This window comes from Lactuca saligna, chromosome 5, assembly GCF_052625555.1.
Source record: "Lactuca saligna cultivar CGN05327 chromosome 5, ASM5262555v1, whole genome shotgun sequence".
In the NCBI taxonomy this organism is placed as follows: Eukaryota; Viridiplantae; Streptophyta; class Magnoliopsida; order Asterales; family Asteraceae; genus Lactuca; species Lactuca saligna.
Window position 1 is genome coordinate 39177024 of NC_136421.1, and position 72089 is coordinate 39249112.

The window sequence follows — 72089 nt, forward strand, 5'->3', positions numbered from 1 at the left end:
ATTGATTAGTTCTTGACACTTTGCAAGATCTTTAAGACTCCCACTGACCTCTTGACGTATAAGATAACCAAAATATTCAAGAGTTAATGTGGTTTCTTATCAAGATAAACAATTTATATAATTGGTCTTATTTGGTCTTTGTTTAAGCCAAAACATCACAACTACCAATTTGAAATGTGCATGAGCAAGAACCATATCTTACTCCACATTTCATGATGTGTTTTAAACCTACTTAAGATATGTCACTCAAGTTACAATCTTGGAGAATGACTCTAAGACTCGATTTTGGAATGAAGTATGATTCACCTTTTGATTTAACCATATTAACAATTCCCTGATTCCTCTTCTTAGCCATACTTATGCACTAAGGTGTCTTTAGAGGATTAATTGTGATATGGTTTTCATAATCATTAGGATGATCATAAAACACGATATTAAAGTACTCATTTCCTTTCCGATTGGAGAAACTTTTATCTCTCTGCCTAATTGACTCTTCTTATTCGTTCTACTATACATTGAAACTTTTTGAATGATTCAGAATAACACTTAATCTTGTAACAATAATCATATTCACTAAAATTTTAGTAAATCATAACGAATAGTCTTATTTTTCTTTGTGGTGGACTTGACTAGTGCACAAGAATGTGTACTAGATCCTTTAGTCCTTCACTTGACTCACGTTTACATACGAACATGGAATTAGTCTTAATTTCCCAAATATGAAGGTTCTCACTCATCATTCAATATAAGTTGCATGATTCCAAGTTTCTATCCAATTGAAACTCGGGTGATGAGAATCTTTCTTTATTTGGTAAATTTTGACACTACCACAAACGAAAGAATCAAATCCATTTACAACATTGTTAATAATAGAAACATACAAACATCAATTTTCACAAATGTCATTGCAAGGTACTTAATAGAGTTAGATAGTGGACTTACCTGAAGCAGAGTCAAACACTTTGACTTTACCATCCTTGTGACTTCAGGTAGATATGTCAGCTTCACATCTAATGCCCATTCTCTTGGCAGTAGAAGAAAAAAAGATTCTTTTGGAATGACACATGGGACAATCTCAGACTTAGTCTTTCTCTTTACCATTCGGTCAAATGGTTTAAACATGGCTGATCCATTTCCATTGGGAAGACAAGAATTTTTTGGACTTCCAATGTTTCCATTGTCAATGTCCATTTAAGTTTGGGAGGTAGATCTTCCAATCATATTTGCTTGACCATTGCGACAAATCATTTTTTATTTAGCAGCAGTTAGAAAATAGGTAAGATTAATAAGGGTCACGTCGTGGTCTGTCATATAGTAGTCTTTAACAAACTGACTATACTACTCGGGAAGTGACTGAAGAACCAAGTCAACGACCAACTTCCTCGACACAAGGACTCCTAACATTCCCAGCCAGAAAATGTGTGACTTCATCTCCAAGACATGTGCGCACACAAACCATCCATCTTGGTGTTTGCTAGCCAATAGGGTTTAAGTGACATTGAACTTTTTAAGTCTTGGAACATGTCCCTTAGGGAGAATTATTGAAGGAGGTGGAGGAAGTGAAGTATGATTTCCATTTCCACGATCCAATCGTGGAACATCATCTTCATGAGGAAAGCTTTTTCCAAAAGATTCAGGAAGACTATAGTTGTCTGAACTAGACATCTACAAGGGAGAAATTCAAGTTTAGTTGATTTAAGTCCTTAATATAACACCCAAATGAAATATTAAGGCTAGGACCCGACATAATAATTTACAATTCGGAAGAGGGATGTCGTAATCCAATTGAAAACTATTTTTCGGTAGGTAAATGATGATTTACCAATTCCACCACGAAAACAAAATTTTAAACAAATTTAGTTTTAAATGAAACTCCTAGATCTTTTGAGATTCATTGAAATTTTTAATGACATGTGTAATCTCGATTATGCCCTTCAAGTGTGTGACTAGGATACCGATGATCGCAAGCAAGGTGTGAATAACCATGCAAATTAGCTTGGTACTCTTGAAGTCATTTATCACCTAATCAATATGCTGGTTAACCACACACACTTCATTGATATATGACAAACCACGAGCTAGCCTTTTCCACCCTTACTAGTCCAAGTTAGTGTGTCGGTTAACCATAGACGCTGCACTAACGACTCGGCAAGGTGCAAAGTGCAAATTCATGGATTAGCACCAAATTCACATTTTCTAAAGTAACTAAGATTTGGGAATTTATAAAATTATTTAGTTACTTTATTTCATCATACTTTTAATGGAAGTTTGTGTCTTATCCTATACATTCGGCTAATGACCCTCCACCAGTTAAGAGTGCGGTGGGTAAGAGTCGATACCCATTCAATCGCTATTTTATAGGCAACTTCCTTAAACACCCCTTATAGACCAGCTTCATGAATGAGGCCTATTAATGGTAAGACTGAGTTTTTAGCTATACATATATAATATATTAAACTTTTAATTTTATATAGTATAAGGGTGTATTTTAAACTTTTAAATTACTTGGTGGTTTAATTCTATTAATAAATTATACTCTTAATTTACTTAAACTTAAAACATGTTGTTATGGATGTATTAATCTTCACTTTTAATTAAACATTTTATTAACTTAATGAACTCCATAAGATGTAATTTGAACTATTCAAAAGAACTTAAGGTTCTAAACATAAAATACAAAATTAACACTATTTAATTAATTTTAAGTTATGAACCTAAGAGTTGTACCATTTGAAAACATTTCAATGTTCCATAAATGAGACTTTTCAACTTTTAAAACTTGAGGGAAAGTTTTGTGACTCTTGTAAAACCTTTGAGTACCAAATTTGAGGACAAGATTTATAACTGCATAAAACTTTTGAGTTCCAAAACTTGATGACAAGTTTTGTAACTCCTAAAATTATTTAGATCAAATTTTAAAACCTATAAAATAATCATAATTTGATCTTTTACAAATTTGACTTAATGCAACTCTTATAGCAAGATAAATTCAAATCAAAATATATTACAAACAATTAGCTTATCATATAAACTAGTAATAATTTCAAGATTTGACAATTTATATTTTAATTGACATGAGGATAATTATTTTCATAACATAAAAATCAAATTTTTATCAACAAAACAATTTTTTACAGTAATTATGCAAATACAAATTTAGCCAAGAAATCTGAAATCTGCCAACACATTCATCAGCATGAGTGGTAATTATTGCCACGACATGGTGATCATGCAGAACCGAAATTGGCAGATTTTCCAGCTTTGAAAATAATACAATGCAACAATATAACAGAAAACTACCCTAGGCTCTGATACCACCGTTGGGTTTTATGTACTATAACACTCCTATGTTGCACATACAACCCTAAATGCTTTGGATCTAGGTTTTCTATACCTGCAATAAAAATTTACAAAGCATGAAGCCTACAACTAGCACACAATTTGGCATATGAATTATAAAAGTAAGTTAGAAGATTACCTATTGTTGTAGCTTGTTGAATTTTTGTCTTTAAGAACTTAGCACCTCAAGTGTGATGTCACTAATAAGTCACAAACACCACCAACAAATGGAGGATAATGAGAGAGAGCTTCTGGGTAATAAAATTCGGCTATATTATCCCTAAGATTACTATTGTACTCAATTTTAGGCTAAGCGGTGTCATATATATAGTATAGGAATCGAAGAGTCATGGGTAAACCCTAATCTATACACTTAGGTTATGATCCATGTCTCATGTGGGCTAACCCTTCATGAGCACTTACATAAACTTTCTCCATCATGGATCAATAGTCCAAACCATATATATATATATATATATATATATATATATATATATATATATATATATATATGTATATATATATATATATATATATATATATATCACTCATTTACATAATTATTCCCCGTTAATTTAATTAGTAACTTTTTATTACTAAATTAATTCCAAATTAATTCTTGATCAATACTAACTAAATATGATTTCATATTAATATATTATACTAATAATATATTAACAAATCATAAGTAAGCTCTTTCTCAAATATCCATCCTATCAGATTGTTCTGGTGAAGGCAACCCAAAAGGACCACACTACTCTCGGGTCAAGTACATACCAATTATAGTTATGGGCTTAGACACCTAATCCTACAACAGATCCACGCCTACACAACCATAGACCTTAATGCCTACTCTAATGCGGATTGGGGGATGTCCAACCATATGTCGATCCACCAGTAGGTATTATGTTTTCTTGGGTGACAACCTTCTGTCTTGGTGATCCAACGACAACAGACTATCTTACGAGTAGTTGCCAATGTCATAGCAGAAACTTGGTGGCTACAAAACCTTTTTCACGAGAAAAACTTCCAAGTTACCAAAGAAACTATTATCTATTGTGCTAACATATGTGCAATTTACATGTCCTTTAATTTTATTTAGCACCAACACACAAAGCATATCAAGATTGATCTTCGTTTTGTGCAAGACATGGTTGCAACTGGATCTATTCGTGTTCTCCATGGTCCTTCCAGTCTCCAGTACCCTGACATATTCACCAAGGGACTGCCAAGTACATGAAACATCTAATTTCCAGGTTTTCACTTTTTACCCTTGTGTTGTGTTTTATTTGCAAGAATAGTTCCTGGTGGCATTTTCATAAAATTCGGGAGCAATTTAGTACGTAGGTCGTACAACTTGGCATGTTGGGTGTACTAGGTTCATTCTAGAAAGCTAAGTGTACACTAATACGCAGGGTGCTCACAGCTAGGGTGCAAACCCTAAATTTTATGGATTGGACCCTATTTAAGCAACTTTATGAACTCATGCACCCTCTTATCTTTAGCCCTTTCCTCATTTCGAAAACCTAAAGTGTGTGAGTTCGTTGTGAAGCATGAAAAGCCCCTTTTGGTGTCATTTTGGAGCCTTGAAGTGGAAGGAAGAACCTTGAGGTTATGGTGTTTCACTCAAGGATTTGGATCCAACATTTTCTCTTCATTGTGCATCTTATGGAGGTAAAAAGCTTCAATCTTAGTGTATGTTTCTTATGAATCTAGTTCTAGCCCAAAGTAGTCACCTTTTTTCCCAAATTTGATCCTTGTGAGTAAAAGGTACTCCAAGACGTTTGAGTTGTCCTTTCATAGGTGTCAAGGGGTGTTATGTCATAAAAATGTGCTTTTGGTCACTAGTTTCTCCCCATACATGTGCTACACTGTCTTAATGGGTTAAGAAGTTGGGGTTTTTGGAGCTCAGGTCTTAATAGCCTTTCTAAACCATAAAGTTGGAAACTTTATGGTTAAGGATGTCTTTTTGATCCTAGATCTGGATTTTAGACGTTAATTCATAAGGAATAAGAACTTAATGGCTTAAGTGGAGAGCAGTCACGTATGTTGGGCATACCTAGGGCTACGCTACATGTACGTGGCCAACTCCCCGATCCCTGGTCAACCACGCAATAAGCCCACATACTTAAGGAGTATATCCAACATACTCACTTAGTCATCTCGGTTGACTCGGTTGACATTGACTTGGATTTTGACTAGGGTTTGAACTAAGGGTAGTTTAGGTATTTGAGTGGTAGTCTGAGTTTTGGTCATTGTTTTTCGTAAAAGTGACTTGTAGCATGGGTCTTAGAGCAGTGTGTCATTTCAGCTTTTCATCTGTCTTTGAGGTGAGTCTTCTTACTACCTTAAGTGAGCCGAAGGCACCAAGACCGACCCACTGTATTGTATGAGTAAAAGTATATGCTATCGTGTTATTTTGTATGATGTGATTGTGTGTGTATTGAGCTAATATGGGCTTAAATTCATTATGGACTCGGGGTTGATACGAACCCAGGGGATGATTCAAACATGACATAGCTACTTGCTATTATTTTGGGTTGATACGGACCCAAGGGTTGATATAGACCTGACACATCCACGTGTTGTTATAATGTATGTATGTTGTATGTGATATTTTTTTAAGATCACTATGCATGTGCTTACAGTTTTTTGTGGTTTTAGGTACATTCGGTATGAAAGGGAAGGGCCCAACCTGATCACTTTACATCCACCCGTGTGACGTATTTTCCTTATGATTTTGATGTGTACTCTGATAATAACTCTTGTTTGACATACTTTATGGTTTTCTATTAAAATAAAAATGAAAAAATCACTATTTTGAGACTTTAGAAGTTGGTATCAGAGCCTTGGTTTGAGGGATTCTGGCACACTCTCAAGTATGTCTGAACTCAAACTGACGAATTTGTAAGTTTATTTAAAGAAAATAAGTTTCTTAAAAGATTTATCAAATGAGAATAAATTTTTTAAAGAAAAAGGAGGTGTGATGATTGCAATCAGTGTAATATCTCAAATATTACAACAAATTTTAAAATTTTTGAACACCCATTTAATAAAAGTGTTTAATAATTTGTTGTTTCCAAAAAGTTATTTAAAAATCAGAGTCTCCCAAGATCCAATCAGTTAAAACTCAAGGATGTGTATGGCCACGCCTTCGCCTTGCTACGGTCCTCGGAAGTACTTGAAACCATAAACCAAAACAGTAAGCAAGAAGCTTAGCGAGTTTCCCCCAAAGTACGACCACATACACATAACAAACAACAAACATCATGTATACAGAGCCTTCATCCTAAATGGAATGCCACACCAGCCTACATACTATCTAGAACGCTCATAAAACATTTAGCAATACTGGAACACCTTGTCGGGCCTTCATTCTATCTAGACCATTCTTTGGGCCTTACTGGTATGCCTCTCAAGTCTGCAGTCTATCTGGGATGCCCTCTGTCACTTGGCCTTCAGTCTACACTGATCTACCTCTAATAATCACATACAACATGTCAAACATATACATACCAGATATACATACATATAACCAATCAATAGACAATCACATAGATCTTACAGATCATAAAGCATATCATCATCCTGTATACCAGAATACCGATCTAATAGATCACTATAGCATGACAACATACTATCACATGACATATATCTAATCTAATTGGTCGGCCTTAGTGCCTTTGATCCGCAAGTACAGTGAGGAAAACTCCCTAGAACCACTTTACAGAAGCCCAACTATTACCTCAGCAATAGCACAGCCAACCCAAGCTTCCTAAAACAAAAATGAGACCAACCCACTAGTTAAATACTCAGTTCTACCCAAGTTTGAGTAAAAGTCAAACTTGATAAAGCAGTGAAATCTAGTTGACGCCACCATGGCCACACCGTGTCCATTCAATCTAGTCTCGATCAAAATTTTCTTTCATCACGTGGTAGACATGCCACCACGACGTCGCCATACCCGAACAAAATAGGCACTATAAGTCCCGCCACTACATCGTGGTCTTTCCTCGGCCACGTCGTGGTCTTCAGCTTAAAAGGCTTTTCTTAAATAAAGTCTTAATCCATAAGTACCAAGGTTAAAATCATCATATTTAATCCCAAATAGATTCATAATGGATAAAGTTTTGAACTTTATCCATTAGGATGGTCAAAGCCACCAAGATCTTGGCTTTACATCTCAAAAGGACCCAAAAATGCATCTTCCTCAACTTAATCCATTATGTCCAAGTCTCTCCCTTTCAGATCTGAATCAACAAGGTGTCTAGAGGGATAAAGTTTCCAACTTTATCCATGATAATGCCACAATTATCCTAGATCTAAACTTTGAACACCAAAATGGTTTAAAGGACCAAGATAACTTTCATGGATAAATAAGAATGAAAAAGATCATACTTTCCTAGTCCAAGAAGAATTCTAATATGATTTTATGTTGGAGTCGACTAAACTCCAAGATCACTCATAAAATGGACCAAAAGTTCCAAAAATCCCAAGTGACAAGATCTAAAGAACTAGATAGCAAGATTGAAACTTTATACTTACAATAATCTAGAAATGTAGTGTCTTTGATGGATCCAAACTTGAAGCATCATTCCTTATAACGAAATACACCCTCTTACTCTTTAAACTTCATCAAAATAGAATAAAAAAAATCCATAATAGGAGAGATGAGAGAGGAGGGGCTCAAATCTTGAAGGTGGAGGCTAGGTTTTTCCCCAGGGGGTCTTAAAGGTGGTGGAGGCTGATAAAATGCCCAAAAATGAGAAACGTTAATCTTAAATATGTTGAAAACCCTAAAATCATGGACTTGGGCTTGACAGATCACCACCTCGAGGTCCCGACTCACCACTCCGTGCTGATCACCACCTCGTGGTTCCGTCTCACCACTCCGTGGTGATGGTTTTCGTCCAAATCATTTCCAACTTCAAACAATAATAACATCTTTGTTTCAACTCCGTTTTCCCCAATCCTTATATCCACGGAAAGGTGGTGATGATCCCCACAATTCTATCTAGTTAATTATGGCTTAACACATACCGAACTAAAAACCATAATCCATAAAGGAATCCCAAAACATCTCTTTTCCCACTTCCTATTTGACTCCAAAACACAAAACCAAAGCTTAGATCACATAACTAATGTTATCAACATCCAATGGGTTCTAAACCCTATTCACTTGATGCCTAAGTCCTTTACTTGATCCGTTTATTGTCTATACTCATAAAAATAAGAAAGTTCACAAAATCAGATGTTACAACTCTCTCCCACTTAAACTGGATTTCGTCCTCGAAATCCGTCTTGGTTAGAATCTCTGAATAGAACGCTAGCATGTCTCATAAGCTTCCTCTAAACACTTTGAAATCAAGGCATCTTATAAGGAAAACTTGAGAGATCTCTCGATATCCCATAATTGCCAACAAACAACCCACTAACTTGAAAACATTCAACCACGACAACTATCTTCTCTTCGTAGCTGTAAGACCCAATTTCCAATGAAAAACCACTTAAACCGGGAATTCTTAAAACTATAACCACAACCAACACCATCAACATACTCCTCAAAACCAGCAACACATCAATCTAAAATCCAGAACCATACACCTAAGATTGATGATCATCCATTCGTCGTTCCTACACTTAGCCCTAATTATGAATACTAGTAAACCATGAAGAAAGGTTACTCAAAACAACCTGATCATGAATTTTAACCAACCCTAAATCTGGAAATTATTTCCCAAAAGCCTTAAATACACACTTGACTTCTTGACAAGTTATCACCAACCCACTGCTCCTACGAGCATAATGATGGTCAATCCAAGAATCTCACATTGCATCCAATTCCTACAATAGATCAGGTGTATATCCACCTGATAAAGCATTCGAGACTTTTACCACAAACTTCATGACCTGAAGTTCAGAACCAATACCCAACAATGGTTTAAAATTCCTAATAAATAACCCACTAACAAACGGGGTTCATAACACAACCATTCAACAAGAGAGTTCTGTTGCACAAGTAATACTCCTAACAAGCTCCCACTATCCACATGATCCAAACCATGATCATTGAATCTCCCGAATCCCAAAAATGCACTAAGACCCAACCATAACAATAAAACTAATGATCCAAGACAAGATCTCACACCTTTGTTGAAACCAAACAGATTCCACAACTACGTAAATAGCTCAAGAAAACTTCCAAAGTGATCCAGAAATGCTACTAAACCTTAGTAAAATCAATCCAACTACCTATCGTGCCGACACAACATGCGAAAATTAGATTATACCAAGATCGAAGTCAAACCTGGAAAACTAAACAATGTTACCCAAACATCCGAACTTCCAATAACCAATTACATCTGCCAATTTTGAGCCTGCTATGAATAATAATTCCACAACCAACAATTGAGAGTAAAGATACCCAGAAGCAAAAAATATATAACTTACATAATATGAAGATAAGTTGATTTATCCATTGAACTACAACTGATACAACTCAAAAATTTCGAAGAACCTTCGCTATTGATCATGAACGAAAAGACCAACGACCGAGAATGCATTGGCAACTAATCCAATGACCCAATACACCTATGAACAAAGCCCATAACCAACTAAACATGTAGGGTATTATGTGTTGTGTCATGGGCCAGTCTTTTGTATATCCGGTTTGGGCCTGTCCAACCATGATTATAGATTAGGGTTACGTACTATTATATATAATGCATGCATGTATGCCTTAGAGGATACGATAGTTATTTTATTATCTTCATTGCATTGTATCCATAAACATCTCTACAGTCGAAGTTCTTAATCGAGCTCTTCTCAGGTATTGAAGTTAATCATTCGACATCAGTTTAACCATTCTTGTGTTCATCAATACTTTATCTTTATTTTTCTGCTTGAATCTAACGATCATTATGGAGTTCATATTCCAACAATTGGTATCAGACCGGGAGACTGTGTTACTCATACGTATTCCTTCTGTGTGAAGAATTCATTAGGGTTTCCGCTTTTATCAAATATATAAAGGCCGTCTTCTACCTATCGACGGTAACTCTAGTGTGTGATAAAACCCTAATCTCAAGTTTACAAGTCTGATTCTAGTAGATCCAAAGCACAAGAACATCATGTCATACGAAGACTCTCAAAGAAATCCCATCAACATCTCAAATAACATTGGATCATCCGCAAGAGTTACTATTCTTTACACTCAAGACTATGAAGTGTAGGCGCATCACTTTGAAGATTACGTGGTTGGATATGAAGAAAATGGTTATATTATCTGGGAGGCTATCACAATCGGTTCGTTCGTTCATACTGGAACAAGTAGGACAGTGAAGACTCAAAAGGAGTACAATCAGCTTTTGGTGGATGTAGAGAAGATTCCGCAAGATGAAAAAGAAAAGCAGCAGTGCAATCTTAAAGCCTTGAGGATGATCAAATTTACCCTATAATCCAATACCTTCCGTCTGGTGACTTCATGCACTACCACGAAGGAAATACGGGACAAGCTGAAAGAATTGTATTCGACTGACGAAGATCTAGAGCACTCAATACAAACCTTGTTACTCTCTGAGTTTGGTGCTTTTGCTCAAAAATCTGAGGAGACTCTTCTTTAGATAATTGATCGCTACTATCATCTGCTCAGCATTATGATGAAGCATGGTATTGAAAGAAAGGAGATTGAGCATAAAGTCACGTTTATGAATGGCCTGAGACCTGAGTGGATGGCAGTGGTCTCAACTGTAAAGGATCATGAACAATTTAAATCTTACTTGCTGGAAAAACTGATGGGAATCTTAAAATCCCATGAAATCACAGTAACAAAAGAAGTGAAGGTTGTGTCTGGCATGGGCTCTTTAGCTCTTATCTCAAAAGGGAAAAATGTGATAGATGAAGAAGATGACTCAGATTTGTTTGAGTGTGACCTTACAGGTGAAGAATATGCAATGATGGTCTCTAACCCTAAGAAGTTTGCAAGAAGGAAATTCCCTGCCAATAAAAATCGAAACTGGAAAGGGAGTTACAGTTCAGAGAAGGTGAAAGAAGAATCGAAGAACGTCTCTCAAAAGGATGATGATAAGAAAGAAAGTAAGCTAGTAGGAGATTTCGGAAACGATTGCAATTATTGTCACGACAAGAATCACTTTGCCAAAGATTGCATGTCACGAAAGATGGCTGAGAAAAGGGATGGTGAAGATGATGAGGCTTATCATGCATGAAAGCTGGAAGAGCTAAAGAAAAAGAAGGCGTCTAACAATTCTATGAATGTATTAAGTGTGCAGGAGAATGTGGTCGATGATGAGTTTGGAGGCATTGAAGTCTATTCAACAGACTCTGAGGATGAAGAAGTGAGGAAGCCTACGCATGGCAGAGCATATGTGGCAAGAGTGGAAGTTAACGGTTCAGCTGGGAAGTGCTTGATGGTGACTGTAGGTGTACCAACAGAAGATGAGCGTAAGGAGCCGAACTTGAAGGAGGACAAATGTTTTGCAGCAAAGCCCATGAGTGAAAAGATTAACGACTGCGATCGGTTGATCAAAAATTTACAATCCATCCTTGAATCTCTTAAAGTTCCCGTCACAAATTATGATGAAGAATTAAACGAACTGAAATTTAAATTCACTAATCTAAGTAGTAGTCTCATGCAGACTCGCTTAACGAACTCTAACCTAACTGACCAACTCAGCAGGGAGTCCTCAAAGAGTGAGGAGAGAGGCATGTGGATTAAGCTAAAGGAGACGGAGTTAACTAGGGCTAGAGATGAGATTATCTATTTACAGAGAAACAATTTGAAGTTTTTAAAACAAAGAAACATTTTTTTCTTAGTTGCTAAACATTTATATACTAATATTACTCAATTGCATTTAGATTGTGAAATAGGGAAAAAGATTCATAAGATGATCTTACCCTTCCTTGAGTTTAAGGAGGATGAGGTCATTGCTGAATGTGAATCCATAATGTACTCAGAAGAGACTTTTGTCACTTATAAAATCGGTCTGGACAAAATTGAGTCTTTCATTGACTCAAAGGAACAAAAATGCATGCTTAAAAGGCTCTTAGATGAAAATGATAAGTTGAAAATTAAGACAGAGACCTTACAATCATTTGACTCCTCAAACTCCAAATTAATGACCAAACATAAAATGAATGTAGATAATACATCAGAATTTGATGAGGAGAGTGAGATGAGCGTAAATTCGGTGGAAGATGTAGTTGATTGCTCCGAGTTCTTGAAAAGCGAAAACGAGAAACCCCTTATATACGAAAATTCAGTTGAATATGCACGTTTATCAAAGGATAAGTCAAAGAAACTCAAAGAGAAGGTAGTGGTTTACCAGAAGGTTTAAACCTTGCCAAATCAGGTTTATGCTGTCACAGGGGTCACTGGAAAACAAACAGCAGAACTAAAAATCCTGGTTGACAAAGACAATGATGAAGGGTGTGACAATTATTTTTGGTCTGCTCATATCGATAATGCAGACAAGACTGTTGGTCTATCAGAGCGAACCTCATGGAGGGTAAATGGTAGATATGCTGCCAGACCTATCAAAAAATTGGTTTATTTTTAAATTAAATTATTTATTTACATTAATTTCAATAATGTAAATTTAAATCTAGTATTTTAGAAAAGATTTAAAAATATACCTTATACTATATGTGTAATTAACAATTGTAATATATTATATGCATACGACAAGTCAGTCAAATCTCTAGTACGTCTCATTCACGAAGCCATACTATAAAAGGGAGTTTAAGGAAGCAGACTATACAATTACCATCATTTGGTATCCACTCTTGCCAACCGCTCTCTTGTATGGTCGAGGGTTGTTATCCAAACGGATTTGATATGATTTAATCTCATTAATAAGTATAAAGATAAAAAGTAACTAAATTATTTTAAAAATATCACTCTTAGTTACTTTAGGAAAAATGTGAAAAATATGTTAATCCATAAAATTACACATTATACTTTATATGTAGTTAGTGAAGCGCGAGTCGTTAACCGGCACACTAATAGTTACGATAAAGAGTAATAATGGGCATCTCGAAAATCATCATTGTTAATGTACTGTGTGTGGTTAACCGCCAAATTAATTGGAGATGATAAATGATATCGAGAGTGTCAAGCATATTCGTATGGTTATTCACATCTACTTTGTGATCCTTGACATCCCAGTCACAAATATAAGAACATAATCTGAGATTAAACATGTTATTGATAAAATTCAATGAATCTCAGAAGATCTAGGAATTTCATAGTTTGAAATTGGTAAATTGCCTTTACCTACCATCACAAATTCACGATAAGATTACGGCATCCCTCTTCTTAGTTGTGAATTGTTATTTTGGATCCTAGCCTTAAATATTAATTATGGGTTAAAATATTAAGTATTATTGTCATCTAGATAAAACTATTTTCTTTTCTCTATAGATGTCTACTTCTGGTGATGCTTATGCTCAAAAAACTTCCCGTAACTTTTCACACATTTTAATCATGTACAAAGTGACATTGGATAGCACCAACTACAATGATTGTATGTGCAACATCAAGATGACTCTTCGATATGAAGGAAAATAATATGTCCTTGAGAAACAACTCATTGAGATCGATGAGGCCACTGCTACTCCTGAAGAAATAGCATCATATAAGAAAATTTATGACGACACGAAGAAGGTTGCTTGCATCATGGTTGCCACCATGATTATTGAGTTGCAAAAGTTCTATGAGGACAATTGGTCATATGAGATGAACTTGGATCTTGTAGAAAAGTTTCACAAGAGAGATCATCAAGAAAAGTATGAGGTCGTCAAAGCATTAATGGCTTGAAAATTAAAGGAAAGAGAGTTTGTCTGCAACCATGTGCCAAGATGCAATGATATATGGAGTCCCTTGAAAATCTAAATGTGAATTTCGACAAGGAGTTGGCCATAGACATGGTGTTTACCTATTTTCCTCCTTGTTATCATCAGTTCATTCTGGTTTATCATTTCAACAAAACATAGACCACATTGGCACAACTCCACAACCTGTTGGGAAGAAGAGTCAAACTCCTAACTCTACTAATGCTCATGTCCTTGTCATTGGAAAAAACAAAGGAAAGAAAAGGAATGGTTTTCCTAACCAAAATTGGAAGGGAAAGGCCCATGCTAGATCATCAAGGAATGGACTAAAAGAGAATACCAGTTCTGTCATTCCTTCTATTAGTGCTCCCAAAGAGTCTATTTGCTTGTACTGCAGTGATAAGGTCTATTGGAAACGAAGCTACCCCAAGTACTTGAAGGACATCAAGGATGGAAAACTGAAGCCATATTCTATAGGTATTTACACTATTCAAACTTATAACTCAAAACCTACTCATTCTTGGGTTCTTGATATAGAATTTGGTTTTCACATTTGTTCTGGTTTGTAGGGACTAAGAGAAAGTGAATAGGTGGAGCATGGAAGGATAAATATGATCATGATAAATAGGCAATCTTCTCTTGTTACCAAGATTGGAACTTACAGTCTTATGCATACTAGTATTGTTAAATTAGATTTAGTTAATTTTTGCTATTCATCATAAATAACGTGAAACATTATTTCTTTTCCTACGCTCTTTAAAAAAGGTTTCCAATATCTGTTTAATTATATGAATGGATCGATTTTGGTTTGTAAAATTGGCATTTTCATGGTTGGAATTTTACCTTGTGATGGTCTGTATGAAACTGTAATTTGTGTAGATAGCTTAGGTAATAGTGTATTCCATATTGATTTGTCTAATGGTTTAGACAAAGCATGCTTGTGGCATTGTTGTCTTGGGAAAATTAACAAGAAACGCATCGCCCAAATCTAAAAGGATGGAGTGTTGGAATCATTTGACTTAAGTCCAGATGATGTATGCAAATCTTGTCTTTTGGGGAAAATGACAAAATCACCTTTCACTGGATCTTGTGAAAGATGTGGAGTTTTGTTGGATCTCATACATACAGATGTGTGAGGACCATTCAGATCCACTACAAGGGATGTTAATTGACTTTAAGTGACATTTATAGATGATTATATCATATATGGTTATATCTAGAATAAATTAGGCTTATTCTAGATATAGTCACCCATATCCTCAATCTTGTGCATACCAAGAAGGTTGCCAAAATGCCTCATGAGATGTGGACAAGGAAAGTTCCCTCGTTAGCACATATCAAGATTTGGGGTTGTAAAACTTTCGTTAGATGATAAACTCATGAAAATATAGAACCTAGAAGTGAGAGATGTATTTTCATTGGATACCCATAAAAGTCTTTTGGATATTTATTCTTTAGACCTAGTGAGAGCATGGTCTTTGTAGCACGAAGGGGACTCTTTCGCGAGAGAGAGATCATATGAAAAGAGGAGAGTGGAGACCATTGACCTTGAAGAGAATCAAGAGCCAACCAATTAAGTAACCTTGGAAAATATTAGCGCTCAACTTGAAGATGAGACTCATTTTGAACCCACTGACAATTCATTAGCTCTTCGCCGATCTAGTAGAGTTAGCATGCCACCAACGTTCTATGGTTTCCATATACATCTGATGCTGACACATTTATCAGTGATTGTACAATGGAAAAGTTGGATGAACTATATAACTACAAGGAAGAGATGGAAGGCCCTGAAGCTTCCAAGTGGAAAGAGGCAATGGACAGCAAGATCAAGTCTATGTGTGATAACCAAGTTCAGAATTTGGTTCATCAAGAACCTATTCAAAAGACAGTTGGTTGCAAATGGATCTTCAAGATGAAGACTGACATGGATATAAATGTACACACTTTTAAGGCATGACTAGTTATGAAGGGATTTACTCAGAACCTAAGGATTGACTATGATGAAACCTTCTTACAAGGGGCCAAGATAAAGCATTTTAGGATAATGCTTGCCATACTTGCGTTTCATGATTATGAAATATGGCAGATAGATGTCAAAATTGCTTTCCTTGATGGGAATTTGGTTGAGTATGTTTACATGAGTCAACTAGAGGGTTTTATAGATGTGAAGTTTCCTAATAGAGTGTGGAACCTTAAGAAAACCATTTGTGGATTGAAAATAAGTATCTCGCAGCTGGAATATCTACTTCCATGAGAAGGTCAAAGAGTTTGGTTTCTCTAGTAGTAAATGATGGGTTTCGAGCACTACAACATTCCTATGGTGTACATGCAAACCCTAATGCTTTGGATCTAGTTTGTCTAATGAACATGCAGTTGAATTATCCAAAGCCATAAACCCTAGATCTATCATACTATGAACTGAATTAAGGGTTTACAAATTACCTTTGATTGTTATGTAGTAATAACAACCCATTCCTCCTTGTAACTGGCTTCAGAAAGCTGAGTGCCTCAAGTGTTGCACCTCTAATGGAGTCGCAAACACTAAGAGCAATAATGATGAAGAAGGAGAAGAGGAGAGGCATCCAAAAACGTCTAGAAACCCTAAGGAAATTATTAGCCAAGTTTTTGGGGCTTAGGGGTCCTTATATATAGTGAGGCAATTAGGGTTATCAGCAAGGAAACCCTAATTTGACTTCTTAATCCCTAAGCAGCCCATGGACTCCTTTTAGAACAATCCTTGGATGATTTCCTTATGGGCTTCCCATAGAATTTGTCCAACCTATGTTCCAAGGTGATCCGTAGCGTAATTGTAACTGTATCATAATTACAATTCTAGTCCCCTAAGTTTAATTAATGTCTTTTAGTCACAAAACTAATTCTTAATTAATTCTTGACTAATATTAATTAAACAATATGATTTCTCCTTTAATATATTATTCATATAATATATTAATAAACCGTAATTAATCCTCTCTCTCCATAATTCATCCTACAGGTTGCTATGGTGAAGGCAACCCAAAAGGACCATGCTCATAGTCGGGTCAAGTACATCACATAATAGTTATGGACTTAGACACTCATCCAACAGTCTCCCACTTGGATACGTCTAATGACTATTTTCCATGACTTCAGAACCTGATCAGCAATCGTAGCTTTCAAAAGCTGTTGTCAACTTTGATCTTATCAGATAGCGTGTCCTCTAGATAAGGGATCATATATTCCACCATTCTTGATATCGTATAGACTGAGACATGGAATTATATCATTCTCCCTGTCTATGTATTGTTTCCCAACTTCCAATTTATGATGACTGACAACAGACTACAATTGAACACATCAACTTAGTCCCGGCTTGGCCAAGCGCTTCAGGTGAGCGTGGGTTTAATCCAATACTCTAATCTTATAGAAGCACTCATGAACCCTATAGAAAACTTTTTCTATGTCTAAAACACTTTAGACAATCTACAGTCAGATTCATGATAGTCTTCTTTCATTCCTACTTCCAAAGAATGAGCGACTGTGGAGGGTTTGAATAATCTTATTATTCGGGAAGTCAAAACATGAAAAGTGAAACACAAGAATAATACTAATCCTATATGGCATCAAACCTTTGAGTATAAATAAAACATTTTATTTAATCATCATATTGATTACTCATTATTTGTTTTTTTGGGTAATCAACTTCTTACTTGAATTATAACTACAATTTTCCCATGCTCTTAGCATACACAATATGTTTACCTATGGTCCTTAATTTGTGAAATAGTATACTTGAATAAAAGTTTCAATCACACTCATTTCACAATTCCTAATCCATTAGTGTAAGAATACAAAATTCTCTCCACTACTAGAATATGTCAGATTCTAACATTTTATGCAACGGTCATTTCGTAATGTCACAGCACAAACGACACCAAGACTCAGCCAATGAAATTACAAAATGCTCTATTGGAGATTGTTATAAGAAAATTCCATAGTCATGAAGTCTCACATTCAAAGTACATTCCTTTGAACATCCTTCTTGCATAAAAGTTTCTAATCTAGACATCGATTCTCAATATCCAACTCCCAATATGGAAATATTTCCATATTTTCCATATGACCACTCATTCTAAATAGAATCTTATCTATTAATAATAATGTCAATATGGTCCATCCATGACTATACTTCCAATTGTACACAAGCGACCAATCCTTGGCAAACCTTATATTGTCCTTGGTAGTTGTTTAATTATTTTAGTCAAAACCGGTTATATTTCCTTTTTCCCTCGAAATGCCCTAGGCATTTGGAAAAATTTTAGAACGGTCGAATATTATAGCATATGCAATCGATCCTATAGTTGAAGCGTATGGGATACAATTCATAACGAAAAACGTGATACTTTACCAATTTCTTACTACAATATTGTCATAATATTTCTATTTGCCGTGTTCTCAAAATTCGAACTATGAAAAGGGATGTCGTAATCATAATCGAACTTTGAGAATGCAAATAATAAATATATCCTTGAATAAATTCAATTAAAATTTCTCCATCTAAACTTTTAGATTGGAAACGAAGTATAACATTCTCTCCCTTAATTATAGCAAAAACAACTTTTCAATCCTTGCAACTTTGCAAAGTGAAACTTTTGTTTTTTTTTTTCTATAATTAATATTGTCAACTTGCAATACTTAAAATAATAATCATGCTCCCACTAACATGATGATTATATACATTTCATCATAACATTTATGCTCCCACTAGCTTTGACACGTATTCAGAAGACAGTTGAACTTCTAGAAGACAATACTTATTGACTTCCAAAGTTCATATTTCCAATACGATGTGCTTCGATAAGCCTTTATCTAAGCTTCTCAAACTCATACACCTTTCCTTAGACAACTCACATGTGTGTCTAAACTAATTCATAGCTTTTATTACTAAGTCCCAAATGTTCATACTAATTGCCAAATCTAACAATTCGAACTATGAAGAGGGATGTCGTAATCATAATCAAATTTGAGAATGCAATTTACATAATCACTATCTTCTTAAAATCGCTTTTAGTGAAAGCGTTTCCTTACAATCATTTTCATGAAGGAGAGAAACCTTATGAAAATTAGATTTTTATAGTGTATGTGTTCCTATCCATGTGAATTGTCATAACCATAATCGAAAGATAATGTCTGTGACATATTCAAACTTTTATGGACATAACTTGTTCACTCTTAATTTCTTGTCGTTAAGGGTCCCACCATTGCTTCCAAGTTATTTAGCAGCTCAACTATGCCAGTCAGTGTACTTTCAATGAACAAGGTGCTTGCCCTAATATAGTCTATTGAGAACTCGTAGAACTCATATACATAATCAACTCAATTTGATTGGCATAAAAACAAGAATACGTCAACACGATGGGTTACAAACCTCAAGTCATGTGCTAGTGTTCAATAATAGGTTTACTCTTGATTAGTTCTTGAAACTTTTCAAGATCATTTAGACCCCCATTGACCTCTTGACACATAAGATTCTTTTGTCAGGAAAACATTTCTTGACAAACAAATATTCAAGAGTTAGTACGGATTCTAATCAAGACAACCACTACACACAATTGGTGTTAGTTGGTCTTTGTCTTATCCAAGACATCACGATTTACAAATTTCAAACGAGCAAGAGTAAGAAAACCAATCTTCTACTTCACATTTGATGAGTGTGTTAGAACTTCTTAAGATGTGTCACTCAATTCAAAATCTTGGAGTACGATTCTAAGACTTGATTTTGGAACAAAGTATGACTCATCCTTTTGATTTAACCATTTCAATAATTTCCGACTCCTCTTCTTAGCCATACTAGTGAACTAAGATGTACTTAGAGGATCAATTGAGATATGGTTCTTAATCATTAAGACGATCATAAAACCCGATACAAAAGTACTCTCCCTTCTTCTTAGATTGGAGAAACTTTTGTCTTTCTAACTAATTGATTCTTCTTATTTGTTATGCCATTCATTGAAACCTTTCAATGATTTAGAATTACACTTAATCTTGTAAGTATAACCACATTTACTAGACTTTTGATGAATAGTCTTATTGTTATTTGTGGTGGACTTGACTAGTGCATAACATTGTGTTCTAGTCTTTCAGTCCGTCACTTGACTCACATACTTGTGTGATCAAGGAATTGGTCTTAATTACCTAAGTACCAAGATTTCCATACATCACACAATACAAGTTGTGTGATTCTAAGTTTCTGTCCAACTGAAACTTGGGCAATGGGAATCGTTCCTTACTTAGAGAAATTTGACACTTCCATAAATAACATAACTAAGAATCATATCCATTTATAGAAATACACAAACATCAAATTTTTCACAACGATTTCACTGCAAGGATATATACAAATAAGACAAACCAAAAATTTATTTTATTCATAAAGCAGCGGAAAACACGTCCTTACAATGCAAAATCAACTGAAAAACTATGTAATCAAATATTCCTAGAAAATCTATAATAACTTCCTAAGCTCAAAATCCGATCTTTGAATCCATGCAATCGTGATCCATTTCTTCGTGATTAGACTCATCTTGCTCTTCCATGAAGCTTCCTCTCTTTTCTCTGATCCTGCAAACATTCAAATGTAATCTTATCACATTATGTATTAAGAATCAATGAAAAGGAACTTAATGGAGTTATATAGTGGATTTTACCTGAAGTAGAGCCATACTTCTTAACTCTCCCATCTCTTAGATTCTTCAGGTCCTCTGGACAGCTTTGTAGCCAACGCCCCTTCTCTTGGCAGCCGAAAAAGGTGGCTTCTCCTGGAGTGACCACGGAAGCATGGTTGGTTGAATTACCAAACAAATATGCTCCATTACTTTGCTAAATTGTTTCTGATTCAGCAGCAATAAGCATGTAAGTTAGGTCAATGAGGGTCACGTCAAGATCCATCTATAATAATCTCTTATGAACTTATCATATGATTTAGGAAGTGACTGAAGAACCCAGTCAACAGCCATCTCCTCATAGATAATGACTCCCAACATTCTTAACCTATCAATGTGTTACTTCATCTCCAAGATGTGTGCACACACTGACTTTCCATCTTCATGTTTCATTGCCAATAGGGCTTGATTGAGATCAAACTTTACATGAATTTGAACTTGTGGGTTAGGGAGAACAATATGAGTAGGTTAAGGAAGTGAAGCATGATCTTTTGTTCCTCAATCGAATCATGGAATATCATCTTCATGTGGAAAGCTTTTTCCACGGGATTTGGGAAGACTATAGTTGTCATACTTTGATATCTACAAAACGGAAGAAAATTCAAGTTAGTTGATTGATTGAGTCCTTAATAAATCACCCAAATGAGATATTAAGGCTAGGATCCAACACAATACTCTACAACATAGGAGAGGGATGTCGTAACCCAAATTGCAGAACATTTGAATGTAATTGAATGACAATTCACTAATTTCTACCATGAAAAACGAAAGGGATTAAGTTTTTAATGTATTGAAAAACTCCTAGATTTTTTGAGATTCATTGAAATTTTCAATGGCAAGTTTATATCTCGATATGCTCCTCGATTTGTGTCTGGGAAGCCGAGGATCACAAAACATGGTGTGAATAACCATGCAAATTTACATTGGCCCCAACCAGGACCAAAAAGTTGTACTCAATTAGTAAGTCTTATGAGGTCATCACAAATCAGTAAATTAGGAAACATAATTTTAGACAAATAGATTGAATCTAATTCATGTCTCGTGTCCATACAATGTCTAGTAGAACGAATGAATATTTGATCACTTGTCTTAGGACTAATTTTTTATCAGATCAGAGGCTGGAGTTCCTTTTGGAAGAACCCTTTGCTGATAATTTAGAAGTTATACTGGCAATTGTAGTTATAGACTTATCAAAGTGGGAGACTATTGGATTAGGTCTCTAAGCCATTACCTAAATTAGTATATACTTCAATTATTAAAAAGTCCTTTTGGGTTGCTCTCAAACCTAGTAATTTAATAGGATGACTTTTAGAGAGAGTGAGAGAGAGAGAGAGATACTGGTTTATTGATTTATTATATGATTAATAAATAGTAATAAATGGATTTATTAGTATGTTATGAGAACAATATATTAATTAGGAATAATATTATTTAATTAAGAATTAATCAAAAATTAGAATTAATTTTTAGATTAATTGGATTACTTAATAGTGCAAGGACCTAAGTTTTAGTTGTTCAATAGTTGAACAAAAGGTTCTAGAACCTTCCCATAGAGAAAGACAATTTTGGGGTAATTCTAGGGTTTTAGAATATCCTTTATAGATAATTAGGAAACCAGATAATTACTTGATTTGAGATATTATTATATTATTCAAGTAAGAGTTATTTAGGGTTTCTCTATAAGCTATAAATAGGGTCTTCCACCCTATAGTTTTTGGCCATCCATTCCAATAACTAAAGAGCATAACTAAAATTTTCTCCCTCCCCTCTCTTCTCTTTAAGTTTCCTTGTTGTTAGGGTGTGGGTGTGAACCATTAGACGCATGAGATATTTGGTGCTAGCTTCCAAGAGTTTTTCAAGAAGGGTTACTTGATTGTTTACTGCAATAATCAAAAGGTATGTAATCTTCTTCTATGAATTTATAAATTAGCTAGGGTTATAGGGTTCTTATTGCTTAATAGAATGTTACTTCCATAGTGTTATGACTAGATCTAATAGGTTGCATGTACCCATAAGTATATAAGGATTTATCCACATTATTGCATGTAAAACCCATCAAAATATACCAACTTGAATCTCAAAATAAGTTTCTAAGAATAGAAGGCGCTTGCATATAAGTGCCACTTCATGAGATTCTTGGAGGTCACATCGCTCAATAAACCACTCCAACTAATTTTGACATTCTAAAGAAATTCAGCATCCTTTGTTTGTATAATCCATATAATATATGATGTAACATAAAATGGGTAACCTTTAAAGCTTCCAGGATACCTAATGAAGAAGCAACTTACAAAGTTTCATTTCAAGTGTCTACAATTGAAGATAATAGAGTTTTGCTTCACCCAGACAACCCCACACCTTTAAATATCTTAATATTGGTTTCCTTCTCATCAAAATCTTAAATGGACTTTTAGGGCAAATTTTAAGGAAATATGTTCAAGATTTGAAGGAAATATGTTCAAGATGTGGATGAAAGACCCCAACTTTCGTATTTTTGAAAGACCCAAACTTTCATACTTCACAATATTATTACTCTAAAACATGTTACTTGCATATTCATAAAAGCAATATATTACATTGATAAAGAGATTACAAATTACTGGATACAAACCGACTATTACAAAGTGTTATATATTACATAACTACCCAGGACATTGTAATTTATACAAACATAAATTGGAGTACAAAAGTACTATTACAAACTATTCTAAATCTTTCAACAGTATGTGATCATACTAGTTACTTATCACATGCAATTGTGAAACATTGATAGGGTAAGCGGTGACGCTTAGTGAGTTCAATACTAGATACAATATAACGTTATGCCATATATATACATCAATATGGCAGAAGCAAAGAGGAACAACAAAGACATATGTGAAATCATGTGACAAGCGTTCATATCAATCAAAGACTTTATTCAAAGATATACTTTTCAATGCTTGATATACATCAATAAAACTTTGGCCCAAATGGCATAGAAGACATACAATTTTTGATTAACATCTTGTTAGATTTCAGGCTTATAGTCCTGTCTAACCATTTGCCAATGCCATAGAATAGAAGTCATTCTCTTATGGAGACATGCTCTACATGGCCAGAGGCTATGTACCAGTACCAATGTGAATCTAAGTCCTTTCACTGATCACATGGTCAAAGGTATTACATTTGCTATAAAAATAGCGAATAAAACAACATGGGAAAATAACCCGGAATAATAACACTGAAAAGCACATAGAACATATAGCACATAAAATACAATTGTTCCTATATATTCACCTCACCTTAAATTAACCGGGGGTTAAAATAGTAATTTGGATAGCACTTCGGCTTTAAATATGACTTTCTATGTCGAAAACCGGAAGCTTAATTGAAAACCGGGCTCTGCGAAGGTAGAGCTTCAAAACCGAAAAGATAAAATTTTCGGTCTTCTTGGGAGCTTTGGGATGTGTTTCGGGTGCTAAAATTGATACTAGGGCTTCGGGGAAAGTCAAAATAGTGAATATATGGAATTAGGGTGAAAAAGTGACAAAATTTCAAAGTTAGTCGGCAAGTCTCGCAGGTCTCCCTTTTATAGGGTGCAAGACCGAGGATTGCTTGGCTGAGGAAGCTCCACGTCGTAGCTACGAAGCTCGGATTCGGACGGGAGATGTGGCTCATGCGAGCTTCGGACACGCGGCAGGAAGTGCAAGAGCCACGAGGCCACTACGAGGCTCAGACGTGGCTCGGTATGCGAGACTCGGACAGGTGTGCGACACGCGTCGCTCCTCGGACATGCCATGACTCAGATGACATTGCTACCTCGTGCGAAGGACGTGGCCGAATCCGGACCACTCATGCGAGATTATTCGAAGATTGAGCCCCAAACTTCTAAAATCCATAACTTTCGCATATGAGCTTTGTTTTTGACGTTCTTTATATGCACGCGTAGCTAAAATTATGCTCTACAACTTTCGTTTAGACTTCGTCGGCTAATTTTGATTTTAATTTTAATATTATTATTTTTAACAGACCGGGACAGGAAAATCCGTTAAAAATTCATTACTTCTTCATTCGACATCCGTTTTCGTCAGACTTTTTACCGTTGTACTACAAATGACGAGACCTTCGATTCTCATTTAGGATGTATCGGTCAAATATCACTCGATCTAAAATTCGAGTTTTTAGTTGTCTACTGCTAATCCGAAATTTAGAAAAATCATAACTTCCTCATATGAAGTCAGATTTTGGCGTTCTTTTTATCGAATTTCTCGGTTTAACGAATACTAAGACTTTCATTTAGATCAATAAGGCTAAAAAGTAGTTTATAAAAAACTCACTTTTCACGTCATTCGGCATAGTGTCGGTTTTATCGCGGATCTTCGATTGGTCGTAACTTCTTCGTTATAACTCGGATTTCGACTAGGTTTTTGCCTACAAGTTTCTAACGAGATTATTTACAACTTTCAATAATAAAATTTTACTTATTTCAAATTTTATATTTTCGCTAAATTTCACTATTTGGCTTTTAATTAGAATCTCATAAGACTTCCAATATTTTCTAAGTGATTCTAAACATAGTTTTACTTCATTTCTAGTAAAAACCATCTGTTAGAACTCAACACTCAATTTCACATAGTATTTCACAATTTTATTCATTACAAAACACGATTTCAAAACGTGTATGTTACAGTGGACTACCCATTTTAATGCCTTGGTTCATAAAACTTTGTTAATTATCTCACAGTCTTTACAAATACAAATAAAGATATGGTTACTCGACCAACGCTCATATGCATGTTGTAATATCATATTATCTCCCTACTTTTAATTTTTTGGTTAAGTTGATTTTGGACTACAACAATAAAGTTATTAACCATCTTAAGAGATTCAGATTTTTCATTTATCAAGTATGGATACATGTAACATGAGTAATAATCCATAAAAAAAAAATATTGTTAGGTGAGTTAAACCAAACAAGTAAATAGGGTATAAAATGACTCCAAATACATTGCTAATATGCTCTAAAAATAATATAAGGAAGCAAGGTCGATCCACAGAAACCCGGGACAAATACGTATGCCTTTTTTCACAAGGTACAAGTTAGTCACAGATAGGGGGATTTGTTTGTAAAATTTAAATAAGAAAGTAAAGAACTAATGCGATATAAGAAAATTTAGAAATATAAAGATTCCAACTCTATGTTTTATAGTTTTGTTAATGTGGTTCAATTAAGAAAGGACATTTACTTACTTCTAACTAAGTTGATACTTGAAAGTGTTAAAAAGATCTAACACTTTCCATTTACAACATTAACTAACCAAAACAAGCTCTTTGATTAACCCTAACCTCACTAACCTAATCTAAAGAGGCTCTTAGAATTAGATTGAAATATTGTATTAAGCTGTATGTGAATGTTCCCAACAACACTCAATACTCTTCACAAGTTCGGGAGCATAAGAATGTGTGAATAAAGTTTAAACTAAAATCATTCAATGGAAATCAATTTAGTGCTTGTTACTAAGTCTAAATCACAAAACAATTATGGATTTTGTGATTTAGATAACTTGAATGATCAAACCCTAATTCAAATGGCCAATAAGAATCAAATTTAAAATCAAACTCTTTGTTGAAACAAAACCAAATTCACTAGAAAGAAAATTGAACATAAACATTAATCCATATTATTAAACCACACACAACAAGTAAAGATATATAATTGGAAAACTTAAGGTTCTAGCCACACATGACTAGAACAAAATCAACAAGTTTAGAAATAGAATTAAAGTACTAAGGTTGCTTACAAAGATGAAATAAAATGTTTTCAAATAATTTCTTAAATTTAATAGCTAAAACCTTCTTCAAAAATCACCCCTTGGTTGCCTAAGATGAAAGATGATGTGTGTAATGGCTCAAAATCCCAAAGTATGTCATAAAAGAAAACTATCAAAAGGAAGTTACGCGTCTAAGACAAACCCATGACAAAAATGGCTAAATTACCACATCAATGTGTCGCTTTAAAGTAGCTTGCCTTCTTTTAATCCGCCTACAAAGTACAATGTTGAAAATGGCCCAGATTTAATATGACACAACCCCATGTCGATTGACACTAAAACAACATGACCTATGCCATGATGCATACGACTCGTGTGTTGCTCTTATGCTCAAGTTGACAAGACCCGTGCCAACTCTCTTGATAAAAATTCTTGTTTTCTTCATTTCAGCTACGAAAAATCTACAACTTTGCTCCCGAACCTTTTTCACCATCCTGAATCACCTCCAACCTCCAGAACCACCTAAAATGGCGTAACAAGTGTGGAAATGAAGTGTGAAATTTTTTCCCAAAAATAAGTAAAATGCATGGATTATTATTAAAATGAAATGCAAAAGAGTAAACTAAACATGCTAAAAAGGTGCATAAAATGCACCTAAGAATTATATATGATTTATGACCACATATGCCCATTGGAAAAGGTCCACAAATTTTGGTATTGATCAAATTTAGTAATTTCAAAATTTTTGCAGATCCTTATTTATTCCCTTTGATGCACATAATGCATTTATTGAATCTTGAGAAGTATATTTACAGTAGAACTTCAATTCTTATAAGATGTATCATTCTATTTTGTGATATATAGTCTAAGCATTAATGTCAAAGCATAAACAAAGTCTCAACTTCTCAATTTCAATTATTTATGTTCTCGTCAATATTTAACGATATCAAAGATTCCATGTAATGATTGCTTAGTTATAACTTATAGATGTATCCCTCTAAACAACCATATCCAACCATATAGGTATTGAAAATAGTAGTTATACCACTGTATCAAACATGAAAGTATAGTTAAGATACCACTAACTTTGATACAAATAATAACATTTGTGTTATACTTAATATGTAAAGAGTATTATTAAAACTTAAACAATGACTGATTTCTAAAATTAATAATGAAGTTGATCTAACTACTTTTATGGTTAAATCTTCATTATTCCCAACTTTAATTGTGCTTTAATTTTGATCCAACTTTCGGATTATTTTTAATCCATGTAATGAATGAGACACGTGTACCATGAAGCCATAACTAATCCAACATATAATAATTAGGACATTTAGATTAAGGGGCTTGGAAATCATGAATATATATATATATATATATATATATATATATATATATATATATGTATATATATGTATGTATATATATATATATATATATGTGTGTGTGTGTGTAATTTACCTTTCTTTGCATGCCATTTAATTTGGGACATACTCATTATGAATGTGCTTTGTATGGGAGAATTTGCAACAATGTTAGCCTTTAGGTTTACTTGTCCCTCTTGTACTTGTACAAATCTTTTGGACCTTACAAGAACTACATCTCACTTACTTAAACATAATCCTCATTTTATGCTTTAAAGTGATATTCAAGTTATTTATAGGGTAACAAAATAATGGGATGACAAAAATAAAACATATCAGTATATCTATCATTAACACCAAAATGATAGGTTTTATAGACACCTTACCTAGTTATTAGTTTCAATTTAGCAATACCAACAATTGGATATAATGAAGTCTTAAAATCATAATAAACTACATATATATTGCAATCACCTTTGAGTAGATATGCAAAATTTATGCATATTATGTTAAAAATTCATTGTATGAATAATTATTCAATCATCATTTGGGTTCATTGAACAATAAATCAAACAATTGTTTAATGTGGTATTTTAATTATCAACACCAATTTCGAAAATTAAATAATATTTTTTTTGGTCCAGTCACTTAAGCTAACATCAAAATTGCACTCATTAGTATCATTATATTTTAATGGCATCTAATTTAGCATATTGTGGTTATTATATTTTAATGGCATCTAATTTATCACCATATGTTGATCCCTAAATTATTATTCCAGATATTAAATTAATCAGCTTAATTTATGAATTATAGACAAAAAAAAATAATTCATGAAGTATTAACCAATATTTTTTATCCATACATAACATGCTCATAAATTGTCATAGAGCATCTTGATAATTTTAAGATAAATTACTGTATTGATTCTATTAATAATTAGAGACCCTGATAATTATAGGAAGAATTCAAGAATAGACTTGTATAACCTAATTTATATCTTTAAGGAATCATATATATAACTAGATGCAATTAGATGCGCCGTTGGCGCTGTGTACCTTGTTTTCTTTCGTTATTTCAAATTAAATGGGAATTACAAAGTGGAATTCTTCAACGAAAGTTCAAAAACTATAAAGTATGAATTTATGAGCGTGTATGAGATATACCTGGAAGGCACTGATTGCAAAATCTACAATACAAAATTTACAGAAACATTTTTATTTTGGACCAAGCATTCAGTTTCAAGGGCAATAAAGCATGAACAAAACCCACTACTCCGCAATAAAATCAATTCATCAACTGAATATATACAACCTACATTAATAATTAATTACTCCACTCCACCTCAATTATCGGTCTGAAGTGTAGCAGTAATTCATTCAGATGGAGCCTTTTCAATATCTACCTTAATCATATGAGATACAGATATGGGAGTAATTGACAGCTGTTAAGTTTGAAACCAATTAATCAGATTTAGGGTATGTACTTCAACAAATTTTATAATATATAAAAATAATAATTTTGGTTTTTAGTGTTGAAATTAGTTGAGGGGGCATACAAATTTATCAACGTTCAAAACCACCTCAAAAACAGTATCTGGACTTGCATCCACAACACCAACAACCTTCACAAGTACGGTTTTGCTGGACGACTAACATTATATAAAAAATAATCAATACATGTATTTAATATTCATATTTGAATTCAAATATATATATATATATATATATATATATATATATATATATATATATATATATACGGGTTAAAAAAAGTCATAAATTTATCACCTTGTTGTCGAACACATCCTCAAAGAAAACTCTTCACACTTGAAACTAAAAATACGGTCAAAGAGTCCAATTTAATGTCATATAATGTATAAAACAATGTAAGGGCAAAATAGGGATAAAAAAGATTGTACCATTGACTGTAAGTGCACAAAGGGCAGAAATGTCATTTTGCATAGTTAGAAACCTCTCGACACAAAGTGTATTAACTTGTAAAAAGAAAATAATATAAGCCCACCTGCCTCTATCAATGCATGACATCAAAAATAATATTTATATATGAGCATTCAAAACAATAAGAAAATACGTAAAACTTTTACCTTTATATATGTCGCCAGTCCAACTCAGAGGCTTGGCATCAAAGATTCAAAAGTTATAACGAGCATTATATAAATGAAGATATAAAATATATATCTTGGGGAGTTTCATCTATATTGGTTTCAAAGTCAACGTTTTCAAATTGACTAACGTCTATTATCATGTTAGCGGTGTCAGTTTGGTTAACGATTTCATCCGGATGATCCTGATCATCCATGCTATTGTTAGATGAGGTAAGTGAAAAAAGGTCCTGATTTAAGTGAAGCTAGTAAACATACCTTAACATCATCATTTGGATGTGTCTTTTGCCACCAATGTAAGAGGCTGAATATCAACAATCTGTAGTTTCATATTCCCCCAAAACTCCATCATATTACCTGTAAATAACACAAAAAAGGAAAGCATATATAATCCAAAAACGAATAAAATAAAGCTAACTGCAGAAGAAATAGCAGATTTAAGATAAAATTAAAAAAATAAATAAATAAAAAATGTACCTAGTCAAGGATAGAAGCAAAATGGTACTAACACATGACCCTACCTGACCATCTATTTGGATAGTTCCTCCTGTAGTAATCTCCAGATGATTGCTACATGTAATTGCAGATACATGACATGAGTAAATGAAAAAAGTTGTTTTTACTTTTTAGTAAAATGTAACAATAAGATTATATCTATGATAAGAATTATCCATTCATACCTCATAAAAAACAATCAAGGAGAAGATCCTAGTTTTGTGGAACACGGACCGTATTTGCAAATCCCATAAAGACTATAATACGAACGCACGTGTTGACCCTATATAAAAAAAAGTCAAATAGTGAACTTTACAAAGACAATTCAAAGGCTTCTTAAAAAAATTCAAGTATATTATATTTTTATTCCCTAAGTATAGCTATTTTTTAACATATTTGTTCTATAATGTTTAAAAAAATACGTGATATTGGTGATAGTATCCGAAATTCTAAAGTTGAGTCTTATCTCAACTAATAATATCATCTAGGCACGATGCTAAGTAAAGGGGATAGAGTGGAAAAATATGAGATCTTAATAGTGAAAACAGGCCATTAATTACTTGGAAATTCATTCACTATAAAGACTATGAAACACAGTTAACTGTTCATTATAAGTACTAATTCCAAAAATTATTTGGAATTGATAAGGTTTGCTAATTCAATAAATAAATGTTGTGTTAACGAAGCTTTCCATTGAGACATAATGTGTTGTGTGAACAAAAACTATATATGTTACATAAATGAAAATCAAGTGTAACAATAATTCATCAAAGCACGAGCTAATAGCAAACTGGAAAGAAAATTTAGATACCTAGTTGAAGCATTTCATCGACCAGTTGGAGTGCTTTATCAAACTTTCTTTCAAATGCCAACCTTAATTAGTTAGGGGTATAAATGAATCATTTTCTTGGAGAATGATGTTGCAATATCAAAGCAAGGTCAGCTAGTTTTGGAGTTGGGGGCAATAACATATATAAGTCTAATAACATACATGAGACAAAGAAGGGCATACTGTTGTCAATAACACCATAAATAAATGAGATTGAAAGTGCTAGTATAGAATTTACATAACTCAATCCGTAATTAAGAACTTAGAACTACGTACCCTAGAAATCAGAGGGAAAGCAAACCACCCTGCTCCAAAAGTACAGACAAAGACAAACAAAGAAACACCAGAAATTTCAAAATCGGAAATCATAACAGTGATTTTCAATGAGACGAGGCTCAGAAAAACGGGATGAAAGACTTTATGGCTGCAAACACCGGTTGCATATTCCAGTCGGATATGCCTTCCGAGTTGCCTTGCCAAAATACGGCCTTCAAGTTCACTCATGGTTGCCGGTGTAAATTGTTTTCACAAACAGATTTCATCATCGCCTCCATCTTTGTAAAAAACAATCAAAATTGGAACCCATCAAAGCAGTTATCTACTGTTGGTCTAAGCGGAGGTGAAGCAGCAGAGCCAAGAAGAAAGGAGAGAAGGGTTATCGACTGATATCCAAGAAAGGGAGCTTCAGAACGAGAATAGATGTAATTACACGAGAAAGATAATGAATGATGTCCATGGCAGTGCAACATCTGATTGGGTGGAAGAGGCGGTGGTGGGAAAAGTGGGATAAGAAGGAAGAGAAGAATAAGATTTATTGTGGCGTTTGAAAGAGATGAAAAGTTCAGTGGCAAATGATGAAAGAGAAAAAAATTCTTGTAGCCGAACATTTTAAGCTTTTATGTATATATAAATGATCTTCATGGTAAATTGGTAATGACGGTGAGCTAATTATTAATTGTTGACATATGTGCAGATCATCAATTGTAATAATAATAATCAAATAAATAAGGAGATGTAGCTTACTTCATCCCAATCTCATTTGAAAACATAGATCATTGAAAATAAAGTTACGCAAGTACCACAAACTAAAGAAAAAATAATAAATAAATAAATAAATAAAATAAAGCATCCACATATATAACTTTTTTTAAGGGATAATAAAAAAACCACTATATTTTGTAATTTTTTTCAGTTTAACCATATAATTTTTATTTGTTAATAAAATCTTTCTTTTTTAGATAAAATTTCTATCGTTACCACTACTATTTGCATTTATGTTCAAAAATACATCAATTTTCATTTTATGCTAAAAAAATCATCCATAAATTGATTGCTAAACTGATCTTTTTTAAAAAAACAGTGATTTTCGTAATTAAAATCAATTCTAATAGGTAACAGTGGCAATGTTGAAATGTTTTACTAAAAACTGATTGTTTTTACGAAATTTATTAAAAGTTAATGGTTAAATCGAACTTTTGCACGATTATGGGCAACTATAAAACTGATTGTTTTTACGAAATTTATTAAAAGTTAATGGTTAAATCGAAATTTATTACAAGTTAATTAAGCCTAACAGTATGAAAACCTTAAAATCTTAGGCTTAATTACAAGATTATGGGCAACTATAAAACTTCTCCTTATTAGAGTGATGATATGTATCAAATGAGAATTACAATCATAATCAAGCATACATACAACCTAACCACGTTCTCATACCAAATGTTGTATTTATAGGCATAATCATAGGATCAATTTATGCATATACATGAAGAATCCTAAATTATTTGAAAAATACTTAATTGACGAAGATGATATCCCAATGATATCGAAGATGACTGACTTCATATTTTAATTCTTTGACTTCTCGTAAAGGTGTCTTAGTGATGATCCTGATGGATGGAATTACATACATGATAATAGTGTTATATAAGAAGGATTAAGATATGAAGAGAATAACCTATCATATCCCCATAAAACTTACATCCTTCTTTTAACATGTGTTTAATTGGTCATTTACAAAACTTATGAAAAGTTAGAATCACAAAAATTGGTCCTTAAGTTATGAATAAATATCATATCCATTATACTACATATAATTAATCCTAGGACATGACATGTCATTGTGGAAAGTTTCATAGAGATATGATCGGTTATTCTCTTCACATTCATCTTTCCCAATATTTAAATATTAATAATCAAATTCAGATTGATAGATATCTAGACAAAATTGTATGGTTGGGTGATGCATCTCGGGTCTTTCTACTGAACACTTTACTCGCACCATCGAATCTAGAATGTTTACATAGGAGGTGTACATACATCAATGGAATAATTGGGTGCCATTTAAAATCAATTTTTTACCTGGAGAGCAACAGTTAACAAAATTCCAACCAGATTGGCACTAGTTCGAAGAGGTGTAAACATAGATTCGAACTTATGTGTTCATTATGGGCTGGAAAATGAATCAACATGTCACCTTTTGGTTTCTTGTAACTTCGTGATGTTAGTTTGGAATTTTATAAGGACCCGGTGCAAATTACCATCTCCATCCATCTCAACTATTATAGAGAACCTTGAAATCTTGAATACATTGTTTATATCAATGGCTCATAAATAAGTGTTGATGTCAATTTTCTATTTTACGTATTGGTGCATATAAAAGGCGAGAAACAAAAGGATCTTCAATAATAGAAACTCCACCGGTTTCTTTCATATTACAAGAAATCAAATCAAATTCATTTTTATGGGTCATAGCAAAGGTACACTCTCTTGAATGGAATGATCAGTGTAATTACAATTTTGTTCACGACCCTTTTAATAAAATTGGACCCGGTGACAATTTCTATGTTTTGTTTTCCTTTTTTTTTAATTTATTTATTATTATTATTATTATTATGGGGGGGGGGGGGGGGGGGATGGAGGGTAGTTTTCTTATATTTGATATGTTTGCATCTTGGTGTACATAATTTTGCATGAGAATGTTGTGTTTGGAGTGTGTTTGGTCTTTTTTCATTGGAAGATACTTCGGTAGTTTTGATTAATAGTTCTTCCGCGATAATTATTTTCTTTAGTTGCAATGTTGTGATGTTTCTCTATTTATGGGGTGTTTGTTTGGCGTCGGATTCATTTTTTGGGTTTTTTTTTAGACCTTGTTTGTGTTGCTCTCACGCATATATTCCCATTGATCCGGATTGTCAAGTCTTGCATTTTCTTATATGTGATATTGGTCATTATCTTTTAGTGAAGGTTTGATGAAGTTGAAGCTGTGATATTTTTTTGGAACTGAGAAAAGAAGGTTTGATCCATATTGCTCCTGATTTTGGTAGATGTTTTTATTTTCTTTTTTGCAAAATTGGTCGAAGGTGAATTTGGTTTCGGGACATTTATGCTACTGATCATTCTTTCATGGTTGGAGGTGTTGATATATTTATTTATAAGAGAAACCTTCTTTTTAACAGTGGCAAGAATACCTTGGTGTGGAACTTTAGAATTTCGATACTCTCCTTGGATTGTGTTGCTTGTATATGTATTATTTTGGAAAGCGACTTCTTTTGGAACTCTCCTTGGTTGGATTGTGCTTGTATATGTATTATTTTGGAAAGCGACTTCTTTTGGAATGGACATTTCTACCCTTGATGATGGCTTTCGGAATACACATTGCTTTAGAAGTGATCGATTTTGATTCAAATCCCCCTTAATATTTGATACTTTTTCTGGTGAGCTCTAAGAGTTCATGGGATTTTAGTTGTTTGGTGGTGTAGTTTTTCTTCTCTCTAGGTGTTTTCATTATACATTTGATCTAGTTTGGTGTAGTTGTAGTGTTTTTGTATCTTGACTATTGTACTTTTATTTGTTGTCCACCTCCCCCCAGGTTTTTTAATTTAATTTCCATTGTTCAAAAAAATAAATAATATCATCAAACTACAAGATTTAAAGGAAGAGACCGGGTGTGATCAGATTTATCATAGATCATGCTACATAAATTATATATCTAATACAGATTGCACCAGATCCTAAGCCACTGAAACATGATCCTTCTAACTATATGTATGATGGTTCTCCTTGCATTTTGGGAAATAAGTTGGCACAACTTCCTAAAGGTTTTAAAAGGGTTTAGGGCCCTAAAAGGTTCTCATGTGTTCTTGATCATTCTGTTGGACAATGTTTGTTATGAAAGCCTACAATGCTTTAGTAAAAAAAAAATCTGATGAATAATCTTAAAGTTCTGCATATTTCCCTTCATTTTCATTTTTTTGTTGTTGTTGTTGTTGTTGTTGTTGCAATCCGAGATATGAAAGCCTACAATGCTTTAGTAAAAAAAAAACCCCTGATGAATAATCTTAAAGTTCTATACATTTGCCTTTTTTTTTTTTGTTGCTGCAATCCGAGATATCCTTGTTTCCGTCCAATTTTGTTAAACCCATCTCGGATTTATTTTTCAATTGGATTTATCCAAACCATCACAATCCGATCAATTCAATTCTGACCCACCTTTTTATTAAACCCAGTTCGGACCCATACAATTTTGGATTCACCTAATATCGGATCCTACCCATTCCGACATTAACCATTCAAAATTCACATTCCTTTTTTTCGTCTCCATAGGGACAAGGCATGCAACAAAATGCATAATTTAGCTAAAAATGTAATTTTTCACTCTTTTTTTATAGAACGATAGAATCATTTAGGTCATCTAGTGTATGAAAAAATGGTCTTTGGCCTAGCGGTATGGAATGACTCGCAAGACCCTCAGCTGATTAAAACTGAACCATCTTACACTTATGCAGAAGCTCCAATGAAACATCCAAAATCCAAGTATTTCGTTTAAATCCCTTGAAGTATTTAAATCTAGCAATTGAGGACCCTTCGTACATTGGCATACATGTATGTACGCTTAGCGTACACAAGCTGATGCATCAGGTGATTAAGGCTCGTACGCGGGGCATACAAGCATGTATGCGGGGGTACAAGGCCGAAGACCAAAACCCTAATTATCGGACTTGAGCCCTATTTAAGCTCATTTATGACATTCAACCCCCTTCCTTACCATCCTCCATTACCCTCAAATGTCCCTAAAACACTAGATATCTTTGAGAGTGATATTCGAGCTTGAAAGTGCCTAATGTAACCCTTTTGGTGTGTTAGCAAGAAGAAGGAAGTTGTAACATTCTAAAATTTTCGTTTTAATTTAATAATAAAACCTTAGCCATCGAACATTGTATAAAAATCATATACAGTGTATCTCAAAATATTGTAAGAATTGTCAAAATATCATAGTATAAACATCACAGGCTGAACAAATGGTGTGTGCACTGCAATCTTTTCGAGCTCCTCTTTTAAAACGAAGTACCTGAAACCAAAACTGAAACTGTAAGCACGGAGCTTAGTGAGCTCCCCCAAACTACCACATACCATACAATAACATATAAACACATATTGGGCCTTGCCCACTGCATCGGACCAAAGTCCGGAAACTGCATCGGACTGAAGTCCGGAACTAACCAGGGCCTTGCCCTCTACATCGGACCGAAGTCCGAAACTAACCAGGTCCTTTCCCTCTGCATCAGACTGTAGTTCGGAAACTACATCGGACCGAAGTCCGGAACTAACCAAGGCATTGCCCTCTGCATCGGACCGAAGTCTAGAAACTTACTGAACATAGCATAGCATAATCATAACTACTAGCATAAACACATATACAACATACTGCATCAGACCGAAGTCCGGAAACTGAATGAACATAGAATAGCATAATCATAACTACTAGCATAAACACATATACTTCATATTGCATGTAACGACCCAAATTTCAAGTCCAAAAATTTCATTTTTAATTAATCGACTAGTAAAATTATTTATAAGAAAACACCATCTAAACATAACTTTTCATAAAAACCACAACTCATGTCTGAAACCGTTCGCAAAAGTAAGAATAATGTTAGAGTACAATCCCAAGAAACTCTAGTGCGGAAACCAACATGTGTGCGTGTGTGATGTGTTGCTACCGCGCCAGCTCCTTCCCCTTCGTTGAAGAGGTACCTGAAACCAAAACTATAAATTGTAAGCACGAAGCTTAGAGAGTTCCCCCATCCTACCACATACCATACAATCACATAGTATACATACTGCCGGGTAATTCCCGGGTGCCCGACCTACACAGTACGACCATTCTGGGGTGCTGACCTACCCATACGACCATTCTGGGGTGCCGATCTACCTTGTGGCCATTCTGGGGTGTCGTCCTACCCGTGTCAAGCCATTCTGGGGTGTTGACCTACCCCTGTCCAGCCATTCTAGGGTGCTGACCTACCCGTCGGTCCTAACAACCGAAATCCACTACTATCACATGTAACATATCATAAACATACTATCAGACATATATGGGGTGTCCGAACTACCCTTCGATCCTAACAACCGAACTTGGGGACTATTCCCCTCCTACCACCACTATCACATATAACATATCATGCCAGCATATAAACATATCATCACATACTATCAGACATATCTGGGGTGTCTGACCTACACTTCGGTCCTAACGACCGAACTCTTCCACTATCACATATAACATGTCATGCCAACATATAACATATCAGGTAGTAGCAAACCTAGATGATATCACAAAGACAATCATCTAACATACAACTCCTACTGGTGGGTCGGCATTGTGGCCGTAGACCCACCGCTACTCGAAGGTAACTCACCTCAAATAAGTAGATGCCGATAATCCGTGTGGGAAGTCTCTGTCTACTGCAGCTCTGGAAATCCTCTAGCTACAATCCCCACAAAACACTAGTCAGAAACTGACATCTACTCTTAGGGTAAAATGACTATTTTATCCCAATCAAGTCCATGTCAAAGTCAACTTCAAGTTGACCTTTACACGATCCATGACTTAACTCATCGAGTTTGGCGATGACTCAACGAGTTCCTCTTCTATAAGAACATCGAATGATCCTTCATCTGACTCGCCGAGTTGTATGAACAACTCGTCGAGTTCACATTCATCTGATGAACAAGTCCTGACCTCGACTCACCGAGTTGTATGAACAACTCATCGAGTTCATCTTCAATCTTAAGGATGTTTTCTTGGACTCGCCGAGTCTGTTCTAGCACTTGTCGAGTCCCATGAATTCCAGGTCTATGGCTAAGTCCAAAGCGTTGGGTCGCTCCTTCTGACCTTCTACCATCCTTTAACACCCAGTTGAGTTCTTTAGACCCTCAATAGATATGGGACTTTATGCCTTTGACTCGCCGAGTCCCATGAATGGACTCGCTGAGTGGGTAACGTCTACACCCTAAATCCTTGATTTATGATGTACAACCTTTGACCAAAAGATAGATCCAAGCCTCTAGGCTCGATTTAGCACATAAAGTTACAAACTTTACGTGCATGCATGGAAGAATGAGCCCAAATGGCTCAAAAATGAACTCCCAACATGCATGAGGCTTTCCATGGGTTCTAAAACAATTGCTTTCTGCCTTAGGGTCCCTGAAGAACCCTGGATCCGAAACCCTAGCCCTCAACCATGCTTGGGATCATGGTTGGTAGCCAAAATAGCTCTTAGAATCCCTAAGTTCCATCAAGAGTATATCTATAATGATAATGAGCAAGGTATAAGCTTTATACCTCAAATGCAGTGTGGAAGATGCTCAAACTTAGATCCCTCTAACCTCTTCTTGTTTCTTCAAGCTTTTCCTTCCTTTATTAGATCATAAAAGCACCAAATTCACTCAAAAGGCCTTAGATCTTCACTCACACGATTGGGGTTTGCTATGGGGGTCTTCTGGGAGCAAATGGGATGATGGGTGACTGAATGAGATGTTTAAATAAGGTGCAAACCCTCATATTAGGGTTTTTGTCTAGCCATGGCCTACACGTCGAGTACGGGACTCGACTCGCTGAGTCCATCACTTAAATCCCGCGTCCTGTCCCGCTTCTACTCGGCGAGTTGGTCCTTCAACTCACCGAGTCCAAGGCCAAAAATGCAAAACACATAGATAAAAATAAGAAGAAATACATACCAAGAACCAGGTGCTACAAATCTCCCCCACTTATTTTAGACTTCGTCCTCGAAGTCTGCTGCTTGTCCCTGAAACAGCTCTGGGTAATGCTCCATCATCTCATCCACCGGCTCCTAAGTCCATTCTGAGCCTTTCCGGTGCTGCCATTGCACCTTCACGAGCTCCACGCTCTTGCTCCTCAGATCGTTCAACTTCCGATCAAGGATTGCTACTGGCCTCTCAATGTAATTCAGGATGTCATCAACCTGAATGTCCTCTTAGGGTACCACTGCTGAGTCGTCCACCAGGCACTTCCGTAGCTGGGAGATGTGGAAAGTGTTGTGGATCTGACTGAGTTCGGCTGGCAGATCCAACCTGTACGCCACCTTTCCCACCTAGGCTATAACCCTGAACGGTCTAATGTACCTGGGGCCCAGTTTGCACCGTTTCCTGAATCGGATAACGCCCTTCCATGGAGACACCTTCAGGAGAACCATATCCCCGACTTGGAACTCCAGGTCTGATCGGCGCTTATCGGCATAACTTTTCTGCCGACTCTGAGCTGTCTGCAGCCTGCTCCGGACCTGCTGAATCTTCTCAGTCATCTTGAGCACAACTTTGGTGCTCCGCATTACCCTCTGTTGTGACATCCCCAATTTCACGGCCAGAAAAGACCGATTTGTTTATGCTTTGTTTTATAAATCAGAGTAATCATTTAAAGAAAACGGATGCGAAATTTGTTCCCAAAACAAGATATGATAATAACTTATCAAAACATTTCTCAAAGAGAATGTATTTTTTTATTTAATAATAAAACCTCGGGATGTCATGTTCCGATACAGACCAAAAGCATAAACAATATAAAATAGACCTTACAACAGTTATTTATAACTACTGATCTATAATCCAAAACCTCTCGTCAAGTCCATCAACTTATACCCTTGTTCCATTACCTGTAATGCAAAGAAAACTGAGTGGGTCAGGCTTGGGAGCCGGTGAGCATATATGGTTTTCAACCCACAAATATACATAATATATTATATTCAATCCTCAAACAATCAATCCAAATACCCATCCCCATTATCTCCTTTATTTCTTAAGGTTTACCCTAAGAACCAATTATCATTCATTCATTCATTCCTAAGGATTTACCTAAGGAATTGGCATGAAGTCCATTGCTACCAAAGTTTATCTATCACGTACTAAATCCATAGCTATCAGGCGCTAACTCCATAGTCACCAAGGTTTACTCAACAAGCACAAAGTCACATCGTCACCAAGGTTTATCAAATAGGCGCTAACTCCATATTCACCAGGGTTTATCAAATAGGCACTACCTCCATAGTCACCTAGGTTTATACAATAGGCGCTAACTCCATAATCACCAAGGTTTATACAATAGGCGCTAACTCATAGTCACCAAGGTTTATACAATAGGCGCTAACTCCATAGTCACCAAAGTTTATACAATAGGCGCTAACTCCATAGTCACTAAGGTTTATACAATAGATGCTAACTCCATAGTCACCAAGTTTTATACAATAGACGCTAATTCCATAGTCACAAAGGTTTATACAATAGGCGCTAACTCCATAGTTTCCACTATTTCATCTACCCATGTTCTACCCAACATATTTTGTAGATATAAAATACATATATAGTTTGAATCATTTAACACCCGTATGAAAACATCAATTCCAAGCCCATCTCAAATAGACAAATAATGTATAACACATAGCACGTATTTCATAGCTAATATTTTATATTTATGTGTTAGAAGAAAGTAACCACACACTCACTTGATCAGAAGATGATCGGACAGCACTACGGCTTGTAAATATAGTATTCTTCGGTATATCTAGAAGATCTTCACAAAAACCGGCTTCTCGCAGGTAGAGCTTTGGCTCGGGAATTTCACTTCTCGAGATCTTTGTGCTTCGGGACTCGCTTCGGGTCTCGGGATGATATCGGGGTTTCGGGGGGTTAAAATAGGGCTTAGAGAGAGTATCGGGAGCGGGAGAGTAAGAGATGAGCAACCAAACTCGGCTGACCCTCGATCTCTATTTATATGGAAAAAATGCTAAACTCACCTCGTGAGTTTTTAATTCTCACCTCGTGAGCTTGCTCACCTCATGAGTTTCTAATATTCACCTCGTGAGCTTGATATGTCATTGCGCTCATCATGGCCACTTGCCCTAGAAGACATCCATCATCTGCTCACCTCGTGAGCCACTTAATGCTCACCTCATGAGCTCTGACAGTTTTGGGGTTTCGCGCCCTGAACTTCAGAAATTCATAACTTTCGTATACGAACTCCATTTTCAACGTTCTTTATATCCACGCGTAGGTAAAAACAAGATCTACAACTTTTAATTAGACTTTGTTGTCTAATTTTGATTTAATTTTAATATATTATTTTTAGTAGGCCGGGACAAGAAAACTCCGTTCGAAATTCATAACTCCTTCATCTGAACTCCGTTTTCATCCATGTTTTTATCGTTGGACTACTGTTGATGAGATCTTCAATTCTCATTTAGAAAGTTTTGGCTAAATATCACTCGACCTCAATCTCGAGTTTCGGGCTGCATATTGCTAATGCTGAAACTTTGAAAAATCATAACTTCCTCATACGAAGTCAGATTTAGACGTTCTTTTTATGCACGCTCTCTATTTAACGTATTCTACGACTTTCATTTAGATTTCTAAGGAAAATATCGCTCTAACGTAAATTCACTATTTACGTCGCGTTGTGTCGTGCCGGTTCTGTCGCGAAACTTCGATAGGTCATAACTTCTTCGTTATAACCCGGATCTCGATGTTCTTTATATGCATGAAATCCTTGTAGCATATACTATAACTTGGTTAAGGTTAATCCTTCTAAATAATCTTCCATCAAAAAGTGATTTTTGATGCTTATTGTCTCTAAATTAACTAGCCCGGATCTACGGGCGTTACATCTATCCAACCTCGCCCCAACATATCGGCGTCCGGGACCTCCTCCCATACAACATCTCAAAGGGAGGGCGGTCAATGCTCGCATGATAACTATACCTCCCTGATATATATGTCGGCCAACTTTTCGGCCAAAATGCTCTCCTGAATCGGGATAATGTAACATCCCCCTCTGGCACGTATTACATTATTGTCCGCTTTGGGCCACTCGGCACGAGGACTTCCCAGGGGGTCACCCATCCTGGTACTACTCCCGCCCGAGCACGCTTAACTGTAGAGTTGTTATGGGATCTGCTGCCCTCACAGCTTTAAAACGCATTGTGATAGGAAAGGTATCCACACCCTTTATAAGGAATGCTTAGTTCTCCTTCGCAGCTGATGTGGGATTAGATCTAACCCACTTTCACCCCTATTATAGGGTTCGACGTCCCCGTTGAACACATCGACCCGTGCCCTGGCTCTGATACCATTTGTGACATCCCCATTTTTACGGCCAGAAAAGACCGATTTGTTTATGCGTTGTTTTATAAAATCAGAGTAATCTTTTAAAGAAAATGGTTGCGGAATTTGTTCCCAAAACAAGATAAGATAATAACTTATCAAAACATTTCTCAAAGAGAATGTATTTTCATTTAATAATAAAACCTCGGGATGTTATGTTCCGATACAAACATATAAGCATAAACAGAACTTACATTTAATTACACAATTGATTTATATCTCCTTTAAATCTCTCTGTGAAACACGTCTTCGTATTAATACCTGTGATACAGAGAAAACTGAGTAGGTCAGGCTTGGGAGCCTGGTGAGCATATAGGGTTTTCAACCCACAATAATATAATTATTATATTCAACCATCAAACAATCAACTTAATTACCCATCCCTATTATCTTATTTAATTCTTTGGATTTTACCCTAGGAATTCAACTACCCGTCATTCATTCATTCCTAAGGATTGACCTAAGGAATTAGCACAAACTTCCATTGCTACATAAGGCTCATCTGCCAACATTATCCTTTAAACACCTCTGCCAGGATTACGTCATACACTATGAGGCGCGACTGCCAGGTTTATGACATTCTCTTTTAGGCGCATCTGTCGGCATTATCCTATAAGTGCATCTGTCAGGATTATCCTATAAGCGCATCTGCCAGAATTACGATATTCACTACTTGGTGAATCTACCGATATTATTCTTAAACGTATCTGCTAGTATTATGATATTCTCTAATTGGTGCATCTGCCAACATCATTCTTAATCATCTTTCATACCTCATCGTTTTATCACATACCAACTATCTCATCAACCCATGTTCTACCCAACATATTTGTAGATATAAAATACATATACAGTTTAACTCATTTAAAAACTATGTAAAACATCCATCCCACACTTATCTCAAATAAACAACAATATATAAACACATAACACGTATTTTATAACAAATACTTCATATTTATGTGTTAAAAGAAAGTAACCACACACTCACCCAAACATATACTTAATATATTCAAACAATAATTGTATTATACCCATGTTTATGAAAGGGACTATACACCCACACATATAAACAACTTTATAATATACACATAGCACGTATTTTATATAAAATACTTCATAATTATACGTTAGAAGAAAGTAACAACACACTCACACATATAAACGACAATATACCTAATACCCTCAAACCATACTTGTATTATTATTGTGTTTATGAAAGGTAGTATACACTCACTTGATCAGAAGATGATCGGACAGCACTACGGCTCGTAGGAGTAGTATTTCTTAGCAGATCTGGAAGATCTCTACAAAAACCGGACTCCTCGCGGGCAAAGCTTCGGCTCTGGAATCGCACTTCTCGGGATCTTCGGGATCTCGGGACTTGCTTCGGGACTCGGGAATATTACCGGGGCTTCGGGGTACCTCTGGCATGCAAAACGATGCAAAACGGGAGAGAGAAGGGAGAAAAATAGCAAAGGAACTCGGCAGCCTCGCATCCTATTTATAGGAGGCTGGAACCTCCCAGTACGCGGGGCGTACGTGCCTCCGAAATCGTCACTGCATGCGTCATCCGAAGTGTCGACATTTCTTGCTGTACGCGGGGCGTACTCCGGATGAGCCCGGTGACTCGCCTTCGGATAAGGCCGGATTTAATAATTAAATTTAATTATTAATTATTTAATAAACTTCGGAAATTTATATCTTCTTCATACGAAATCCGTTTTCGACGTTCCTTATATCCACGTGAATGTGAGACTATGCTCTACAACTTTCGTTTAGACTCCATCGGATAATTTTGACTTTATTTTTATTATTTATTTTTAATAGGCCGGGATAGAAAATTTTGTTGTAAATTCATAACTTCTTCGTTTGACGTCCGTTCTCGCCTAAATTTTTATCGCTTTGATACTAACAACGAGATCTTAGATTATCGTTTAGATCACTAAGGCTAACTATCGCTCTAACGTAAATTTCACTTTTTACGTCACGCTGTGTCGTGCCGGTTCTGTCGCGAAACTTCGACAGGTCTTCGTTATAACTCGGATTTCGGCATTCTTTATATGCACGGAAACCTTGTAACATATACTATAACTTAATTAAGATTATTCCTTCAAAATAATCTTCCATCAAAAAGTCATTTTTGACACTTAACGTCTCTAATTGACTAGCCTGGATCTACGGGCGTTACAATTATCTCCCCCTTAGGATGATTACGTCCCCGAATCATCAACGAAATAGGACTTGCATAATGATTCCACACGTTATTTATTCATCCTAGGTAACAACCGTAACTTCTATGTTTCCTCGAAAGAGTATTTAACTCTATGGCTTTCTTGATTGCAGAAGATGCCCAATGTTGCATCTGCTTATCGTACTATGTTGTACTTTCAATCGTAACCTTCAAGTTACCAGAAAAGTCCTTATTGTGGACTCCTTCTTCTTCTCAAGATAATTACTTTCATTTATCTATTGTAACAAATCGATGGGTCGTGCTCTATTGACCTCTCATCGCATGATGCGACGCTTAGACTCAGTCTTCAATGAAGTTAAATTCCAGGATGGAATATACCTTTCTTCATATTCTAATGTGATATAATCACATTTCAGCATGCAACATTTCTACCTGCAAACTTCTTTTAACAACGAGCGCAACACTATCAATCACATTAACTTCAACCTTCTGACTTAAGTCATATGTTACATCTAACTTGGTCCTCTAGCCCACGTAACATACTCCTCGTAGTCGAACTCAAATTTAAATATGACCACTAGGGTCGGAACAAGAACCATATTACTAGTCATTACCGAAACAATGGTAATGACATTCCAGAATAAAGTGGAATCAATTACTAGCTTCTTGGTAACATTGTGACCTTCCCTGATCCAAGTGCGAGTCTTGTGCTTCCGGTAGTATATGCATCTACTATCTTTCACACCTACTCATAATCGTCCCAAGTATTGTCCCGCAGTCGACCAAGTCACCATACAAGAAAATCAGACAATCATTCAACACATCAGTTAGCAAAACTAGGGTTTATATTAATTCCTTGAAATGATTACACAAAAGTTCAAGTTCACCCTATACTATGCCTCTAATAGGCTACATACATGATACTTTTCATATCGCTACTTTATAACTTGATCTTTAGATATAAGATCCTTATTCCTGATTCCTTGCATTGCCATCTGCTTCATCAAGGATCATTTGAAATGCTCTTGCCTTTAGCTTTGGCGGTGCCTCTAGCCTTGTTGCTTGATTTTTCCTTGGGCAGTCTTGCTTGAAGTGCCCCTCTTCGTTACATTCGTAACACACCTTTTTGTTGAAAATACATTCATCAGCGTAGTGCCCATGCTTTGCACACTTGAAACATGTCACCTCCGCACCACATTTTCCTGAGTGCTTCTTTTTGCACTTATCGCACCACCTTGCCTCATCCCTTCCTCCTCCTCCAGACTTCGAGAATTTTCTTTTCTCATTAGAACCTGAAGTTCCTTCTAACTTTCTCTTCTCGCCAACTTCAACCTTACTGTCAGTCCTCCCCTTGATCATATTCTCAACAGACTTGGCAGCCCAAATAGCTGCCTCTAGAGTTGGTGCCTGACACACTGACATTGCATACTCCCAAGGGAGTCCCTTTCTGTACCGGTCGACTTTTGTCAGTTCTTCTGGGACGATGCGCAAAGCAAACTCCATCTTATCTGTGAAGGCATTAGTGTATTCATCCACTGACATGCTGCCTTTCTTCAATATCAGAAATTTGTTCTCCAACTCTAGCAGGTTTTGGGCCGAGCAGAACTTTGCGCTTGAATTGCACCAAGAATTCTGCCCAAGACAGTTGCAGTGGCTCGTTAGGGCTTAGGATCTTCCCTAGAGTGTTCCACCATCGAACGACTCCACCTCGGAATTGACGCACTGCATAGATAGTCTGCAACCTGCCTCTGCAGCCACAAGTCATGAAGGCTAGCTCCATTTCAGATATCCAATCCATAACTCTGATCGGATCTTCCTTTCCAGCAAAGGTCGATGGTTTGCAAGTCAGAAAATCCTTATACTTGCATCCCATTCCATCATTCCTTCCATTCTGGTTGTTTTGCCTAACTATCGGTGGGTTGGCTTGACCAACAGATCCACTAAAGTTTCCACCTTCCGAGTGCCCTTCATTCACTTCGGGCTCTTCCACTTGAATTAACAGTTCTTCACGATTCTGTTGAAGCAGACTTCTTGTTTCATCCATCTGACGATCCAACATCGTCTGAATCATCAATTGTACACCGGCCATTGTTATCGGCTCAGGTGCTGCTGCTATGATAGCTATTTGCTCAATCACTAGTGGTTGATTCCTGTTTTCATCAGCATTTCCAACTCCACTTCTTGTTCTCATCATTTTTGATCTATACACCGAATAAGGTGAAATTAGATCCTTATTCACGATAGATATTCAAATCATCCTTATCACTCTGAAACGTTTACATGCTAGTTCTAATATCGTAGACATACGCTTAGAATCCTAAACACATAAGGTTTCCAGATCCGGTCGGCAACAGACCATAGATCCGAACAAATAATAGCACCAATATAGCTATCACACAAAACATTTAGCACATAAAATCATTTTAGGCATCATTCCTAAAATAAACTAGTGCTTGTGTCAATTTAGGTGTACTACCTAACAAAATTTAGACACACTGCTCACAATCATTACTTAGCATTCTAAGTTTAAGTCTAGAAATTTCCTACAATTTCCTAGTTCGCTTAAACTAATGCTCTGATACCAACTGTAACATCCCCATCTGGCACGTATCACAATATTGTCCGCTTTGGGCCACTCGGCACGAGGACTTCCCAAGGGGTCACCCATCCTGGTACTACTCCCGCCTGAGCACGCTTACCCGCAGAGTTTTTATGGGATCTGCTGCCCTCATGGCTTTCAAACGCGTTGTGATAGGAAATGTATCCACACCCCTTATAAGGAATGCTTATTTCTCCTTCGCAGCCGATGTGGGATCAGATCTAACCCACTTTATTGTAATGAACGTAGATCCGGGCTAGTCAATTAGAGACGTTAAGCGTCAAAAATGAATTTTCGATGGAAGATTATTTTGAAGGAATAATCTTAATTAAGTCATAGTATATGTTACAAGGTTTCCGTGCATATAAAGAACGCCGAAATCCGAGTTATAAAGAAGAAGTTATGACCTATCGAAGTTTCGCGATAGAACCGGCACGACACAACCTGACGTAAAAAGTGAAATTTACGTTAGAGCGATAGTTAGCCTTAGTGATCTAAACGAGAATCGAAGATCTCGTTGTTAGTATCAAAGCGATAAAAAGTTAGGCGAGAACGGACGTCAAACGAAGAAGTTATGAATTTATAACGAAATTTTCTGTCCCGCCCTATTAAAAATAAATAATAAAAATAAAGTCAAAATTAGCCGACAGAGTATAAACGAAAGTTGTAGAGCGTAGTATCACCTTCGCATGGATCTAAATAACGTCGAAAACGGATTTCGTATGAAGAAGATATGAATTTCCGAAGTTTATTAAATAATTAATAATTAAATTTAATTATTAAATCTGGCCTTATCCGAAGGCGAGTCACCGGGCTCATCCGGAGTACGCCCCACGTATAGCAGGAAATGTCGACACTTCGGATGACGCATGCAGTGACGATTTCGGAGGCACGTACGCCCCGCATACTGGGAGGTTCCAGCCTCCTATAAATAGGATGCGAGGCTGCCGAGTTCCTTTGCTATTTTTTTCCCTTCTCTCTCCTGTTTTGCATCGTTTTGCGTGCCAGAGGTACCCCGAAGCCCCAGTAATATTCCAGAGTCCTGAAGCAAGTCCCGAGATCCCGAAGATCCTGAGAAGTGCGATTCCCGAGCCGAAGCTCTGCCCGCGAGGAGTCCGTTTTTGTAGAGATCTTCCAGATCTGCTGAGAAATACTACTCCTACAAGCCGTAGTGCTGTTCGATCATCTTCTGATCAAGTGAGTGTATACTACCTTTCATAAACACAATAATAATACAAGTATGGTTTGAGGGTATTAGGTATATTGTCGTTTATATGTGTGAGTGTGTTGTTACTTTCTTCTAACGTATAATTCTGAAGTATTTTATATAAAATACATGCTATGTGTATATTATAAAGTTGTTTATATGTGTGGGTGTATAGTCCCTTTCATAAACACGGGTATAATACAAGTATTGTTTGAATGTATTAAGTATATGTCTGGGTGAGTGTGTGGTTACTTTCTTTTAACACATAAATATGAAGTATTTGTTATAAAATACGTGCTATGTGTTTATATATTGTTGTTTATTTGAGATAAGTGTGGGATGGATGTTTTACATAGTTTTTAAATGAGTTAAACTGTATATGTATTTTATATCTACAAATATGTTGGGTAGAACATGGGTTGATGAGATAGTTGGTACGTGATAAAATGATGAGGTAAGAAAGATGATTAAGAATGATATTGGCAGATGCACCAATTATAGAATATCATAATACTAGCAGATACGTTTAAGAATAATATCGGTAGATGCACCAAGTAGTGAATGTCGTAATCCTGGTAGATGCGCTTATAGGATAATGTCGGAAGATGCGCCTAAAAGAGAATGTCATAAACCTGGCAGTCGCGCCTCATAGTGTATGACATAATCCTGGCAGAGGCGCTAAAAGGATAATGTTGGCAGATGCGCCTTATGTAGCAATGGAAGTTTGTGCTAATTCCTTAGGTCAATCCTTAGGAATGAATGAATGACGGGTAGTTGAATTCCTAGGGTAAAATCCTAAGAATTAAAGAAGATAATAGGGATGGGTAATTGAGTTGATTCTTTGATGGTTGAATATAATAATTATATTATTGTGGGTTGAAAACCCTATATGCTCACCAGGCTCCCAAGCCTGACCCACTCGGTTTTCTCTACATCACAGGTATTAATACGAAGACATATTTCACAGAGAGATTTAAAGGAGATATAAATCAATTGTGTAATTAAATGTAAGTTCTGTTTATGCTTATATGTCTGTATCAGAACATGAAATCCTGAGGTTTTATTATTAAATTCAATACATTCTCTTTGAGAAATGTTTTGATAAGTTATTATGTTATCTTGTTTTGGGAACAAATTCCGCAACCATTTTCTTTAAAAGATTACTCTGATTTTATAAAACAAAGCATAAACAAATCGGTCTTTTCTGGCCGTAAAAATGGGGATGTCACAGATAAAATGGTCACTCTTGGTCAATCGATCGATGATGAGCCAAATCGAATCCACTCCCCACGCGGTCATGGGAAGCTTTGTGATAAAATCCATCATGATGTCTTCCCATTTCCACAGCGAGATGTCCAACGGCTGCATCTTGCCGTGAGGTCTCTGATGCTCGGCCTTGACCTTCCTGCAGGTCAAGCACCGCTCCACGTACCATGCCACATCCCGTTTCATGCAAGGCCACCATTAGTCCAGACGAAGATCCTTATACATCTTCGTCACCCCGGGATGAATGGAGAATTGATATTTGTGCGCCTCCTCCATCTGAACCTGGCGCACACCCCCGTGGTACGACACCCACACCCTACAGTGTAATTTTAGTAATCCTTGGTTGTCATAGTCGAAGGAGGAAACCTGCCCCACTATCTGCTCTCTCTTCCGATGTTCCTCCTTCATGGCCTCCAGCTGGGCCTCCCGAATCCGCTCCAACAGCGGAATCACCATTGTCATCCTCAGATAGATATCCCTAATTGGCAATGCCTTGTGGCTAAGCGTGTCGGCCACCATATTAGCCTTCCCCGGATGGTAAAGGATCTCGAAATCGTAATCCTTCACCATGTCCATCCACCGACGTTGCCTCATGTTTAGATTCAGCTGATCCATGAGGTACCTCAAACTCTTGTGGTTTGTGTAGATGGTACATCAAACCCCATAGAGGTAATGACGCTAAATCTTGAGGGCGAATACAATAGCCCCCAACTCCAAATCATGCATCGGGTAATTCTCCTCGTGAGGCTTCAGCTGCCTCGATGCGTAGGTGATGACATGCCCTCTTTGCATCAGTACTGCACCCAAACCCGAGATGGACGCATCGCAGTACACCAAAAAATCCTCCATACCCTCCGGAAGGGCTAACATTGGCACCTCACAAAATCTCTGTCTCAGTGTCTCGAATGCGGCCTGCTGCTCAGGCCCCCAATGAAAGAACACGACCTTCCTTGTTAGCCTGGTTAGGGGTATGATTATCTTGGAGAAATCTTGGATGAATCTCCGATAGTAATCGGCTAATCCTAGGAAACTCCGAATCTTAGATGGATACTTCAGAACCTCCCATCTCATCACGGCCTCCAATTTGGTCGGGTCCACCGAAATCCCGTTCTGGTTGACGAGGTGTCCAAGGAATTGCACCTCGTGCAACCAGAACTCACACTTGGAGAACTTAGCATACAACTTCTCCCTCCTCAAAGTCTCCAGCACCTCTCACAGATGTTCCTCGTACTCCTCCTTCGTATTGGAATAAACCAAGATATCATTAATAAACACTATCACAGACTGGTCTAACATCGGTCTACACATGCGGTTCATGAGGTCCATGAACGCGACAGGAGCATTGGTGAGCCCAAAGGGCATCACCATGAACTCATAGTGGCCATAGCGTGTCCGGAACATAGTCTTCTGTACATCCTCCTCTCTGACCCTCATCTGATGATATCCTGAACACAGATCAATCTTGGAGAACCAAGATGCCCCCTGTAGCTGGTTAAAGAGGTCATCAATCCTCGTTAGTGGGTAACGGTTCTTCATCGTTACCTTGTTCAGCTTCCGATAATCTATACACATCCGATGCAACCTGTCCTTCTTCCTCACAAACAGAACCGGGGCTCCCCAGGGAGAACTACTTGGTCTAATGAATCCCTTGTCTAACAGCTCCTGCAGCTGTGTAGACAACTTCTGCATCCCAGGAGGAGCCAATCGATACGGTTCCTTGGCTATCGGAGCCGCACCAGGGACTAGGTCGATCCTAAACTCCACCTGTCTCTCCGGAGGTACCTCAGGCAATTCCTTGGGGAATACGTCCGTAAACTCTCACACCATGGGCACATCACCCACTATTGCCTTACCCGCCTCCCAGGTGTCCATGACATAAGCGACATATCCTGCGCAAACCTGCTAACGCCTTGCCCTCGCTGCCGAACATAAGGTTGGCCCTCGCTGTGGTCTCTCGCCCTGAATCACCAACTCTCCCCCTCCTGGGGTCCTAATTCGCACCAACTGTTGTGCACAATCAATCACTACCCCATTGGGGCTCAACCAATCTATACCTATAATCACCTTGTTCCCTCGCAAAAGGTATGGGAACCAAGTCTACCAGGTAACGCTCCTCGAACAATCTCAGAACACAATCTCGGAAGACCTCCGATGCTCGCAATGACCGATCATCCGCAATCTCAACCTCTAGAGGGCAATCCAACATGCCCAAAGACTCAGGGAACTTCTTTCTAAGCGCAAGAGAGACAAATGATCGGGTATCACCCGAATCAAACAATACCTGAACTGGGATACCGTTCACATGGAACGATCCTAAACAGAGCACATACATAACATATCAAAATCACAGCAGCGTATCATAAAAGCATAAATAAGAAGTCATACCCGTTGCCACATTAGGTGCAACGCGTGCCTCCTCGGCAATCAACTGGAATGCCCGACTCCTCACCAACGGAGCCTCTGCCTTGCCCTACCGGCCATCAGTAATCCGCAGGGTCGCTGGAGCTGGCGCCTTCATTGGCGCTGCTGCTGCTGTCAACTGGGGGCAGTTAGACTTCTTGTGGCCCCTCTGGTTGCAGTGGAAACATAGCAACTCAGACGCCTAAATAACTAGTGCAAGGGCAGTACAATCCCTGTTGAAGTTCCTCGTCTTGCCGCACATGTAGCAGCCCGACGATCCCAATCTACACACCCCCTCGTGTGGCCTGCTGCATTTCCTGCAACGACCCTGTCCTGACTGGCCTTTCGGCCTACCGTCCGATCCCTTGGGCTTCTTCCCTGAAGCCCCAGTCGTTTGTCCATCCTATATCTTCCTCTTCCGGACATCCTCCAGATCGATCTCTCTCTCCCTTGCCCTGGGAATCATGGAATCCAGGGTAGGGTTGGATGAAGAACTAACATTCTCCTGAATGTCGGCTCGAAGCATATCATGGTAGCGGGTCCTCCTCATATCCTCATCTCCTGCATACTTGGCACCAGCAATGCCCTCTCCCAGAACTTAGCGGTGATCTCCGCCACAGTCTTCGTAGTCTGTCTCATGTCCAGAAACTTCCTGGACAACTGCTGAAGCTCTACAGCCGGTGCAAACTCCGCCCCTAATCTGGTCACAAAGTTTGACCAGGTCATAGCCTCAACAGCCGAGGCTCCCAATGAGTCACCAACAGACTCCCACCAGTCTCTAGCTCTGTCTCTCAAACACCCTACTATATATCTCACCTTCGACCCCTCGGGCAGAAGTTGGTCAGTTGCGCAGACTCAATGTCCGCAATCCATCATCTGGCAGTGATGGGGTCCTTCACCCCATGGAAATCTGGCGCACCACTACCCCTGAAGTCCTTAAAGTACAGTGTGTGGGATATCTACTGGCTAGTCGCCATGTCACTCCTGAACGCCCTAAGACGATCCTCCATCAGCTCGACAATCCCTTCCTTGATCGACCCAAATATGATCGGGGCCGCATCAAGGATGCCTCTGGTGATCTCAAACGCGATGAACTTGCGTAGCCTTTCATCCACCGGTTCGGAGCCTAAACCCGAACCCGATCCCTCTCCTGAGCTACCAACTACTGGCCTTTATCATAGTACCACCATTCTGCAATAATAGAGACAATCGTTAGTGATACTATTACATCAAGAAGGATCACATCTACTACAAGTTCACCGGTCTAGCCTCAGCCTTCCTCAATTTGGGTATGGATCCTCTGCTTTCAGTAGTACGGGCCCATACTATCTTCCACATCTATCCGTACCTTCTTCAAGGACTTCCTTGACTCCACCAAGTCGATTTTTCCCCTGCTGATCTCTGTTATTCTCATCCTAGGCTTACCCTAGGGAAAATCTTTGACTCCACCCAAACCGATCCTCAGTTGCTGAAGGCCTCCTAGTAATACCAATTAGCCATTACCTGAATACCATCACATGTAATGAGGCTTAGATAATCCTCTAAGTAAAAGACTCGTCCCCACAACGGTTATACTCAAACAAGAGCTGTGTAATAGGGCCAAATCCAGTACTTTGAGATTATTCAATCAAGATCACATGTGGCCTTGACATATTCACCTAATGGCTAACTCCCATCATTCATAGTCCCACAAGGCACAAAGCAAGCAACATTCGGACGCAGGAAAACTACTTAAGCAAATCTGTTCTCGTAACGAGAAACTATTCCAGCATACAATGATGAGCTCAGACTACCAGGCATAACCTGAACAGGCTATCCTATTACTGTCTACTCAATACTAGCATGAAATTCTCATAAGCTGAAGCACATAAAGAGGTCACATCAGGCATCATTCCTAGATCCTTAGTCCTATTCTAGCATGTTATTCTACTGAAACTGATAAGCATAATATAAACTTGTATGGGTACTTTAGGGAATACTTACTTGAGCTCGGCCGGTCGTGCTCATCACACATCTTGATCTTTCTTATAACTCTTTAACTTGGCTTTTAGAAAATCATTTTCTTTGTAAAAATCTTTTAATCCCTTGGTTTCAGTCTAGACACCCCCGAAGGTCTGTCTGAAACCCTCAAACCAGCGCTCTGATACCAACTTGTAACGACCCAAATTTCAAGTCCAAAATTTCATTTTTAATTAATAGACTAGTAAAATTATTTATAAGAAAACACAATCTAAACATAACTTTTCATAAAAACCACAACTCGTGTCTGAAACCGTTCACAAAAGTAAGAATAATGTCAGAGTACAATCCCAAGAAACTCTAGTGCGGAAACCAACATGTGTGCGTGTGTGATGTGTTGCTACCGCGCCAGCTCCTTCCCCTTCGCTGAAGAGGTACCTGAAACCAAAAACTATAAACTGTAAGCACGAAGCTTAGAGAGTTCCCCCATCATAGCACATACCATACAATCACATAGTATACATACTGTCGTGCAATTCCGGGGTGCCCGACCTACCCGGTACGGCCATTCTGGGGTGCCGACCTACCTTGCGGCCATTATGGGGTGCCGTCCTACCCGTGTCAAGCCATTCTGGGGTGTTGACCTACCCATGTCCAACCATTCTAGCGTGCTGACCTACCCGTCGATCATAACAACCGATATCCACTACTATCACATGTAACATATCATAAACATACTATCAGACATATATGGGGTTTCCGAACTACTCTTCGGTCGTAACAACCTAACTTGGGGACTATTCCCCTCCTACTACCACTATCACATATAACATATCATGCCAGCATATAAACATATCATCACATACTATCATACATATCTGGAGTGTCTGACCTACCCTTCGGTCCTAACGACCAAACTCTTCCACTATCACATATAATATATCAGGTAGTAGCAAACCTAGATGATATCAGAAAGACAATCATCTAACATACAACTCCTACTTATGGGCCAGCATTGTGGCCGTAGACCCACCGCTATTGGAAGGTAAGTCACTTCGAACAAGTAGTTGTCGATAATCCATGTTGGAAGTCTCTGTCTGCTGCTGCTCCGTAAATCCTCCGGCTACAATCCCCATAAAACACTTACTCAGAAACTGACATCTACTCTTAGGGTAAAATGACTATTTAACCACCAATCAAGTCCATGTCAAAATCAACTTCAAGTTGACCCGTCTCGCCGGGTTGGGCCGTCAACTCATCGAGTCCCTATCCCTTTACACGACCTCGCTCATGACTCGACTAGTTGAGTTTGGCGATGACTCGACTGTTGGGTTTTAGCCATAAGAACTTTCCTATGTGCGCATGCAAAACCCTATTGCTTGGATCTAGGCTTTCTAATAAACATGCTTTGAATCCAAGACTTCTAATAGCTAATTAGGTTAAATAACAATGATGAAATAGATCTAGAATCATACCTTTGAGTTCCTTGTTGATCTTGTTGTCTTGGAGCTTCTAGAGTCACAATTGTCACTCCTCTAATGGCTTACAAACACCAATAGCAAGCAAGATGATTTAGGAGAGAGGAGAGGGGATGGAATTCGACCAGAGGTTCCTTTCTTCAGGTTCTACAAGGTTGTACACGAATTCCCCATCCCAAGGGCCTATTTATACCTTTAGACTCCTTAAGGGTTTCACCCTAAACCCTAATTGGATAATCTTCTCTTAAGACTATCCAAATCCATTCCATAGATATCCCTATGGACGATTTTGAGCTTATCTAAAGCTCTTATAATCCGTCCAAGGTGTATCCTAATGGATTTATAGTCTAAAGTCTAACTATCAAACAATTGACAGTTTATACCCTCTTATTTAATTAATCTCTTTAAGTCACCAAATTAATACTAATTAATTTATGACTTATATTAATCAAATAGCCAAATATTATTCCTTATAATATTTACTCTCTCTTATACAAATCATCCTTCAAGTTGCTATGGTGAAGGCAACCCAAAAGGACCATGCACCACCGAATATAGTTATAGCCTTAGACACTATTCCAACAGTCTCCCACTTGGATAAGTCTAGTAACTATACAAGTACAATACGGTTTGCAATCGTAGCTCTCAAAGACGCTGTCAACTCTGATCTAATCAATCTTGTCCTTTAGATAAGGGATCGTACAATCCTCTATTAGATATCATGCTGACAATCCTATGGAATGCTTAGTCTAGCATTTAGATTTCTCGATCTTCGATTTTTTTTTTTTGACATAGAACTTAATCGAACACATCAATTCAGTCTGACCGGGCCCGGCACATAAGTCAAATCAAATCATCGAGTGGCCAAGATATCTCTTCTATCCTCTTAGGATAAAATTTACAGATAAACTTCGACTTATATGCATTTACTTATTCATTAACCAACTATACACAACAATGCGTTTTATAACACCAAGTTACTGATGCGTTTTCGCATTATCAATGCACAATCAATTAACAAATAATAAATCATATATCTAGGTTTTAAGACTATATGATATTATCGTCTTGCGATCACCTTTTATATCGTATTCCATAAGGTGATTCCAGCAAGCGCGGGTTTATTCCAATGCTCAAAACCAGTTCATAAGCACTCATGAACGTTGCAGCAACCCTTGCTATGTCTAACACCATTTAGACATTCTACACACCAATTCATGAAAATCTTCATTCATATCTACTCCCAACATATGAACGATTGTGGACCATTTGAATAATTCGATTATTCCTAATAAACTCAATTATTCTGGAAGTCAAAACATGCAAAGTCAAACAATAGTTAAACAATTAACATGTGACAGTAACTTTACTCATAAATAAAAATCCTTTATTTAATCATCAAATGTTAATTACATTTATCTATTATACGTTTCTAACACTATCTAATCTATACTAATATCATCCTTCAGCCCAATACTCCTAGCATGCTGCAAGTGCTTAACCCTACTCAGTCCCTTCGTAAGCGGATCTGCTGGGTTATCTTCTGATGATATCCTCTTCACTACGAGTTGTCCTTCTTCTACACGATGTCTAATGAAGTGATATTTTCTGTCGATATGTCGAGATCTACCATGATCCCTTGGTTCCTTGGTCAAGGCAACCGCACCTTCGTTATCACAGAAAATCTCCATGGGCTCCTTTATGGCCGGCACAACTCCAAGATCACCGATGAAGTTCTTCAGCCATATTTCCTCCTTCGACGCTTCGCTCGCTGCGATGTACTCTGATTCGCACGTTGAATCAGCTACGGTTTCCTGCTTGGAACTTTTCCATGTTACTCCTCCTCCATTTAGGGTAAAAACCCAGCCCGACTGCGAACGATAGTTGTCCCTGTCGGTTTGAAAGCTGGCGTCACTATACCCTCGCACCTTCAAGTCATCACTCCCTCCAAGGACTAAGAACCATTCTTTCGTCCTCCGAAGGTACTTAAGGATGTTCTTCACCGCAATCCAATGTGCTTTGCCAGGGTTCCCTTGATATCTGCTAACCATGCTCAAAGCGAAGGCTACATCAGGGCGAGTACAAGTCATAGCGTACATGATTGAGCCAACTGCGGAAGCGTATGGTACTCGGCTCATTTCTGCTATCTCAGCTTCGGTACTCGGACTTTGAGTCTTACTCAACTTGGCATTTCCTTGTATCGGTAGTTCTCCCTTCTTCGAGTTTTCCATACTAAAACATTTTAGTACCTTCTCCAAGTAAGTATTCTGACTAAGTCCAATTAGTCTCTTACTTCTTTCTCTTACTATCCTTATTCCCAAAATGTAAGAAGCTTCTCCGAGGTCCTTCATAGCGAAGCATTTCCCGAGCCAGGACTTAACCTCCTGCAGAGTCGGGATGTCGTTTCCTATGAGTAATATGTCATCGACATATAGAACGAGGAAGCTTACTATACTCCCACTGGCTTTGACATATACACAAGATTCGTCTTCGCTTCGTACAAATCCAAACTCTTTGACAAGATTCGTCTGGCTGAGCCATGTAAACATCCTCAGCCAACTTTCCGTTAAGGAAAGCGGTCTTGACATCCATTTGCCAAATCTCATAATCATGAAATACGGCAATTGCTAGCATCACTCTAATAGATTTAATCATCGCAACTGGTGAGAAGGTCTCATCATAGTCAACTCCGGGAGTTTGAGTAAAGCCCTTCGCAACCAATCGCGCCTTATATGTGTGTACGTTCCCATCCACGTCGGTCTTCTTCTTGAAGATCCACTTGCACCCTACGGTCTTACGTTCGGGCACGTAATCAACCAAATTCCAAACTTGGTTATCGTACATGGATTGGATCTCGCTATCCATCGCCTCTTTCCATTTCGCAGACTCCGGGCCTGCCATGGCTTCCTTATAGCTATTAGGTTCATCAAGATTTACTAGTGTACCATCACTAATATACGTGTCCCCTTCGGTAGTAATATGAAAACCATAAAACTGGGGATGAACTCTAACTCTATTGGAACGTCTAAGAGGTAAGGATTCTTCAATCGGTTCAACCGGAGTTTCCTCCTCGGGTTGAATGCCAGCGGTAGAGGTTCCTTCATCTATCGGTTCTCGAATCTCTTCAAGTTCGATTTGCCTCCCACTGTCTCCTTGGCTTATGAGTTCTCGCTCTCGGAAAACTCCTCTCCTCGCAACAAAGATAACATTATCTTTCGGTCTATAGAAGAGATATCCAAAGGAAGTTTGTGGGTAGCCGATGAAAATACATCGCTCACTTCGAGGTTCAAGCTTGTCGTGAGTATCTCGTCTTACGAAAGCCTCGCAACCCCAAACCTTGATATGTGCCAACGAGGGAGCTTTCCCCGTCCACATCTCGTGAGGTGTTTTGGCAACCTTCTTAGTAGGGACTCGGTTAAGGATATGGGCGGCAGTCTCTAAGGCATACCCCCAAAAGAAGATAGGTAGTGAAGCATGACTCATCATAGAGCGAACCATATCCAATAAGGTTCGATTACGCCTTTCTGCCACACCATTCAACTGCGGTGTCCTAGGAGGCGTCAATTGCGAAACTATTCCACACTCCTTGAGATAATCGTGGAATTCAAGACTTAGGTACTCTCCTCCTCGATCGGATCGAAGCATCTTGATTTTCCTGCCCAATTGATCCTCCACTTCATTCTTGAACTCTTTGAATTTTTCAAACGTTTCTGACTTTTGCTTGATTAAGTAGATATACCCATATCTACTATAGTCATCGGTAAAAGTCACATAGAAGCGGTTCCCATCATTCGTGGTTGATCTAAAAGGTCCACATACATCGGTATGTATTAGGTCCAATAGTCCCTCACCCCTTTCACAAGTACTCGTGAAGGGTGACTTAGTCATCTTTCCAAGTAAACAAGACTCGCATGTGTCATCTTTCCTAAGGTCGAATGACTCCAACACTCCATCCTTTTGGAGTTGGCCTATGCGTTTCTTGTTGACATGTCCAAGACGACAATGCCACAAGGATGCTTTATCCATACTAGTGTAAGAATCAATATTCAAAACATCATTTCCTAAGTTATCAACAATCATAACAGTTTCATATATTCCATTACATGGTATAGCTTCAAAGTAAAAGACACCATTTAGATAAGCCAAAATAGAACCATTCTCATTATTAAAAGAAAATCTAAATCCTTGTCTATATAAACCATGAAATGAAATGATGTTTCTAGCCATTTCTGGCGAATAGCAACAATTGTTCAAATCTAAAACTAAACTATTCTTAAGCACTAAAGAATACACTCCAATCTTGGTCACAGGCGACGATCTTCTGTTCCCCATGATTAGATTAATCCTTCCTTGCTCCACATCCCTACTTCTTCTTAGTCCCTGCACATTAGAACAAATGTGATAACCACAACCGGTGTCAAGAACCCAAGAAATAGCATGATTAGAATCGTTAGATTTGATTGCATATATACCTGTGAAAGATGGCTTGATCTTTCCTTCCTTGATGGCTTGCAGGTAATCCGGGCAGCTTCTCTTCCAATGTCCTATCTTGTGGCAGTGGTGGCACTCTGCCTCCTTCGGGTTAGAGCAGGGCTTAGAGGGATCAACTTTGGTCCCACTAGAAGAGGAACCATCTCGGGCTTTCACCTTTCGATAGTTATTTGAAGAAGCTTTCCTCTTCTTTCCCTTCCCTTGACCAATAGCCAAGACAGGAGCAGCGGATGGATTGGGAGTTGGTGCAACAGACTTGTCCTTGAAATTTCTCTCAGCAACCCTCAAGAGACCTTGGAGTTTACTTAGAGTGACCTCCTCTTTGTTCATGTGGTAGGTCATCCTAAATTGATTATACATCGGAGGCAAAGAGTGAAGCACCATGTCGATCGCCAAGTCTTCGCCGAAGTCAACATTTAACTTGCGAAGGCGGTCGACATACCTTTGCATCTTTTGCAAGTGCACGGTAAGAGATTCTCCATGACCCATCTTGGCAGAAATCATGTTAGTGAAGATCTCGTAACGCTCTTGTCTCGCGTTTTGGTGGTACCTCTCCAACAAGTCTTGATGCATTTCGTATGGATACATGTCCTCGTAGGACTTTTGGAATTCGGAGTCCATGGTGGCGATCATGATGCAATGTACCTTCGTTGCATCTCGCTCATGAGTTTCAAAGGCGGTGATTTCGGCGGGAGTAGCAACTTCGGGGTTGATTTTCTCGAGCTTCTCGTCGAGGACATACTCTTTATCCTCATAGCGAGCAATGGTGCGAATGTATCTTATCCATTCGCCAAAGTTCGTTCCATCGAAGGTGACCTTTTGGCAAAGGCTCATCAACGTGAAAGAACTAGCAGCAACGTTGTTTGCGTTTGACATCTATAGAAAGGACAAAGATTGATTAGAATAAGAATCCCTAATTATCACCCAATAAGAAAAATTAGGGCTAGGATCCAACAATAACATTTACATATTAGAAAAGGGATGCCGTAATCTAACATGCAAATAAATTGAAGGTAAGTGAATGACGATTCACTAATTCTCCATCACAAAACTTAAACTTTTAGTCCTAAGTGTTTTTGAGAATTCCTAGGTTCGGATGAGATTCATTGAACTATTCAATGGCATGTTTAAATCTCGATATGCCCCTCTTGTTTGTGACTGGGATGCCGAGGATCACAAAGCGGGTGTGAATTACCATGCAAATTCACATGGTGCCTTCATTGTAACGATCACCTATTCGATGTGCTGGTAAACCACACACGCTCCATCGAACTATGATGAACAATGAATCACCCTTTGCCACCTTCGCTTAGAACCAATTAGTGTGCCGGTAAACCACACACGCTTCACTAACATCTTAGCAAGGTGCAAAGTGTAATTTCATGGGATTGCATCAATTCACTTTTCCTAAAGTAACTAAGATTGGGAAATTTAAAAAAAATTTAGTTACTTCGTATTTCTTATTATACTTTTAATGAGAGGATGAGGCTTGCCCTATCCTACCCGTTCGGCTAACGACCCTCCACCAATCAAGCAAGCGGTGGGTGTGAGTGTACATCCATTAAGCGCCATTTTATAGGCCGCAACCTTATACCCACCTTATAGATCGGCTTCGTGAATGAAGCCTACTAGCGGTAAGACTAGCATTTAGTTATACATATATATATTATTCTAGTAACATCATATAAGTATAGGGTTGTATTTTAAACCTTTTAAAATCTAGGGATTGAAATTTAAGTTGTCCAAATTAAAACTTTTAATCACAAATATAAATTTCAAAACCTTAGGGTAGGTTTTTAAACATTTAAAAAACATGGAGGATCAAATAACAAATAATTTCAATTAACAATTAATATCTTAATTATCTTTATTTGATTTATCTTTGATTTCTTTGAAGATAATTACCAAAATTATCAAAATAATTAATTAATTATCATATAAGGAAATTAAATATTTAATTAGTTGATAATTACCTTTAACTAGATCAAGATAACACTTATATTTATCAAAAAAACGGATTTATATTGATCTAATTAGTTTATGGAAAGTTTGGATAAGATAAACACAAAGAAATCCCGAATCTGGCCATTCCTGACGCCTAGACTCGCCGAGTGCACAAGGGGACTCGCCGAGTCAGGCCTACTCGACGAGTCAACCTTGGAACTCGACGAGTCAGTGACTCAAAACCCAAAAATTTGAATTTTGCAGGTTTGTTTCAGTTATTGAAGCAACAATTTAAAGAAAACCAATCTAGGGTCTGATACCACTGTTGGGTTTTAGCCATAAGAACTTTCCTATGTGCGCATGCAAAACCCTATTGCTTGGATCTAGGCTTTCTAATAAACATGCTTTGAATCCAAGACTTCTAATAGCTGATTAGGTTAAATAACAATGATGAAATAGATCTAGAATCATACCTTTGAGTTCCTTGTTGATCTTGTTGTCTTGGAGCTTCTAGAGTCACAATTGTCACTCCTCTAATGGCTTACAAACACCAATAGCAAGCAAGATGATTTAGGAGAGAGGAAAGGGGATGGAATTCGACCAGAGGTTCCTTTCTTCAGGTTCTACAAGGTTGTACACGAATTCCCCATCCCAAGGGCCTATTTATACCTTTAGACTCCTTAAGGGTTTCACCCTAAACCCTAATTGGATAATCTTCTCTTAAGGCTATCCAAATATATTCCATAGATATCCCTATGGACGATTTTGAGCTTATCTAAAGCTCTTAGAATCCGTCCAAGGTGTATCCTAATGGATTTATAGTCTAAAGTCTAACTATCAAACAATTGACAGTTTATACCCTCTTATTTAATTAATCTCTTTAAGTCACCAAATTAATACTAATTAATTAATGACTTATATTAATCAAATAGCCAAATATTATTCCTTATAATATTTACTCTCTCTTATACAAATCATCCTTCAAGTTGCTATGGTGAAGGCAACCCAAAAGGACCATGCACCACCGAATATAGTTATAGCCTTAGATACTATTCCAACAGCGACGAGTTCCTCTTCTATAAGAACATCGAATGATCCTTCATTTGACTCATCGTGTTGTATGAACAACTTGTCGAGTTCACCTTCATCTTATGAACAAGTCCTGACATCGACTTGTCGAGTTGTATGAACAACTCGTCGAGTTCATCTTCAATCTTAAGGAGGTTGTCTTGGACTCGCCGAGTGTGTTCTAGCACTCGTCGAGTCCCATAAATTCCAGGTCTAAGGCTAATTCGAAAGCGTTGGGTCGCTCCTTCTGACCTTCTACAGTCCTTCTAACACCCAACTGAGATCTTTAGACCCTCAACAGATATGGGACTTTATGCCTTGGACTCGTCGAGTCCCATGAACGGACTCACCGAGTCGGTAACGTCCACACCCTAAATCCTCGATTTCTGATGTACAACCTTTGACCAAAAGATAGATCCAAGCCCTTAGGATCGATCTAGCACGTAAAGTCACAAACATTACGTGCATGCATGGAAGAATGAGCCCAAATGGCTCAAAAAGGAACTCCCAACATGCATGAGGCTTTCCATGGGTTCTGAAATAGTTGCTTTATGCCTTAGGGTCCATCAAGTACCCTAGATATGAAACCCTAGCCCTCAACCATGCTTGCAATCATGGTTGGTAGCCAAAATGGCTCTTAGAAGCCCTAACTTCCATCAAGAGTAGATCTATAATAATAATGAGAAAGGTATAAGCTTTATACCTCAAATGCAGTGTGGAAGATGCTCAAACTCGGATCCCTCTAACCTCTTCTTGTTTCTTCAAGCTTTTCCTTCCTTTCTTAAATCACAAAAGCACCAAATTCACTCAAAAGGCCTTAGATCTTCACTCACACGATTGGGGTTTGCTATGGGGGTCTTCTGGGAGCAAATGGGACGATGGGTGACTAAATGAGATGTTTAAATAGAGTGCAAACCCTCAGATTAAGGTTTTTGTCCAACCAAGGCCTACTCATCGAGTCCGGGACTCGACTCACCGATTCCATCACTTAAATCCCACGTCCCATCCCGCTTCTACTCGGCGATTTGGTCCTTCAACTCGCCGAGTCCAAGGCCAAAAATTCAAAACACTTAGATAAAAATAAGAAGAAATACGTACCAAGAACCAGGTGTTACACTGCATCAGACCGTAGTCCGGAAACTGACTGAACATAGAAAAGCATAATCATAACTACTAGCATAAACATATATACTACATACTGCATCGGACCAAAATCTGAAACACATAACACAAAGACATGCTTGAATCACAAAGACCTCAAGCACAGTGAACTACTGCATCGGATCGAAGTTCGAAACTACTGCTGACTAAACAGGCCGACATTGTGGTTGTAGACCTGTTCCTACTGGAGGGAAGACTCACCTCACACTGCTGAAGTCCCACTGACCAAAACCATAGCTACTGGATGATAGATTCTAGATCTGTCAATATCAAAATAACACCCCATTAATAATTGGGTTCCACTACATAACTATAAATACATACTTTGGATAATTACAATATTACCCCAAGCTTAGCTTAGCCAAGCTCGAGGCCCAATCCATAGGCCCAAGGTCAACTATGAATCAAAGCGCAACATATGGCCCAAATTTCGAAATTAGGCCCAAACCTCTAAATGGACTTCCCTTAAGGCCCAACTATTCAGTCCAGTCCAACAAGTCTCATTTTAAGGGCTCGATATCATACAACCATCTAGGCATAAACTATGGCCCATCTATGGCCCCAGTTTTCCAAATTGGGCCCAATCCTTCGTATAGGCCTTACCCAAAGTCCCAACTAAATATTCTAGTCCATAATCATTCTTCGATTGCCCATTATTGGCCCAATTACAAATACCCAATTGAAGTGCCCAACTCAAGGCCCATGTGACATTAGGGTTTCACATAAAATGACAATTAGGGCTAAGTGTTTCTTACTTAACCCATTAATAACTTAATCCATTAAGGACTTAATCCATTAAGGACTTAATCCACTAAGGACTTAATCCATTAATTCCAGTATTGCTTAGATATTTCTACCAATGATTATTATTTAATATTTCGAGTTATTAAATAATTCTAGTGTGTGTCCTGATAAATTCTCAAATATTAGGGTTTTCTCACTTATCCCCTTAAGGACTTAGTCCATTAAGTCCTTTACTCTACTACATATGTTATATGGAATAATTGGGCTTAGTACACAATCTAATCCCAATGGCCCAAAAGTGCGTCCAAATAAGTCCAAGACCCAAATACTCATAATTAGGGTTTTCCACCCTAACATGGCCTAATAGGCCCAAAACCAATCTCTAAACCCATTAGGGTTTGCTAGTGGGGCACCACCCACTACCACCTCGGGTAGTGGTGGTCAATGGCGGATTACGGCGGTGACCACTACCTCACGGTGGTGGTTTCGTTCTTTTTTCTTCATTATTCTTGCTAATTACAGTTACAATGCTTTGAACTAAAATAAACACACACACACACACACACTAACTAATACACTCACACGGCCACCCTAGTGGCGGCCAGCGGTGACTTTTTCCGGCCAAATAAACTACCCACACAACACACCCTACAACAGAAACAAACATCCATACACTTTCTTGCTTGCTAACGGATCCAGCCACCCTCCTGGTGGCGGTTGGCAACGACGGAACCTCCGAGGAGACAGCAATAGCGTTGCAACACGGCTTCCTGATTTGCACCACAGCTAACAAGTCTTGTTTCTCGATCTCGATGGCTTTCCAACTACGCTTATCGCCTCCAGTAGATGGTAGCGATGGTGGCACTTCGATGGTCACGGAATGGATGCAACGGCGGCGCTCATGGTGGTGCTACGATCCCAACTCGACAATAGATTCCCCCATCCAGTGCCTAATTGCCTAACACGATTGTTCTTTCCCAGCAACGTGCGATTGTCGGTGAGAGGAAGAGAGAGAGAAGAACGGAGAGGCTTCGGTGGTCCTTGGCGGCGGCTGAAGGGGTTCCATGACCCTCCAATTGGCGTTCCCGGCTTTACCGGTGGCAGCGGCGATAACTCGGTGGCCCTCCGACTTCACTGACAAGGAACAGTGATCAGTGATGGAGGAGTCGTGAGGTGTGGCTGCAACCGGAAGAGATAGGGTGGGTTCGCAGCTGAACACGGGAGGTATAAGGGGTAACGGCTGGAAGGTTTTTCCCTTAGGGTTAGGGTTACTAAACCCTTAAATACCCTATACATTAAACAAGTCTCCATAATACCCTAATCGGCTCCTCCCTCCCTCTTTTCTTACAAAATAAATCCATAAGTTACCCTTTAACCCCCATCCATTTAAAATCTCTTCAAAAGAAGTCCAGAATTTACTCCTTAACCCTGACTTCCATAAATTCATTTCATTTTAAGCCCACAGCCTACCAAACAGCCCCTGACATCAATAATATTTACAAACTAAATCAAGAACTTACGCTTTTAAACTTCCAACTTCTAAATTCTTCACAATTAGTCCGGAACTTACATTTATTAATTTATTTAAATAAACGGGGCGTTACAGAAGTGGTGAGCAAGTCTTGGTCATGAGAAGAGCTTTGGGATCTTGCATCTTGATCATCTTGGAGAACTTGTGGAGGTAAAAATCTCATACATTGCTTATGTTTTCGCTAGTTTGAGTTAGGGTTTGGTATGGAGTCCATTTTCGGTCCATAAATCCTCTCTTGTCAGTTTAGGCAAGTCTAGAGGTTGGAAATGTTAGATCTAAGCTCCCCAGGGTGTGAAAAGCATAAAAATGCTAACTTGATGGTTGTTTTGACACTATGCATGAATTTAAGATCTTAAAAGGGGTCATTTTGGGTCTCATTGGAGGAGTTTGGACTTAGAATTTTGGTCTAGGTCTCAAGTCTATGGTTAACCCTAACTAGGATATATTTTTTATATTAAGGTGAGTCTTCTCACCATATCCATGGGTCAAAGGAACCAATGTCAGCCCAATACCTGATATATGGATTGTTAGTTGTTATGTGTTGACTGTATAAACTCACCAGGGCAGCCCATGGCACTTTTGTGAAGACCATGGGGGTAGCCCATGACACATAAATATCATACCATGGGGGTAGCCCATGACACTTGGATATTAGACTATGGGGGTAGCCTATGGTATTACAGGTAAAGACCATAGGGGTAGCCCATGGCAACTTTATGTATGTTGAATGGTATTATGTGGTTGTATGTTATGTGATATTTTTGGGAACTGACTAAGCTCTTGCTTACGGTTTATTTGGGTGTTTTTAGCTACTTTCAGTACTACTGAGAAGGGCCTGGCTTGATGGCGCAACATTCACTCTCCATCATTTTCTGTATTTATCTATTTTATAGTATGATATTTGACATAACATGATGTAATGGTTTTTTGGGGGATAAATTATTATTGTAAACTATTTTCAAAAATTAAAAAAATATCTGTTTATTTTTGGTCTATTACAAGTTGGTATCAGAGCCTTGATTTGAGGGTTCCGGGCACACTCTCGGGTGTGTCAAGACTCAAACTGAGGAAATGATATACTTTTTCAAAAGAAACAAAAGTCAATTTTTTTTTTCTGAAAACAGTTTTCTAAAGTAAAAAGGAGAGTGCAATGTATGAAATCTGCATAGCTCAAGAAATTTTTTCCTAATATATTAACCTTGTTATGAATATATTTCTTGGAATCGATATTGACTCTATTATTTGCTAAGTGTATGATTTCAAAGTTGTATAAATTTAGGATTGCATAGCCCTAGAATTTTGGATTTTGTCTTATTTCTTGGTCTGTGTTTGGTTGTGGTCTTAGGGTAGGAGCTTTATTTTACAATTTATGCAATTCTATTTATGTATAACTTGCATGCATAGGGCAACCTGCGGTGTTGATTGAGGTTTTTGGTTCTATGAGGATTGAGAAATTCTAGAAGAGTCTAGGGTTTGCATATGTGTGCTATGTTTTGTTGGTCATGTTTTATCTATGGTTGGGTGAATTAGAAGCATCAAGTATGGCCTTGAGGAAAGTACAGGTAGGTGTGGAAGGTAGTATTGGGTCCGTACAACTGAATGACATATAGCCGAGGTAAGGAGAGACCTAGAAGCTCTAAGGAGTCTGGTGGGGAGTAATCCCTTCGAACTTCCTCATCAATTGCTTCCTATGTTGTATTTTATCAGTTGAGGATGGCGATGGCTACACATGGAGGTTTAGGTTCACATCCTATATGATAAGGGACCGATTGCAGGACTGATAGGAGGAGGTTACCCACAAGGTAGGGACAGTAGGTGTAATTGTGATGACCTGGGAGGATTTCATGTGGATGTTTGATTGGGAGTTCGCATCGGCCATAGAGGTGCAGCAGCTGGTGAGGGAGTTTATGGACCTTCATCAGACCACGTAGACTATGGCAGAGATCACTGCTAAGTTTAGAGAGAGGGCGTTGTTAGTTCCACAACACACTACGGATGAGGAAATGAGGAAGATGAGATATCATGCTATGCTGAGTGATGATATCTAGGAGTGTGTGGGTTTCTCTGGGTGAAAAACCCTGAATTACATGACTAAGAAGGCCCATGAGCGGGAAATCAAGTTAGAGCTCCATACGAAGCGGAAGCCAGAGCTGGTTCAGATGGAAATGGGTCAGGCTAAGAAGACTAATAACTCTGATCCTCCCAATATAGGCCAGTAGGGCAGGGGCCATTGTGCCAAGTGCGGCAAGCTGCACAGTGGAGCCTGTCGGGTAGTAGGCTCAGTATGTTATGTGTGTGGCCATCTGGGCCACATGAGGAGGGAGTGCCCCAAGAAGGGCTTGATTTGTTTCCACTACAACCAGACTGGCAACAAAAAGGCTAATTATCTAATATTGTTTGGTGGGGCAGTGGTGGCGCCTACGCCAGCCACCTTGAGGATTACTGATGGACGCCAGGGCAAGGCAGAGGCTCCTGCGGTGAAGAGTATAGTATTCCAGTTGGACACTAATGAGGCATGTGCAGTGCCGGATGTCATTACAGGTATGTGACTTGTCTTTATCGTTATTGTTTTTATTACTATGCTTATGTTATCGTGATCTTGTATATGGACCTTTTTGTTCAATGCATTGTCAGCTCATGTTCTTTTTTATTCGAGGCTACCCAATCTTTTGTATCCCCTACGCTCAGGAAGAAGTTTCGAGATGCTTCGGGGAATATGGAGTCCCCTCTGGAGGTGGAAATCGCTGATGATCGTACTATGAGCGCTGCTAGGGTATTCCGTAGGAGTATTATGAACATGTTCAGCGTGAGGTTTCTAATGTGTATGAAACTAACTAGTTTTATCCTACTTTTTTAATATAAATTAAGCACACAAAGGCAGTGAACCTGTCTATTAGTGGTATAGTTGAATAAGTAGGGTGTCGAACACCGGGAACGGAAAATATAAAACTAATTACTAGGATAATCTAAATAAAAACAAGTAATAAAAAGAAGGGTTTTCTCTAGTTTTGCAAGACTAGAAACTTAAATACTCAACTAACACTTAAAGAAAATAGTTAACAGCTAAGCAAATAAAATTCAACTAAATTCAATGATAAAGAGGACTTCTATTTAGGTTTGAATCATTTGATCCTATGGTTGATTTTATGGTAAATGCAAGGGATTAAATTTTCATTGGCTATCGATTAAGGTGATTAGGTTCACATTCGCTATTACTAATCCTTAGAAAACAGATTAATTCAAGCAGTGGCTAGTTGTCTAAATTAATGAATTTCCTAGTTGATTGGTTCGGGTTAAGTAAGACTTGTAACGGTTAATTAAATTGGTCATTCAATGAACCTCTTGTTGATGGTTCGTCACACAAGCCCACACATTAATTTATCTATTTTCTAGTTAACCCTAGTTTCACGTTCTCTATGCCTTGGCATATAACAATGTTTTCACATAAATCATACGAATTTAGCAATTAAGAGATATTCATGAAACTTAATATTCTGGTTAATTAACTGAAAATAGTTGTAATTAACACATAAGGTTCTTTAACAAGCTTAACAAAACAATATCACCAAATCAAATTAATCCTAACCATAAAATCAAACCATATTCACAAAATCATTTGCCCTAAACAGAAGACAAGGGTTTTAGTTCGTCATTACAACAAAAACACACTTAAAAACAAAATCCATTAGTTTAAACATGGTTCAATCAAAAGTTCAAAGTAAAGAATTATTAAAATTGCCTTAATCTTCCTTAAAATTGAGTGTAAGGTTGATTCTCCACTTTCCAGAGATTCCACCGTGTTCTTAGTTGCAGCTTAGCCTCTAAGGGTTTCCAGAGAGAGCCTCAATTCGGGAGTTTGACTTCTATTTATAGATTTTGGAAAATAGAGTCTACTCGTCGAGTAGGTAACTGGGTCACCAAGTCCCCTTTGTGGAATCCGTGTACGGCAAGGACTTTTTGTTTTGCTTTAGAACCTTCATGGGTACTCGTCGAGTAGACGTTCCTACTCGCTGAGTAGCTTCAGGATTTGGCTCTTTTTCTTCTTTCTTCAGTTCCCGAGCTTCCAATCCCCTCTCCTGCTTCCTTTTGCTTCCGAGCATATCTTTTGGACTGAAAATATAATTTAAACACAATTAAGTACCTTTTGTCCATAAATTGCAATAAATTAGCCAACAAATAATAAAAATATATACTAAAAATATAGCTAAATATACACATATCAGTTTCCTATTGACTTGGTATCAATTCCCTTGAGGGGATTGAAAGTGATCATCTGGATGGACTAGTTGGGGCCTAATAGGGTCGTAATTGATTGTGAGCACCAGTTGGTGAGAGTTCGAACCCCAAGTGGGGGAGAGCTAGTCATTTCTGGTGAGAGACCTTCGTATGGACCAGCTCTCTGTTCAGCAGCGAGGGCTAGGAGGCTTCTTCAGTACGGTTGTTCTAGGTTTTTGGCTTATGTTTCATATTCGAATGTGGAGACCACGAGAGAGTTGAGTGGGGTAGCTATTGTGCGGTACTTTCCTTATGTTTTTTCTGAGGATCTTCCAGGAGTGCTTCCCGAGAGGCAAGTTGAATTATGGATTGATTTGATGTCTGGTGTGGTCCTCATAGCCAAGGTGTCGTATCGCCTAGCTCCGCCTGAGATGCAGGAGTTGTCTACGCAGCTGTAGGAGCTGCTAGACCAGGGTTTTATTCACTCGAGCCGTTCCCCGTAGAGGGCACTAATCCTGTTCGTGAAAAAGAAGGATGGGTCACACAAGATGTGTATTGATTATCAGGAACTGAACAAGCTGAAGGTGAAGAACCGTTACCCACTTCCGAGGATCACCGACGTATTTGACCAACTTCATGGTACATCATGGTTTTCCAAGCTTTATCTTTGGTCAGGATATCATCAGATGAGGATATAGAGAATACGTCCTTCAAAACTCGTTATGGTCATTTTGAGTTCGTGGTGATGCCATTTGGGCTCACCAATGCTCCAGCAGCATTCATGGATCTCATGAACTGGGTATGTAGACCGATGCTGGACCGACCCGTGATTGTTTTTATTGATGACATCCTGCTCTACTCTAAAACCAAGGAGTAGCATGAGTAGCATTTGAGGGAGGTATTGGGGACCTTAAGGAG

At 37.7% G+C, this 72089-nt stretch overlaps 1 long non-coding RNA gene across 6 annotated transcripts; it reads right to left on the reverse strand.

Moving 5' to 3' along the window:
* Positions 1-26627: 26627 nt before the first annotated feature.
* Positions 26628-32321, reverse strand: LOC144998879 (uncharacterized). 6 transcript variants are annotated; one of them, XR_013660468.1, is made up of 7 exons: positions 31734-32321; positions 31440-31501; positions 30814-30911; positions 30611-30703; positions 29930-30490; positions 29799-29843; positions 26628-29659 (listed from the first exon to the last, which is right to left on the reverse strand). It is a non-coding gene; the product is annotated as an uncharacterized LOC144998879 (long non-coding RNA). The 6 variants fall into 6 exon arrangements; XR_013660466.1 differs by having other exon boundaries at positions 31440-31607; XR_013660464.1 differs by having other exon boundaries at positions 26628-27163; positions 29567-29659; positions 31440-32321.
* Between the last annotated feature and the right edge of the window lie 39768 nt (positions 32322-72089).